Source organism: Adiantum capillus-veneris, chromosome 7 (assembly GCF_014529385.1).
Source record: "Adiantum capillus-veneris isolate H3 chromosome 7, ASM1452938v2, whole genome shotgun sequence".
Taxonomy (NCBI): domain Eukaryota; kingdom Viridiplantae; phylum Streptophyta; class Polypodiopsida; order Polypodiales; family Pteridaceae; genus Adiantum; species Adiantum capillus-veneris.
In genome coordinates, this window is record NC_140937.1 from 135,588,377 (window position 1) to 135,660,465 (window position 72,089).

Sequence of the window (72,089 nt, forward strand, 5' to 3'; positions counted from 1 at the left end):
CCATGTGATGGTGGTCGCAATGGCATGGGGTGGTGTCGTATACTTTTGCGGTCTTTTACTGCAAACATGAAGAAATTGGTTGTACAGTCGGCAAAGGGTTGCCGCTCTTGGGTCCGCCATATCTCCATAGGTTGCATTTTGCTTCTTGGGCCCATAGACCTCTATGGTCTCCCTTCTTTCCCTGACCGAGCTCCCTTTGTTGTGCAGCTTCAATGCGTCTGCAATGAGCTGTGGAGTGATCTGTACTTCTACTTTCTCTCCATCCATGGCTGTCAATGTGGCTTTTCCATCCTTCTGAATGGATGTTTCCAACTCGTACACTCTTCTTGTATCCACACCTGATGGCTTCGAGGTGAAGAAACTGTGCAAGTCTGCCTTTTCCAGGTACCTGTTGATGTCTTCTGACCTGCTATAATCTACCAATTCCTGTGGGATCATCGGTACATCCACCGCTTGCCCTTGAGGATCTCTGAAAGTCCCCTGGTAGATCTTTATTCCCTCTTTCTCCAATACTGCTTCCTCCACCCAAGTTTTGGTTGGCTTGAGGGTTTCTGCTGGAATGTCAAAGGGTTCCGCTTCTGCAAGAGCATCTTTGATTGTCGGTCTTTTTCTCTTCGTTGACGATGACTTGGCGGAATCCATGGATCCTGTAACTCCAATTTCAGAAGGTAGCGTCTTTTTAGTACTGAAAGCCGAAATGAAGCTTTTAACTATTCAAATGACTTGAAAATTGAAACATGAGCTATTCAGGGCCTAAGGATGCAAGGTAGGTGAAAAAATATGCAAAATGGGCTCAAAATCATGCTGGAGACATCATACGCGTATGATGTCTTTTGTGTCAAAATGACTTCATATTGGTTGTGCTTGTAGCTGATAGTGTATACATGAGTATCATATGCTTGGATTTGAGTTTGGATCCCATTTGGTCAAGTTTTAGCCAGTTTAGTCTAGTTCCGGCTGTTGGCAAAATTTTGAAAGGGATTTGGATTTTATGATCCAAATTGGATAAAACTTGGTGGTTCACTTTCAAATGGCATGTAGATCACTTCTGTTTGGTGGTTGAAGCCCTGAGGTGCCAAAATCACATAGTGAGACATTATACGCGTATGATGTCTTTTAATGTATTTTTGGACCAAATTTCTCTATAAGCTTGGATTTGGCTTTAGATAGGCTTATTCAGTGGATTTATGAAGTTTGGATAGATTTTGGGCTAAAAATGGCTCTGGAGACATCATACGCGTATGATGTCTTTTTCATCAATTTTGCATGGGATTGGTTCTGTGGATTCCCCATGTACTAGTGAAGGACTGTTCCTACTCAAATCTTGGTTTGGACTTGAGTATGTTGGATTTGGGCCAAAAATAGGCTTTAGGTGAAGGATTTTCCTCAATTGGGCTAATGGGGTGATCCTCTTGACCAAATGGTTCCAAATTTCATATGTAGCATGTATTAGATATATATAATGGATGTATGATGACAAATGAGCAGTTTTGGCTCTGTAAGTGCAAATAGACATTATACGTGTATGATGTCTTTTGTGTCAAAATGGTGCTTTTTGGTTCCAGATAGCTTGTAGATGTGTTAATCAACAATCCTACAAAGTTTCAATGAGTTTGGAGTTATTTTGACAAAATTAGGACCAAAAATCAATTTTATGGCCTACTTTGCGTCTTTTTGGTTTTCCTTGGGTTTTCTAACTCCAATTCTCATGATACTTGGTTCATAGGATGTGATTAACATGTGGAATGAGGCTATGCACTCAAATGTTGAAATGGATGTGAAATTCATGTTGTGAGACATCATACGCGTATGATGTCTTTTCTTGAAATGTTGGTCTTTTTGTGCAAAGAATGCTTTGTGCTAGTGCCCTAAGCCCTGCTAACTAGTTTTCAACTTAAAAAGTCATCAGTTTAGCTAAAAAGCCCCCTTATAGGTATTTCAGTCTCCGAAGTCGTCTTTTTGCCTTGGAGTTGAATTTCTTCAACTTTTCTTCTCGAGAGTTGCATTTCCAGCTCATTGGATATGTTGTGAAGCCATCTATTTGGTTGAACTTGACTTTGGCTCCCCGTTCTCCATCTTTCTCCTTTTGGTTGCCCGAAAGCGTCTTTTTCACCATCGGTAAGTGAATCAGCTTTCTTTTGGGTTTTGCTTGCAAACATAAGTCATCCATGTATATTTGAAGCTGCTTGTGAAGTTTCATTTCATTCAGTCGTCAATTTCAGCCGTTATGCCAAAATGACGCTTTGTGTGTCTGTCGTCGAATCGATTGTTTTGACCCACTTTTGGTGGTCCAAACCTGAAGATACTCCATGGTTGCATTGCCCTCGATGTTGTTAAGCTTCTTGAGAAGTTTTGTGTCGTTTCGACAACTTTTTCCTGTTTGCCTCTTGCAGGCTCTGTTGATCTAGGGTTTTTCCAGTCGTTCTTTCTCGAGCTTTGAGTGTTAGAAACCCATCTTCTATACTAGGGTAACCCACCTATAAGTTCTTGCAAGGTTTGGTTAGGCGGTTGTGCCACTACCTAGCATTCTACCGCATTCCCTGTCTGCTCTTGTTTCTTGGTTTTGGTCAGTTTTCGCGACAAAAGTTAATGATAAGTATCAAAAGCTTATGGCAACGAGTCTACCTCTCATGTCTGGTGTCCTCTGAGCTCTCGTAGCAGTCGTAGAAGGCTGTAGAAGGTTGGATGCTCCTATGTGCTCTTTGCTCTCTCCAAGAAGGTAATAGTGGAAATGAGCTTCAAAGTGATGTGAAAAATACTTAACTTCGGACTTCCCGGATCACTTGTTACCAAATTTGACATGTGCTCCTATCTCGTCGTGAAATGCACTTTAGGATTTGAAATTTCTCAATTTGGACTCCGTTTGACCTTTTTCTGAGAAATCTGTCCACTTTGCCAAAATTCTGTCATTTCGGACTTTCCGCAACTTTTTCAGAATTGTACCCAATTTTTACCATGGGTTGCCCTTGTCATTAGGACCATCACCGTCTATTCTTTTCTTTTTTCCGATCTCGTTTCACCTGCTTTTTTATTTTTCTTTTACTTTTATCAAGAAAATCATAAAAAATAAAGGAAAATAGAAAATTGAAGCCAAAAATTTCCAAACATACACAATAAATAGCTGGTAAACCTGTGTATATGAATATACACTTATTTGTGATTTCTGGACTTGGATTACCACTTTTTTCCACTTTTTAGCTCCAAAAACACTCTTATTTAGGGATATTTACACGTCTAGAGACCCAAATTCATCATCTGATCTCTTCTTGTTGCAAAACAAGCTATATAAGGGCATAAATATTATCAATATCCGCAATCAAACATAAAAATTGCAAAATCATGTAAGACACTGCCCTTGTAATATAATTTTTTGTTTTTCTTTGTTTTTTTCGCTTGTAGCTTCTTTGTAGCTCCTGTATACCTGTATACCTCCCCCCCTCCTAGTCTGAGTCCTCCCGGACGACTATGAAGTGTCTGTGGGCGAAGCATTGTAGTTGTTTTGGTCATAAGTTCCCAATGTAATTGTAGAGCGATGATACAACAGTCTTTCCAATAAAGCTGCTCTTTGTTTGATTGAAGGATTGGTGGTCGGGTTTTGGGTTGGTGGTACTTCGGTAGTAGAATCAGTAGATGGATTCTTCTTTACCTTGTTGTTCTTTTTCACAGTCCAAATCTGCTTCCGCTTCGCTTGTGCTTGCCACAAACTCTTTGCGACCCAAACCTGCTTTGTTCTTTGTGTTGATTTTCTCGCCTTGAAATACCTAGGAGTTTCCGTGGATTGTACTGAAGGGAGTTCCTGTTTACAAATCCTTGGGATCCAAATTTGCTTACTATAGCTTTGTGCCGTCATGAACTTCTTTGGAATCCAGATCTGTTTCTTTGTCCTTGATTGTCTGGAATCACTCTGTTGTCTGGTATTGAAGACTCTGTTTTCCACCTTTGTGTTCTCTGGCACAACCTTTTTTGGTCTCCATACCAACTTTGACTCCGTTTTTTCCCAAGGTTGAGCTGTTATATTATTGCTTGTCTTCCTTATCCAATGTTGAGAGTTCTTCGTCGAAGAGCAATCCAGTTGTATAGAAACTTTTGGTTGCCATTGCTTCTTCTTTTTCTCTGGTTGTTGTTTACCTTTGTTCTTGGATTCTTCCTTTGGAGTTGACTCTGCTCCTTTGGTGAACTTAACTGATTGACTTTCACCTTCGTATTTGATAAGCACTGATTTAGAACTCCAGTCAATCATTGCATTGTATTGCTTCTGCCATGGTTGTCCTAGCAATAATGGATGTTGTGTAGCTTGGTCTTCAACCACGTAAAACATATGAGGATACACATACTGGTTAATCTGTATATGTAAAACTGTGCATCCGACAGTTTTGATTGAATTCTCAGAGTAACTCTTTAACTCTTGCTTGGCAGTTTGTAATTTAGTGTCATTTGTCAATTGTCTATACAAACTGAGTGAAAGTAGGTTAGTTTGAGCTCCTGAATCCAATAGTGCTCTGGCTTTGATTTGGTTGGTTCCTACTTTGCATTCAATGATGGGTTCTTCTTTGTCATTATCCATTTCTGTTATACTGACTGCGTTTATTCGTATTGCTCCTTCATTGCGCTGTTTCTGACGTAGTAGTCTTCTTTTCTCCATTCTTTCCTTCGCCTCGGCTTGTGCTTCCTCCACAATCTTTTTCTTTTTCTGGACACGCAGCTTTTCTTGATGTATTTTGAGAAGCATGTCTTGGGTTAGCGGCAAAAGATACTTTTTTACTCTGCATCCACTAATCCAATTGGGCATTTCTTCTCCGTCTAATGTAGCAAGCTTGACGGCTCCACTTGGTGATAGATCTTTAATCACCAGAGGTCCCATCCCTCGCTTTTTAAGCTTCTTGCATGCTGTTTCAGAGTGTAAACTAGGACATAGTCCCCAACCTTAAACTCTTTAGTCCGCATATGCTTATCAAAAAATTCCTTTTGTTGCCTTTTTTGAGCATAGATAGAAGCTACTGCTTTTAGGCGAAGCTCGTCTAGCTTTTCCACGTCATCTATTCTATCAGAAAGCTCGTGCCCTGTCCACTCTAGATCCTTAGCCACCCTTAAGGTTGAAATCAAGAATGCTTCATTTCCCCACTCTGGATGATCGGGAATGTCGTGAAACACCTCTTCTTCATCTTCCTTTTCTAGTGTATCGTTATTTTCAGTTTCTTTTTTGAGTATAGTTCTCAGCATGAAGTACGGAACCACGTCGTACCCGTCCTTGTCGCAAAATTTTGTTGTGGGACCATCCGGAATTGCACAAACATCTAGGGTTGCTAGAATGTGTGTCCATTCTAATGGTTCAAGCGTGTCCTCTGGAAACGGTTCTCCTATATAAGTTTCGTCTTCGATAGCCCTTTCTGAAACATATTCTTCTCGCCTCAGACTTCCACATTTCAAGGCTCCACACATCCATAACTCCTTGGGCTTACCTAACCAAACTGGAAATTCGGATCCCGCCAAAGTAGCTAAATCAAACTCCTCTACCGGTGTTCGGTTCACATCTTTGTAGCTATCGTCTTTCAGGTTCACACGTGTAGTGGTTTCCATATTTCTCAGGTATATGTGATCGTAGCCCCAATCCTGGACCATTTTCAACTGTCTCATGAATGGTCTTCCCAGTATGATATCATAGTTATTCTCCTTGCCAAAATCGACAATAGCAAAAGTATGTTCGTATTCAATGCCGCAAGAAGTCACTGCGACTTTCTCTAATAACCCCATAGGTTTCTCCATGTGTCCATCTGCTAATTGGAGTTTCAACCTAGTCTTCCTTATTGCTGGTTTCCCCCATTTTTTCCAGATTTCTTTTGTAGCAATGGCTACCCCAGCTCCGCTGTCTAGTATTGCCATCGTGTTCACTCCTTGGAATTCAACTGGTAAGGTTGTATTCCCCTCTTCACCTTCGCAATACTCTCCGACCTTGTTTAAGGGTACAGGCTTAGCGTTCTTTTGTGGTTTGCTCAGCTCTTGTATACCCTCTTGCAGTCTCGATGTTGGGTCTTTTATCCCAAATTTCTCCAAGCATTTTCCTACAGTGGTCCACATATGTGGTCTTAGCCTCAAAAGCTCAGCTAGAGTGATAGTGCATGTCACTGGTGTTGACAAGATCTCTATCAATCCTTGCGAGTCCATGACTTTTTCTGATGAGATTCTTCATAAGGGAAGTGCTCTAATCTCGGATTTTGCTTCATACTCTCCTAAGTATGAAGGTAAGGTATTCAGTGAATGAGGTTTGCTCTCCATTGTTCTAACAGAGCCCCCATCTCCCCAGTAAGATTGCAGATCCAAGTCCACTTGAGATCCTGCCTCAAATTCCACTATGGGAGGATTCCTGATGTCCTTTTCCCAATTTGTCTGATTAGCTTGGCAACTTAGCTCTTTTGCAAAGTTTGCCTCTCTCACTTGTTTCCAAAATTCATTGTAATCCTCATCTCTTCCGTAAGACCTCTGTATGACTGGATGAAAACTCTCTATCTCCTTATCGATTGTGTTCAATACTATGCAGTCATCCTTGTGTGTATTTTCAGGCTTTTGTGCATTCGGAGTCTTTTCAGCTACCCGTGAAATGATAGTGTCGTGCTGAATTGGGTTTTCCGTTCCACAATTCATTGTTTCTCTTGGTGGTTCTAATAAGGCTTGTGCAGTCTCGATCATTCTCTGGCACATTTCAAGTCTCTGGTTTTCCAATTCCGCGTTTGGGTATGTCATCCACCTCTGTTCTTGTGTTTGGTTGTTCTTTAACCTAGCTTCGTAAGCTCTCATCAGTGCGTCCAATGGTTCGTGTACTTTGTCGACTAGCACTGATCCCCCTAAGCTTAAGCTCGTTGTCTCTTTGATACTCTTTTGTTTCGTTCTTTCCGGGCTCATCTCTCGTTTCCCGTTTTGACTCTCAAGTTTTTCTAATCTATCTTTAGTTCGCTTTAGTTCCTCAGCTAGAATAGCGTCTTCACGTTCTTTTCTCAACTTCATGCGTGCTTTTCTAGCTTTCCATGTGTTTCTCTGACTCCGCGGTCCTTGACTAACCACTTCAGTCGCTAACTTTCCATTCTCAGGTTCTCTAGTGGTTTTCTTAGCTTGAGCTCTAGTCACAACTTGCGTTGGTATCAGAGTTTCATTTTCAGACCCACTGCTGGTAGGAATAGTTTCTAGCATATTCAATGTCGTCTTTTGCACTTTGTTTGGATTCTTTGAACAATCCTCAATGAAGTGAGTAACCCCACACTCAGTGCAATAAGCGTTAACTCTAATGATTTCCGTATGTGGACAAATATGTATCAGATGGTCACCTCCACACTTGTAACAAGGTCCTAGTGCTGGTCTTGGTACCACTTGATTCGTCCTTTGTGGATAGGATGGTCTTTGTCCTGTTAACCCTCCATGAGCTATGAACATCAATGTTCTTGCGTCCAAATTGTATCTCTCTTCATCAGAAGCACTTGTAATTGTTGGTATTCCAACATTCCCAATCATGCCCCATGGTTCTGGTTGTTTGGTTTCTTCTGGTGGGTAATACACAGTTGGAGACATGTGTGCACCAGATTCTTCATAATAGGCTTGAACAGGCACTAAGGCTTGTTCTTCTTGATTCTCTAAGGTTGGTGCATATCTAATGCCCACTGGTCTTGCTCCTGGTAAAGGTGGTTGTTGTCCCAATACAGGTTGCGGTCTTTCTATCCCCATAGGTCCTGGTACATTTCCCGTTGGGTATCGAGGTACTGGATGTACCTGAGGTGGTGCTAATTGAGCAGGAGGTGCATACTGACACTCCCTTACATACCCTTTGTTGTAATAGCACTCCTCTGTTGGATGGTTTGTCCATTTTTGTTCAATCGCACACTATTTCAGTGGTTTTGGCAATGGTTTTTGGTATGGTGCCATCCTTTTTAGAGCATCTTCTATCATTTGCTCTACATTTGGCATGGTTGTTGTTTGAACATTCTTTTTAGTGGTAGTCTCGGTCGCTACGGAGGAAGAGCTACTGGATGCAAAATCTGTATCCGCTGACACCTCTCCATAAACCGTACAGTTATCCACTAAGTACAATGCTTCTCTCGTTACTTGCTTGAAACTTGTACAAGCTTTCAAGTGCAAGTCCTTCTTGAGAGTGTCGTTTCTCAATCTTTCAATAAAGAGAACAGATAGTCTGTCATCTTGTGGTCGTTCACGTACTGGACATCTCTCAATGTATTGTTTGAAGCGAAGTGAAGCTTCCTTCACTTTTTCGTGTTCTCTCTGTTTAAAAGCATATATTTGTGAGACGTATTGTGCTTAATCCCTCGTTTTGAGAATTCCTCAGCAAACTCTCTTAGCAAATGGTCAATGTCATGGAATCCCCCTCTGTTCAGTGGTTGAAACCGTGTCAATGCCGTACCTTCTAGAGTAAGACCAAATCCCTCGTATTGTGTATGGAAATCTGTTATCTGCTCAGCTCTTAAGACTTGCTTAAAGAGTGACACATGTGCATACGGATCTCCTGAACCACCATACTTCTTTGGCATACACTTGGCTACTTGAGATGGTCTCATACGTCTATGGTCTGCTACCAATCTCATTGCTCCTGTGTCCCGGCTAAAGCTTTCTCTAGCATCATGGACTTCATGGGTCACCCTTGTCGGTTCCCCTGCCCTGAATCTACTACTAGGAGGTAAATGTGATGGTTCCGCTTCGAAACTTGGACCTGGAGTGGTATACGTGGGGATTGGAACTGCACTACCTCGATTCGTATCCATTGACTCTCTGGAATGTAATGATCCCATTGGTCCGGGCTTCGAGTACTGAGGTTGACTGAAAGAGTCAGCAGCCTGAGTTCTTTGTCCTCCTGTCGTCATTGGGTTTTGCACTCCATTTGTTGGTGCTGGTCTTTGTGAGCTAGAAGTAACATAATACTGATGTAGTGGTCCCCCAAAGTATGTATATCCTTCTAATTCTTTCTTGCCCATTGTTGAGTATTGCCTCCCATACTTGTCGTAAGCGGCAATTTTCACTTCCGATCCCTCTGTGTAGGTAAAGACATAAAGTCTTTTTTGGTCTGTCAACTCTCCAGTGTAGGGTTCTTCACATCTATAATAGAGATCTTGCTCCCCATTATTATATTTGTATAGCCCCACATAGATGTTATCAGTGTTGATCCTTGTAGTTTCATTCTCTCTTCTTAACCTCGCATCAGGGAAGTTCATTATTGGTGCTTTCTCCTCGAGTTCTTCATCTACTTTGGCTTTGGTGCCCATCAATCCCCACTTGTCGACAATGTTAGGGTTTAGGACTACCAAGTACATGGTACCCTCGTCATCTAGATATCTATCTCTGCTATAGCTCACAGGCACTAAGTCCTTGAACTAACTAGGTCTATCTTCTATCTTTACACAATAGAGGTCCATTCCATCTTTGTAGATCTTGGCACCTTGCTCATTGTCGTACTAATATTTTATGAACAATAGCTTCATTGTGACGGAAGGGTTTGATGATCCTGCTGCCATATTTTTTCTGTTGTTTAGGTTCAAGTGTTCCAAGTGTTCGGTGAAAATCTCGTAAGATCTCTCCGAAGAAGTATCAGAAACACTTCCTTCAAAGATCGGCTCTAATGGTTGCACCCAACTTTGGTTTACACTTCCCTCGGTTGATATGACACTTGCTTGTTCCCCTTGTTTTGGTTGGTTATTCTGGAGATTCCTGCCCGATCTCAAATTCATCAATTCACCTAAAGGACTTTAACTTTTCCGTCTCGGCAATTTGTTTTCCCAAGTTTTTGTGGTTAGAATTGATCCAAACTGATTGATACTTGGTCAATTGTTTAATCTTGTCAGTTGGACAACTTCTGTTTCATCCAGTGAGAATTTTGTTGCAGTTATGCTGAAATAGACATTATACGCGTATGATGTCTTTTTTCACAGATTTGGACTATTTTGGTTATGCTCACTCTCAGTAGCCCCCTTATGCTCTGTCCACTCACAAAATTCAGTTTGAACTCTGTTTGAGCAAGTTATGGCTAATTTAGGCTTTTCTTGGCAATTTTCCGCTTTTGACTTGTTTTGGGTCAATTGTGATCCAAATGGGATGAAACTTGAAATATAACCTTTAGACAACTATTACAATGGATCTGTGTTGGCAAAGTATCAAAATATGTCCAAAATTAGGTAAAAGACATCATACGCGTATGATGTCTTTTTCATCAATTTGGGTCAAGACTTGATATTTATGCTTTCTACAATGTTTGTAACAAACTTGTCAGGTCAGATATCAAAAATAAGCAGTGGATGTGCTAAAAGACATTATACGCGTATGATGTCTTTTGTCCCAGATTTTGACTATTCTTGGTTTTAAGCCTTCTCCAATGTTTATAATTGAGTTTCAAGTGTTTTTGTCAGGTTTGAATGTAAAAACAAGATCTGAATCCAAAATTTCCTATTCTTTGCGTTTCTTGGACTCCGACTTGTCTTTTTGGGTTTCTTTGAGTGTTAATGCTCTTGTTTTAAGTTGAAATTAGGGTATAACCCCCCTTTTGAACACTCTGGTAAAGTCAAAATTTCTGTTTTGGTCTCTGTTTGGTCATTTAAACATCATACGCGTATGATGTCTAAAGTTGCAGATTTCCATTTTTTTGGCACAGAATCCTTCCTAAAGCTTTCTCAAGTGCTCAGCAGCTCCCAGATACACAGAAAATTTCTCTGACTTTTGTTTATTGCAAGTTTCACTACTAACTCGACGGTTTAGTGATCTAACATGCAATCAACCATATCAAGCAAATACTCCAATGATTACTAGCTCTAGATCAGGATCAAATGAAGTCCTACCTAAGCTATTCCTAATCATAAAATGGGTTTGGTAATTGTGATTTTAAAGAGATCCACTTCCACTCACGGACTATCAAATTCTTCTTCTATCAACAACTACTCAACACCAACAAAACAACAAACAAATCTAAGCTAAACTAAAAATACTGTCAACACGGAAGACCCAGGAATACCCCACTTCCTAGTATCTCTCGAGATCTTCGGAGTCCACCACTCCTAGATCTTTTCTAACTAAAGTATACAAAGTAGTTTATACGACTCACCTCGTAGGATTAGTCTAAGGTCACCTACTTAGGACTCTCGTCCCCGGCAACGGCGCCAAATGTTAAGGCGGTTACGCCGCTAGCGGAAGCTAAATAGCGAGAACTCAACCAACAACAGAATTTGTCAGACGAGGACGGAGCTTGACCCGCAGGCGCATGGAAACAACTAGGTGGGTGTCAAATCACCTACTCGACCTTCTAATGACAATCACTACTAAGGAAATCAAATCTAAGTTCTAAAATACGCAAGTGATTGAAATCCGTACTACGAACGAATGCTATACGAAACAAGATCTAGAATCATAGAATCGATCTCAAACTCAAGGGGAAGTCTATACACTAGGTAAGAACAACACCCTAAAGACTTGAACTGCAAAATCAACCTATAACCATTCCGTGCGGTAAACGCGTATGAAGACAGGCCGAAATATACAGGTGACCGAAACTTGACCCCGATGGTACTAATGTGTAGCTCTACTCGTTGTGGTTCTATAGATATGCTGCACGCTCAATTCCGACACACGAGTTGGAAGAAAACTCACATCGAAGCTCGTAGGAACTTACCACACATAGAAGCCGATAGCGCGCACTCTTGGTATCTGTGCGTAGCTCTCACCGTTGCTAACACAATGGCGGTGTCGCTTCTCCAATGGCGGCTCCGTAGCTCGCGTAGCAAGTAGATAAGACTCTCTTTCTCTCTCACTCTCTCTCAGACACAGTCACGGCGCTCAAAAACTCACTTTGATTAATAATCTGAATCCTTAGGTTACAAAAACTTTGGCTTATATACCTCAGCCTTGGAGGTGAGAACATCTCTAACTAATTACATCAGCAAGTGAAATTACTTCGGGATTACAAGCTGGAAACTCAATTGAGTCCCGTTACTTAATGAATGGCTCTAATCAAAATTAACATCGAAAAGACATTTATTACAATCAATGGTTACAAAATGATGAGTGTGAGCAAAAATGTGGGTGTGATCCTCTGCTGGCTCAACATTCCTGGACCCACAAGATGCACTTTGCATCTCCTTCACCTGCTACCTCAATTAGCTCATTATGGAGCCTTCCTTGGCCTATAAGCCGCATCATGCATACACTTCCGCTGCTACCTGCCATCCCATGGACTTCCTAGCTGCATTATCCCTTTGCCATGCTTCTGCTTGCTTGTACACACCTGTCCATGCCATCTTCTAGAGACGACACACTTTGGCTGCACCAATGCCTCCAAGAACTGTGAGCCGTCCTTCGTTGTGTAGACAGCCACAAATCAGCACTCTAGAAGTGCAGATATCCTCAACACTTGCAGTCGTAGGCCAAAACCCCAAATTTGCAGAGTCGGATCAGCACTTGCCAAGACCACGTAGTCGAAAATGGCCTGTGCAGAACTTTGTTGAAGCCGAACGGTGGTCGAGATGACCTCAGAATGAAATTCTGAGAGCACTGAGCCCTCTGGGCTCACCCACAACATTTGGGGCCGTGTCTTCGCCTATCGAATCTCACTCCAATCTGAGCAGGTGACTCTGGCTACCTACAAATGTTGCCCCGAGCCTCGATCTGAGCTCTGATACCAGTTGAAGGAGTACGAGCGAAAGTGCGATGCGAGAGAGAGTGCGAGAAGAAGAGCATGACGATATGGTGAACTCACTCTACTGTAATGTGTAAAGCATAGTGAGTTCTTATTAGGTTCTAACAAAAGAATATGTGTACATACCTGGCGGTCCGCCCACTTACCTGGGCGACCACATTGGGCTTTATACCCCAACACTACAAAATTATAGCTAAAGCAGTAGCCCTCAGACTAGTCCCCTTACTAACCAAGATCATGTTACCTCATCAACATGGGTTCATCAAAGGAAGGTCCATTTACGATAACATCTTGGCAGCAATGGTGGGCATCGAGTATGCAACTATCACAAAGCAGGAGTGCATTCTGCTGCAGTTAGACCTGGACAAGGCTTATCGCAGATTAACATGGACATATATAGAAGCCGTCATGGAAGCTCTGGGCTTTGGGCCTCGCCTATGTTGGCTGGTACGTGTAATGGGGGCTGGAAGCCAGTCAGAGCTCCTATTCAATGATAGAGGCTCTTTTGAGGTCAAAAGGCCTATTAAGCAGGGATTCCCTCTGGCCCCCCTACTTTTCACCCACTTTTCACCATAGGATCACATCCTCTAATCATGATGCTCGAAGCTAGTGCGGAATGAGGGGAGTTGTAAGGCCTTGCCTTACCAGGAAATAGCCAACTCTTGGCAAAACTTTTTGCAAATGATTCTCTCCTCTTCTTGAAGGCGTGCCCCCAGGTCATCAGAAAAGCTCTGGAGATTGTACAAATATTCTCAGTAGCTTCAGGGTCCCAGTGTAATATAGAGAAGTCAAGGCTGATCTCCCTATCAAAAAATAACTCATTTGACCCTTCTGTCTGGTTGGGGGAGATTGTCACAAAAGGGAATATCTTTAGACATCTGGGAGCCCCCTTGGGGGTGGACGTAACTCACAAGCAAAGATTTGAGTGGGTGCTTGAAAAAATCAAAACAAAAATGAGGAGGTGGGAGTATGCTCTTCTCCCAATTCCCAAGTCAGATAAAAGTGATGAATGCCTTTATGATTCCTTACATTGCCTTCACTAGCCCGCTTCTCAAGATGGCTAAGTGTCACTGGAAAGAGTTCTTGAAACCAGTAAAAAGGTTTTTATGGAAAAATAAAAAAAAATCTTCCAGGCCATGGCAATGGGCCCGTTGGAAATCAGTTGCTCGGCCGGGGAATCAAGGAGGCCTCAAAATTCTCAACCCTGTGGTCCATGCAAAAGCTTGTTGTGCCAAATTTGTTATTTCCTTGGCTAAACAGGATCAAGTTTGGGTTGTCATGATCAGAGATATGATTGAAGCAGCTAAACTTGGCTCGAAGGGTGGAAAGTGGAGAGGGGTGGAGGTTCATGACAAACTGCTTTCCCCGGCCTGGTTTACCTTAAGACTAGGGGGCAACTCAGGAGAATTGATAAGAAAATGCAATAGAGCAGCGGGAGTCTTAAAGTGGGGGGAAGATACTTCAAGAACTCCATTTTGCATTGGTCCCCCTGGATTTCAAAAGTTGTGGATCCACCACAAACTCCCTATTGGATTGAGACAGTCAGGAAGTTGAATAATAAGGGTCTGAAGCGACTTGGGCACTTCTAGGACAGTGGCAACAACAGTTGGTAAACCATTGACCTTATGGTTGCCTAGTACCAACTTAATAGCTTGGAGGTCTTGCTTGTCCACAAAGTGATGAAAGAGCTTGACAATATAGTGATGCCAATTTGTGGTTCGGAGTTGGACTAGAATGCCTGGAAATGGCCCAGAAGCAGTTTCTTATGGAAACCCCATACTAAAAGCATTTATCAGAAAATGATGCAAAAGAAGAATTGGTCTAGCCCTCTTAACAAGCTATGGAAAAAGCAATGGCCGGAGGAAAGGTGGGAGCATGTAATGGAGAACATATGGAAGCCAAAGGTTCCACAACACATGAAGGTTTTCTTATGGAAGGTTATGTGGGGTGCTCTACTGACGGGGGTGAAGATTAAGGAGAGAGGGATTGGGTCAGATCAATGCTTGGGGTGCAGGTTGGCTAGTGAAGATTTGGCCCACCTATTCATGGACTGCCCAGCTATCAAAGGCCTCGCAGGGAAAATATGCAAGTGGGTCCAAAGAACATGGAAAATTAGTTTTTTCAAGACTGACCTATTCCTTGGAGGTAAGAATTCAAGTAGTCCTTCACTCCTCATTAGCACTCAGATCATCAAATACTTCTTCTTATATAATGTATGGAAGACAAGGAAACGCCGTGTGTTTGAAGGAGGTTTTGAGGTGGCAAGCTTTGCAGAAATTATACAAGAAAGCAAAGTGCTAATATGGACACTCGGGCGCAAGCAACACTCGGAGGATTGGTCTAGGGACTACTTGTGCCTTGTTTTCAGTAGATGGAATCCTAGGATGGGGGCTAATCTTGGTCATCGGTAAATAAAAGATCTCAGGATGACATGATTATGGACCTTGTGTATCAAGGAGGAGGGGGCAGGTTGGTAGGGGTGGCTACCCTGATAGCCGATGTAAGTATGGTCCCTGGATGATATCATGGCTTAACAAGAGCATGACAAGATCTTGTAATTTTTTGGGCTGTTCAATATAATTCACTCACAATTGTGAGTTTTGCTATTAAAAAAAAAAAGATGCTTGACTCAAAAAGAGACCCTACACACTTAAAGAGGAAGTTTCTTGAGAAGCTTCCTCTGCATGGGGAGTAAGATGCTTGAGTCAAAAAGAGACCCTACACACTTAATGAGGAAGTTGCTTGAGAAGCTTCCTATGCATAAAAGTCCCAAAGATAGGATAATCTTTGACCTAACCTTCCACTCACCGAAGGGACACCCCTTTTCTAAAAGGGCACATGGGACACATGTCAAACTCTCACTAAGCTTAACCACATGGTGTGTTTGAATGCTATTGGTTGGGCTAAAGAGGGGTCCAATGAGCTTCTACTTCCATCCAAAAAATATCTAGATATTTTCAAGCTCTCTCTCTCTCTCTAAGGGGTAAGGAGGACACTTGTCAAAAGACTACCCATGTACTTGAATGCATGAAACATGTGATTGGCTAGAGGGAGAGGGGTCCAATGAGCTTGCAGCATGTGGAAAAGTTAGCCCCAAGCAAGCAAGGGGGGGCTAGGGGGATATGCACCACACACACACACACACACTCATTTTGTGGATTCATTCTCACTTGGTGAAAGTTGAGGAACTCCACCTCCTTCTCCAAGCTTGTGAGATGTAAGAGCCTACACCAACACTCTTGGCTATGGAATGCAAATCCAACCAAGATCCATGCTTCAATGCATAAGCTTGTCATCTTCTCCATCTTCATTACTATGCTATTATGTATGCTAGCAAAAAGAGTGATGATAAGCAAGGAACTTTTTCTTTCTCCTATGGAATGTTTCTTCTTCCTCTTTCCTACCCTCATTCCATGCTAGCTCTCTCCACCTTTGAAGGTGTTTGAGGCCTTGGGACTGAAGCTTGGGATAGTTGATGCTTTCTACAAGTTTATGTTATGCTTGTGATGCATGAAGCTTTCCATCTTCATTGCATCACGTAGGCCACAAGGACCACAAAGATTGTATTGTGCCAAGTCTCTCTTGATGGGAGAAACTAAAATACAAATGCCTATTGGAGGGGGAACCGGCTCCATATGAATCCGGTCCTCAACTATTGTCATGTTCTCTAAACTCTCTCTCTCTCTTGCAAAAGTATTGTTCATGCCAAGTTAACTAAGTACCATGTTTATGTTGCTACCATCAATTGAGTTCACCCTCTATGCTCACAAAGTAATCTCTCAAAAGTGCTTCACCTAGTTTCCTAATTCCGCTACTCTCAAAGTTCATAGGCCATTTTCATTACATTGGTATCCGAGGGGTAATAAGGAGATGGTTAAGTAGCCTATTAATGGTTGATTTTGTTTAAGAAGAGGGGTCCTTAAGTAGCCTATTAATGGTTGATTTTGTTAATTATATTAGGGTAAGTGGGACTAGGATCTATTCTCGGTTTTTTTGAGCCCATTATGTGGAATATGGTGCACACCTCGAGAGCTTTGGTCTTAATAATGGAGTCTTTTTAGACTTGCCTACGACTTTACCATTATTGAGCCATAAGAAGTCCAAAAGGAGCTATCTCTTGGAAACTCTGCTATGTTAGACCCACTCCACTACTCTCTATACTTAACCAAATCGAGCCGTGGGTGTAGATACTTAAGTGCCTCTTTTTCGAAGGCTAGGAGGAGTAGAACCTTAGGTTTTGAATTGCCAAAGCATACGCTAAGTAAACACCTAAGTTTAATTAACATGGCTGACAATAACCAAAAGAGTAGAATGAACATTGATAACTTTGATTTTGCACATGAAGGTGTTAATCATGATGCCCCCATGTTTGTTAATTATCTTGTTACTAGGTTGCAACAAGATATGGGCAACCCCTCTTTGCAAGCCGAAGTTACTCAACAACTTCGTGCTTATGGGATTTCCTTTTCTCTGAAAGAGGAGAGAGAGCTTAGGAGGCCTCTTGGTGAGACCCCCAAAAGAAGACTCTCTCCCATACAAGAGGAGGCATCCAAAGAACGAGAAAGTAATGACTCCCTAAGTTCCTCAAAAGATGTGGTTCCATGAAGATGGTGGTCTAGATGATTGCCAACTCCTCCCAAGAGGAAATGGTTAACCCATAGTTCTTCTCCTCATCACTCCGAAAGGGAAGAGAGGAAACAAAGGAAGAAAAGGGCAAGAAAGAGGTCACCCTCTTCTCCTTCTTCTTCACCTTCCTCCTCTATCGATGAAAGTTGTGGCTATTCTCCTAGAGCACCTTTGGTGCTACCGACAAAGTATTGACCTTCATCCAACAATTTGATGCAGCCTTTGGAGACGAGGACTTCACAGAGTCCTCCAAGCTTATACGCCATGTAGCTATGCACTTCCAAAAATCGGCTCGTCAATGGTGGGCTAGCCTTCGTGGCAACGGTGAAGCCCCAAAGACATGGAAAACTCTACGAGTTTCCATCATGAAGCAATTCCTTGCAAGTGATGCAAAGGACACAGTGCTTACCAAATGGTGAAGTTTAAAGCTTCTCTCTCATGAGTCTATCCACAAATATGTGGACAAGTTTTGGGATTTACATCTCAAGGATACTATCTTTCAAAAGGTAGACTTTGTCGAGCAAAAGCAACAATTCTATGCAGGATTACCCAAAGAGATGGCCGAGTATGTCAACTCTCAACGGCCTGGTTCTATCACCAAAGTAATCCACCACACCATGGTTTCTTCGCGCATCAATTTCCAACAAGGGGCTAGACGGAATGTCAAACCCATGGAAAATAAAGATAAAAGTGATGCCAAGGGGAAAACCAACGCCCAAAATTCTTACCAAGGCTATTCCAACAACAACAACAATCGGTGCAAGGAGAAGGGCGTTTACAAAGGTAAATATAAACTCTCTCCTAAAGAGCTAGAATCTTTTTGTAAGGACCACAAATTTTTTAAGTGTGGGGAGCAAGGCCATGGTTATCGTCCTTGCCCCAAGAGAATTACCCGCAATAAGACTCCTAGAGCCTCTATGTTTGAATCTCCAAAAGAGGATGCTCATTGCCAAGGATTTCTCCTTTCCTATGCTTAGGGAAAGATGCAAGAGCATGATTCCTTTATTTTGTTTGACCCTGTTTCAACTCACAACTTCATGTCCACGGAGTTGACCACCAAGCTAGGCATACAAGCCCACAAGATGGGAGATACATTGAAATCTGATGGAGCTATCAAGGGACAAGACCTCTCAATTACTCCCTTAATTGGAAAATTGAGGCTTCATGTCCAAAGCTCTGTGGACAAAAAGGATTTCTTCATCTCCCCTCTCAAACATGAGAATGTTAATCGTTGGGGCACCATGGTTTAACTGCATGGCTTCCAACATGAAGTTCCTTGAAAGGAGAATCTACTTCACCTACAGGGAAGAGAGCATGTGCATAGATGCTAATGAGTTGGGGGGTGTAAGCATGTTAACTTGTCATGCTTTTTGTGCTAGTTATCATGTGGCAACAAGCATATCTTGTAAGCATAATGAGAGTGTAACTTTTCAAACGTGTGGGAATCCATCAAATATTTCAAAATAGGGAGACCACCCTGAATCCACTTTCCTGACCATTTACGCAGTGTTACTCTGAGGGGAGTGGGGCAGTCAAAATGCGTGGAGAGAAGCGGAGTGGGGCAGTCAACATGCATGGAGAGAAGCGGGACGCAGGGGCCAGAGGTAAGAGGGGCGCAGGGGCCAGAGGTAAGAGAGAACCAAAAACAAAGTCGAGGGCTGAACTTTCTGCTGCTTCTTCTCCCCCCCAAAAAAGGGTGAAGCTCTCTGATTCCCCAGCATCCCCGATGGCAAAGACCTTGCATACAAAGGGGAAGGATGACTCAGGTACTCTCTCTCTCTCTCTCTCTCTCTCTCTCTCTCTCTCTCTCTCTCTCTCTCTCTCTCTCTACCTCATTATGATTTGCGAGGATAGTTGCTGGTGTTGTCTTGGCTGGAGAGTTGTCCCTTGATGTCGGCTTTAGCAGTAGGACATCTTGTGAATAGTCACTTGAAATACAATCGCTCAATTCGAAGTCTGGCTCAAGAAGCACAAACCAGTGTTTGATTTGAACCTTGAAATTGGAAGGAAGTGCTCAATACTGCACTTTCCTACTGCTAATCTTGTGACATTGGGGGTGTGCAGGCCGATGGAAAGCTCCAAAGTTTACAGTCCCAATACAGAGCAAGTTCTATATTACAACAGAAGAGTTCAATGATATTCATGGCCTCTCCCTGGCTGGTGCCCAAACTAGTGAGGTGGGATTAGATTAGTGACGTGGAGTGGTTCAGTGTTTTCAGAGAGTCAAAGAATCGTAGTCACTATCGCATTAAATGCAGTTGTTCGACCAGGTGATGCAGTTGCATTACAAGGTGTACCAGAAGCCCCAAACAAACATGGAGATCAACTCTGCATTCGCCAAGGGGTTTGTAAAAGAATTCAGCCTGGCAGCAATTGCAAGTAACTCAGCCATGCAATTCAATTGGGCTGAATTTGTTGTCCAGCATTTGCAGGACCTCCGAGAGAAAGGGTACTATGAGGCCCATGTCGAAAAGTGGAGGATGCGCAATGTATGTCTAAACATCGAGGAGGCGCAAGCTGAAATGAAGGAGGATACCAAGGAGACACCCATCTCTCGCCAACATCACTCACCAGCAGGCTGAAAGCCTGTCATTTTTTGGCATTGAGAATTTGCAGCACATAAAGACTGCCTCTGAAATTCTCAGCAAACAACTGCAAGATGCTAAAGAACATCTTCTAACTGCAAAATCAGACTTTGAAGCTACAAGGGTTGTCCACGCAAGCAATGCTAGGGTCACCCCAATTGTGCTTGCTATGAGACAAAAGCTTCACGACGTTGAAAATGAATTACAGAGGTTACTACAGAGCGACAACGTGGATGCAAAGAGGAAAATAGAGTGTAAAGTAAAAATAGAGACATTGGAAGGTTTGGCATTTCCTGACAGTCGGGACACTCTTGCTGCTGACTCAACTTGTCAGCGTGTAAGTGCGTGGCTTTTATGCTTCTACCGTATGATTGGAATATGTGCACAACAAACCTATGTACTTACCATGCTCCTCTTTTTTTTGGTGTGTAGATTAATGTGGAGGTTATGGAAGCAAAAGTGAATGCATGTGAAGGTCAACTGTAGCTCCTAATGCACATGAGCACGATGCTACAAGGCTCCTCCATTCCCACTGCCCTGTGTAATATGGCTGTGGGCACTTTTATAGAAAGTATAGAAGGGGTATGCGATGGGACGATGATCAACCCGTGCAGTGGCTACAATTTGCCACTTGAAGTAAAGGGAATCTCCGCCACGGTCAAGATGCCATGTGGGCATAGTTACCACTTTCTCTGCTTTGCAACTGCATGCTCCTTGTCGACAAAATGTAGAGCTGTGACCTGCTAGCAAAGGATACCACAAGAATGGTGTTGGAAACCCACAGGGCAAAGACATCCAATCACACCAACATCTGGTAAGATTGTACAAGGTGTGCTAATTAGCATACCCAGTGTGTTAATTAGAATATTTAGTGTGTTAACTGGATATGCTAATTAGCATACCCAGTGAGAATATTGAGTGTGTTAATTGGATATGCTAATTAGCATACCCTGTGATCAGTGTACAGATTAGAGTAAGTTTGGCATATTAGCATATCTAGTAAGTTAACTACCATATCCAAATGCTAACTAGCAAACTGTATATGCTGATTAGTATACTGGGTATGCTGATTAGCGTACTAGGTATGCTTATTAGCATACTGGATATGCTTATTAGCATACTGGATATGCTAATTAGCATAGTGGGAATGCTCATTAGCATACTGGGTATGTTGATTCACGTACTGAGTTTGCTGATTAGCATACTGGATATGCTTATTAGCATATTGGATATGCTAATTAGCATACTGGATATGTTAAATAGCACACTGGGAATACTAAATAGCATATTGGGTATGCTAATTAGTATACTGGATATGCTAATTAGCATACTGAAGACCGTCCTTGTATGCTAGCTACTAGCAGTCCCAGTATGCTAATTAGCATACCCAGTATGCTCATTAGTATACCCAGTATGCTAATTAGCATATCTAGTGTGCTAATTAGCATATCTTGTATGCTAATTAGCATACTTGTGCTCAGTGTACAGACTAGAGTAAGTTTGTCATAATGGCAAATTTAGTAAGTAAGCTACCATCTCCAGATGCAAACTAGCATATTTGATATGCTAGTTAGCATACTTAGCAATTCAAATTAGCATACTAGGCTTGTCAGCATAATCGATTCCAATGTATGCCAGGCCGCACACATAGTCACAGCATATCAAACATTTTCTAGCATACATGACATGCTTATATGAGTCTTAATCCACGTTTTTTGTTGCAGGCCTGGGGCGGTCCCTCCGTGATGTGGGCAGTGTGCATGACACGAAGGGCAAGGGAAAGGCTATAATGGAGGACCTTTCGATTGAGGAGAGTGATGAGCTGGAAACAGGTGAGAACCCTTCGACGGAGAAGGGTGTTGAGCTGGATGCAAGGAGTGAAGGGGTGGATGAGGGCTCCCAGCAGATGCCAAATGAAAGCATGAAAACAACGGAGGAAGGCGGTGATGTGAGCAGGAACTCAGAAGATGATTTTTTTGTCATGGCTCCTCGTGTGCCAGCGATGCCTGCTGCAACAATAGACAAATCAGAAGCTTCTCAGCAGACAGTGGCTAGTGGCTCATGGGAAACTTTGAAGAATGACAACATAGAAGATGAGCAAGAAGTTGGTGACAACAGCCCTCTTGAGGGTTTTTTACGTAAAGCTCAGCTGAAAAGAAAAGTTGGCCTTGAAGAGGTACCTGAAGACATTGCAAGCACAGCCTGTGGTTCGGACAAGCCTGAAAGCTCCAAAGGTGAAAAGAAAGCCACCCGCTCAAGAGCTTGCAAAAAATTGTGTTAAGACTTATTGCTCCCTACCCGGTTGTGCCCTTCACTGTATATGATAGACCATTTTGAAACCCAAATGCGTATTGTAACTGACATGCATTTTGTTTTCCAATGAAAATGTATTTTTGTGCAATATAAATCTGAGCAGCAGTTCATTGTAATAGTTCATTGTAATTTTTGCGGTTTTTCTTTTTTAAACTTGTTCATTTCGTATCGCGGTTTCCGTGCTGAGGAAGAGAAACAGGCATTAATCGTCATGCCTGATGCAACTGCGGGGGCATGCAATGGCAGAAATTACAGAGATGGCGAGTCCACAAAGCCAGGCAGTTAAGGAGACAGAAAATGGAGATTGAAAAACGCCTTGAACGATATTCACAGCTTGCCCGTAGTATTATTGAGCGCCTAAATTATGTGCACCCAAGTGGGCCGGTTATTTTTGCTGAATGGTATCCTCTACCAGACCTAATATGGGTGCCTAAGCGTTTATGTGATGAAAAAAGGGCTCTGGTGCTGGACCTGAACGGTCTTTTGGTGGCAGTGGTAGAGCCTCGCTTTGGTGAAAAGCCCCCGACATATGCAAATGAAATGTTGAAATACGATGTACTTGATAAGCAGGTGTTCTGTCGCAAGGACATCCTCCTTTTTTTTGGACTGGTGCCTGCAGTTCTTTAATGTGTTTATATGGAGCACAAGCCTCCATAGTAAAGTCATGAGTATTTGCCGTACTGTTTTTAAAGAGCAGGTGCCAAAGATTACTGGGTTTTTTGCTCAAGCGCACTGTACAAAGCAATCCTGGGAGATCCAGAGAAAACCTGTTTATGAAAGACTTATCCTTGTTCTGGAAATACACTCCGGGGTACAACGCCCAAAACACACTTATAATCGATAATAGCTCCTACAAAGTGTTTCAGAACCCACCACAAACTTGGCTTGTTACTCCCAGTCTAGAGCACCAGAGTGCTGAGCAAAGGGAAAAGTTCCTTATAGAAACTTTGAAGTCCTGGCTTTTTCTTTGGCTGCAAATGGATGATCAGAAAGCATATGTTGCTGATAATGTGTTTGAGACAGGCTCAGACGAGTTTTTTGATGCAGTCGTCAAACGTTTGCTTGACATTCAAAAGAGGGATATAAAGGCTAAAAGACTGGAAGAAATTTGTCACAAACAGCGGGAAGCTGACCTAGAAGCAGAAAGAGAGAAAGAAAAGCTAGAGAGGGAAAGAAGAGAAAGTGAGCAGCATAGTGCCAACCTAGAAGCAGAGGAGGAAGCAGAGAGAAAAGAAAAGAGGCAGCAGGAAGAAGACAAAGAGCGAGGACAGCCCGGTCACTACAAGCGCCCTCCGAGGAGGCCTTAAGGGTTTTTGGGGCAGTGACTGTCATTGAAGATGTAAAGAGTTTGATAGTTAGCATGCTGGCAATTAATGTAAACAGTTTGATAGTTAGCATGCTGACCAACTTTATAATAAAACTGCATACCCTTATAGCAAAGTGGTATATAGAAAATCCAATGGATACAACTTAAAAGCTGAAGGGCATGCTATTACAGATTGCTTCATAGCTTTCTGGAGTGATTGTGTACACCTGCCTTCTCCTTGGGACGTGCTCCATGGGTATTTTGATACATTGCACCAGATGTGAAAGTAGGTGGACGATAGGCTGCTTGTGGTCTAGCTTGAAGGTGTATGCATCCAATTGCTTGTAATATAGTCCTTGCACAACATATGAGCCTCTGTCAATTACATTGCTCCATTCATCAATGTACCCCTTCTCCACCTTCTTCTTTTTTGCAACACACTTGACCAGATAGAAATCCACATCTTCGGCGTTGGTTAAAGCATCTGGATTTACAACAAATGTGTCTCTAGAACATAGAGCGCTACTCAACACATCATGATGACCTTCGTATGTGAATTCATCATAGCCAACGAATTCCTCTATCGAAACTTCATCTGTTTGCTCAAGTAATGGCTGCAGAATGTGATAATCCCAAGCCTATACGTGAGCTTTATTGATGCATCGATTCCACCTTCCGTTCATGCATGCATCACAGAAGCATGCAAACTTTCTTGTTGCAAGGGCAGTTGGATCCTGTGGGTTGTGACCACGAATAGCATGCAAAGAGCGAGTTTTTGCCACAGTGGCACAATTCCACTTAACTTCCCTGTTAACATCTCCCTCTTTAACCTCCCAAAACACACGAGCACATTCCCTGTCTTTTGAAGGATATGATGCAGGTGCTCCATGCGATCGGTTGGCCTGGCAATAAGCAACCACATCTGTTGCACATTGCAATATTGCTCCATTAGGTTTTAGTTGTTCATGGGTCAAGGTTATTTGCACAACTGCTCCTGCACCATCATGCTCGCCCTTGCCATGCCCTGATCCAAAGAAGAACCAGCTCATCCCAATCCCTGTGAGTCCTCCATATCTTGCAACAAAATAGAAAGGCCTAGCTCCCTTGAATTGCGAGGCCGCACCATCTGACCACACCCAATGTTGTTTACAAGTGACACCCTCTTGTTGTAACCAGTCACGGTGTAGCATGAAGCAATGTTGCACAAACAGTGTGTCATGGACCCTATCATTTGATATGAAGAAGAGGATTGTTTTTACTACCTCCCCTGCCTTGCGGTAGTACGTTATGTGTACAAAAATAGTTACTTGACTAGAGTGCCAATGCATTTACTGAATCTCATTTTTCTCCTTGAAGGCGTAATTTTCAGCAAAGTCAACAACTAAGACAATGACATCATCCGGAAAGCGAAGTATACAAACCTTAAATTGTTGTCCTTGCCATCGTGCCACATAGTTATGAGTGATGAAGAGCTTCAACTTGTTATGCAACAGTCAAAGAAACTCCCAGCACTGCATTTCTTTATGCAAAAGATCTTTTCTTTTCTTACTGTTTCCATGCCTGTCTTTTGCTTCTACATACGCAAATGCTTTCACATTAATACTCTTACCTGGCTTTGCTGTTTCTAAGCAACATAATTCTAAATTCTTTACTCCACATATCTTACAGTCTCCCATCAGGAGTTCCCTTCTATGGAAAACTGCATCTGCTGGCTTTGGACAGAGAACGAACTCCCACATCTGTGTGACACCTTTGAACGTGTGATGTGAAGCCAAGCATCCGCTGCTAATGTTCTTGCTTGTAGCACAGATATTGCATACACAATTGCAACATGTATCATGCAGCCCAAAAGCACGAGAGCGCATGTGGTTCAGTGCGTCTTTCAAAAGGTCATCTGCACATAGTATTCGCAACATCATGTGTACCTATCCTTCAGCCTCCTGCAAAAGAATGGCTTTAACATCTCAAACATCCTCATGCCAATCTTGCAATTTGGATGTTTTTGTTTGAATCTTTGAAAGAGCTCAACCTGCAATATCCATATTTGATCAGTATGTTTACTAGGAGAAATAATCCAAACAGGACTATACGCATTGCTACTTAATACATCCACCATAGAAACAAATTGGTGTGTTAAACAACAATTGTATGGTCCTAACATGCATGTAATTGGGTATAACATTGTATACTAAGCATGCTAGTTAGCATGCTGAGTATGTTTACTAGGAGAAATAATCCAAACAGGACTATACGCATTGCTACTTAATACATCCACCATAGAAACAAATTGGTGTGTTAAACAACAATTGTATGGTCCTAACATGCATGTAATTGGGTATAACATTGTATACTAAGCATGCTAGTTAGCATGCTGAGTATGCTAACTAGCATAGCTGAGTATGCTAACTAGAATACTAGCTGTGCTAACAAGCACAATCAGTGTGTAGTGTAGCATACGAGGCATACTCATCAGCATGCTAGTTAGCATGCTGAGTATACTCATCAGCATACCGAGTATGCTAACTAGCATGCTGAGTTAGCATACTAGCTGTGCTAACTAGCATACTCATTAGCATACTAGCTAGCATACTCATCAGCATGCTAGTTAGCATGCTGAGTATGCTAACTAGCATACTAGCTGTGCTAACAAGCACAATCAGTGTGTAGTTTAGCATACGAGGCATACTCATCAGCATGCTAGTTAGCATGCTGAGTAAGTTAGTTAGCATAGTTGAATATGCTAACTAGCATACTAGATGTGCTTACAAGCATAATCAGTGTGTAATTTAGCAAATGAGTCATTGTTAACCACATGAATGTGTGCTAAGAAGAATAGAAGGTATGCTAACTAGCATACATATTGTGCTAACCAGCACACTTATTATGTTGAACAGCATAGCCAGCACACTACGAATGCTAACTAGCATAAATCAGCTTACTCGTTATGCTACTTAGCATTCTCAGCTGTGCTAACTAGCATACTCATGAGCATGCTAGTTAGCATGTTGAGTATGCTAGTTAGCATAGCTAAATATGCTAACTAGCATACTAGCATAAACCAGCTTACTCGTTATGCTACTTAGCATTCTTAGCTGTGCTAACTAGCATACTCATCATGCTAGTTAGCTAGCTGAGTATGCTTACTAGCATGCTATATTGCTAGTTAGCACAGCTGAGTATGCTAACTAGCATACTAGCTGTGCTAACAAGCAAAATCAATGTGTAGTTTAACATATGAGTCATGGTTAACCACACAAAGTGTGCTAAGAAGAATAGAAGGTATGCTAACTAGCATACATATTGTGTTAGCCAGCACACTTGTTATGTTGAATAGCATAGCCAACACACTAGCATAAAAGGTGTTAAAGTAGCATACATATTGTGCTAACCAGCGTAGTCCTCAAGATCACTAGGCATGCTAACTAGCAGAAGATTTATGCTGAACACCATACCCACCATATAGGAATGCTAACTAGCATATACCATAAACCAGCTTACCCATTATGCTAGTTAGCATACTACGAAAGGTAGCTAGCATACTCATTGTGTCAAAGAACATACAGAGCATGCAGCTAGTTAGCATAATAGGTATGCTAACTAGCATAAAGGGTGTTATAGTAGCTTACATATTGTGCTAGACAGCATACTTATCATGCTAAACAACATACCCAGCATACTAGGAGTGAGACTATGCTAACTAGCACACATGCTAGGTGGCATACATAGCATAACATATTGTGATAACTAGCATGCTTTGTATGCTAGGTAGATTACTAGCATGCTAGAATGCATAAGTTATGGTGCAAGTATGTCATTGATCACCTGAGACTCATCCAGGAGGTGCACAGGGTGTTTTATGTAGCTTTTCCTTCCCACTCTCTTTCGACAAACATCCTTCTTGTTGGGTGAAACACGAGTCTCCTCTGTCCAAAATGTGTAGACCAATTCCTTAATTTCATCTGTGATAGGGCTATGACGGTGTTGCTTGTGACATTCAGCCAATGAAAACAGTCGAGCATTGACACTAGACTTCACCTGCCGTGATTTTGCTTTGAACAAGCTGCGACGGTCGACTTTTAGGACCCTGGAGAATTTGGCAATAGGCATGTTTTCCTTTGAATTTATCATCATCTGCAATGCTGCATTCTTCAAAAACAGCTCCTCGTTAGAAGCTGGCTGCTTGACGATAGCTAGTGTGTTGCGGACATTGGAGACAATTGCACTCTGCACAGCAGCCTCCTCCTCTAAAGATTGATCACGGATTGCCCGAACAAGCGGATGTTGAGCAACAAGATTCCAGATTTCATACTTTGCTTCTTTGTTGAGACCTTCAGTCGTGCTCTTGAAAGCTTTCACAATCTCGAAGGAGATTTTCCTTTTCTCCTCATCGTCGACGGCATGATGTCCTCGTTTAGTTGTCATCTGTCGGTGCTCCCGCTGTTTACGCTTTCTTTCTGTCTCATATTTCCTGATTTTAGAAAGTGCTGGATGATGGTAGTTGTGATTCATTTCCTATAATGGCTCCCTTCTGCCTCCATTTCTAGTGGCAATAATGTTGTCTGCTGGTTTTCCATATCTGCAAGTCTGCTAAGCTTTGACAACTCAACTTCGAGGCAAGAAGCAATGAGAGAGAGAGAGAGAGAGAGAGAGAGAGAGAGGGAGAGGGAGGGAGGGAGTAGGAACAGGGCAAACTGTAAACTGGTCTGAGAGTGAGACAGAGAGGGAGTCTGCGCCGCACAGAGAGAGAGAGAGAGAGAGAGAGAGAGAGAGAGAGAGAGAGAGAGAGAGAGAGAACAGAGGCCACACCCCACATCGTCATCGTAACTGAAAATAGAGTCCACACCCCATATGGGAGGGAACAAATAATATATCTTATGGTTATTAAAATTTCAAACTTCACTTGCTCTTTGGTTTTGAATAGATGCTAACAAGCATCTCTTACTAGCATTGTCCGGGACACCAAAAAGCATGACAAGTTAACATGCTTATACCCTGGGGAACACTATACCCTTGCAATAAAGGGAATCAAGAGGAATTAGAGTTGTCTAATTTCCTAAATGGATCCCAAGATGTTTTTATTGATGACATCCCTAGTGAGCTACCTCTAAAATGAGGGATGATGACCATGCAATTGAGCTCCTACCAGGAAGCTCATTGCCTAATAAGCCTCCTTATCGAGTTTCACAAGCTCAACAAGAGGAGATCATGAGGCAAGTGCATGAATTCGTGGAAAAAGGGATGGTGAGGTCTAGCTCCTCTCCATTTTGTTCACCATTGCTTTTAGTGCAAAAGAAAGACGACACATATCACATGTGTGTCGACTATAGAGCACTAAATAAGATCACTATCAAAAATAGATTTCCCGTGCCGCGGGTAGAAGATCTACTTGATAATTTACAAGTTTTGGCCTGACAAATGCTCCAGACGCATTCAAACTCATGATGGACAAAAATCTTCAGGCCATCGAAATTCTCTTGAAGGGTACAAGCGACACCTCCAGGTAACCTTTCAAGTTGTGAGAGAGAATAAGCTTTTCATTAATCAAAAGAAAAGTGAATTTTTCCTACAAGAGATAACTCACATTACCTCTAATGATGGCACTCGTATGGATCCAACAAAGTTAGAGATAATAAAAGGATGGCCTAATCCAAGGAATCTACATGAGGTACGAAGCTTCATAAGTATGTGTGCATACTATAGATGCTTCATAGAAAAAATTCTCGCTAATAGCAGGCCCATTACATGACTTAACAAAAAGAAACGTTAAGTATTCATGGACTACAAAAGTGCAAGGAGCTTTTGAGAAGCTTAAGGAGAATGTTATCTCTCAACATGTGCTCACACTATTGAAGTTTCTCAAGGCTCACCTGAGGCATACTACGGGCAAGAGTCATACGAACCACCAAGAGTATGATGCTAAACTAGCAAAAAGATACTATGGTCCTTAAAAGTCTTAAGCCAGTCAATGGGATGGCTTATCAATTGAAGTTGCCCAACCATTGGCTCATGCACAATGTTTTCCATGAGAACCTACATAAGCCTTACAAAGGAGCGCCCTCAAAAGAAGCAATAGTTGCAGACCCTCCAAAAATCGAAGAGCAAGAAGAAGTACTTCATTCTAAGTCCATCCTATGACATGAAGACAAGGTATTAAGAAACGGTAAGATTATCTGGACCATATCTTATTTAAGTTAAATAATTATCCTTTTAAAGATGCTAAATGGATGCAAGGAACCTAGCTTAAGGATAATATGAACCTTGTCAATGCTTACAATGCTGCCTAGAGTAAGCATATGAAAATTCATTTTAAATGAAAAAATATTTTTGTCTTATAAGACTAGTTCTCTTTTTATTGTGCACAAATTTAAATAGTATGCATGCTTAGAATCATGTTTGTGGTGACGACGTCTCCCAAACACCAAGTAGAATTTGTCACTCTACTTTGGAAGTATGATATGGACTAAAGAGCAAACATGCTTGCGGCAGCTACATCTCCCAAGCACCAAATGGATTAGTCATCCATCTTGGAATGATGTCGAAGGGTAAAAAGGGATCCTCTACCCGCTAAGTAACATGGACTAATGACTAGGCTTAATTTTCTCTACCTCATAGTGGAGGATGACTATGATTTCAAGAGAGAGGTAATGTCATAAAATATAATATCTAACTTTACCAAATGATTTTCTCATATTAAACTGATCATTTAATGTGGGAGAATAAACGCGAACAAGAGTTAGAATAGAGACATGTGCTTCTAGACCTATCTCAACACGGGACCAAAAGGAGAGATGGTTGCATCTCAATAGGGGTCCAAAAGGAGATGGTTTATCAAAGATCAATGTGCAATAAGTGTTTCTAGGCTTACCTCAGCAGGGGACCAAGACGAGAGATGGTTACATCTCAATAGGGGTCCAAAAAATGATGTTTGTTGAACATCTTTTATCTTGGAGATACTATAATTCTTGCACTTAGTACTTTGTTGTACATGAAATAGAGACTATAAAATTTTTCTAATGAGTTGTTGGAAATCTTTGTGCACAACCCATAGTTGGTGTAATCAATTCAAAGGCCGCTTATTAGTCACATCAATAGTGTTTTTGAAAACCTCCTTTTTTGAGACACTACTTCTACAAGTTTTAAATCATGTATTGAAGTTTTGAGAGACCATATCCATAAGCTTTGTTGAAGTTTTAAAGCATGTATTGATGAAAATGCGGCATGTTAATATAGATTCTTTGGCACAAACATATATTCTTTGGCACTAAATGACACTATAGGTGCCATAGATGACAAGTTATGGTCTTCGGGCCATAGAATACTCCACAATATTCTTTAGATTTTTTAATTATAAAATGTTAATTTAGGTGTTGTACATACTATGGTGTAGTTGATACTTGATAGTGTTTTAAAAGTGGGACTAGCTATTTTTTGTACTTGAGATTAAGGTGACCAATAAGAGTTGTTGGTGCTCTTTGTGTTTAGATATTATATTTTTGGTTGGAATAATCAATATATATACTGCTTAGTAAAATCCATCTTTATGAGCTTTGATTTTTTTTATAAAAGAGTTTCTTTGATACAAATCCTTTTGCAAAAATCTATATCAAAAGTCTTCTTATAAAAATTAAAATAGAAAAGTCAAATTTGGGTGCTAGAATCATGACATCTTATCTAAATTAAGAAAAAATTGAGCTTAAAAATAGTTGAATAGCACGATCCTAATACGCCAATGTAGCATTTGGAAAACGAGATTTTCCCAATTTATCGAAAATGGTTTTTGAAATGATTAAGCTGCAACCCTTTGCTCGGTCATATAATGAGCCCTATGGGACACACCTTACTTCTTTCCAATGGTTATCAAGTCCCAATCTAAGCCATTGTTGTTCCCTATGAATTGGTTCTACTCATCTGCTCATGTTCCACAATGATTAGTGCCTTGGTCTCACTGCTCAAATAGTGGTAGAGAAAGCCGTGAAATTGGACCATTTTAGAGATAGCTATAGAGGTAATCAATCATCATATAGGTTTAATAAATATACATGCAATTCTTTTTTAACAAGGTAAAGTTTTTACGGTGGCCTCAAGAAGGCAATATTTTTAGTTGTAATAAAGTGTGTGTGTGTGAGAGAGAGAGACCTCAAATTGTGTGTGTGTGTGTGAGAGAGAGAGACCTCAAAGTTCGAGGAAAATCATTTTGAAAAACATACAAAATTTCTTTTGGGTAGATTCAAAGAAGAAATTCTACAAAATAATCAATATTTTTTGTAATTTTACTCTGTTTATAAAAAAAAATCGAACATTGGTGTGTGTGTGTGTGTGCATGTGTGTGTGTGTGAGTGTGTGTGCGAGAGAGAGAGAGAGAGAGAGAGAGAGAGAGGGGGGGGGGGGGGGGGGGGGGGGGGAGGTAGTATTGGAAAACTAGTCTTGCTTGGTGGGCCTTGCTATATAACATCTATATATATATATATATATATATATAATATAACATGACACATGAAAATTGACATTTAGCAGCTAGCACTGAAGGGAACAAGAGCAAGACTAATGTGGGAAGGACGGCATTGTGTGAAATGGATATACACTTGAAAAATGTCATAATGTTTATAGGAGGAGACAAAGTTAAGTGGATCAATTATTAGAAATTATAGCGGTGGTTACAGTTCAGATTATATCCAAGCGAGGTTGTCATACTATGTCTACAGGTGAATGTTTTTTCTAGTATACATGCTACATGTAAATTCTTGCAAATGGACAGTATTTCAAAAAATAATAATTCATTGAATGGTTGGTAGCGCCATACGTCATCTCACAATTGTGAAGGTGGATTTTGAGTTTGTTTTGCCTTTCTTCTTTGATAATTGTTTGTGTTTTTCCTATTTTCTTTTGTAGTTATTCCCAGTACAATGAATGAGGACAAAATGTTACATGTAACTTCACCTTTTGTGTTTTGTGTCATGGCATCGATAATGCATGTTGCACCGATTGTCAAGTCGATATTTTCAATGATGATGCAGTGCACGCAAATTGCGATCGAATCTAGCTCATTGAACTTAGGGTCTAGGAGCCACTACTCAAGGGCATTTATGTTACCCACATTCATCTTCATTTTAAATTCTGTAATGTCAGTTTGATTGTACAATTTATTAAATGTAAGGTTGTTATAGTGTTGGATATCCGACATGTGAGTACACATTATCGGAATAGAGTTGTTGATGTAGTCATGCACATGCGTTTCATCTATAATACATGCACCCAGGGTACAATTGATCTCATCTACGACTAGTTTTATTTCACAAAAAATGGTGAAGAATTGAAGCAATTCAGGGTTCGTTGCATGTCTTATAGAGCATGACATCTTGTACAAAGTTGCATATAGCCCGTGGACCGAGCTTGTGATATGGCATGTGTTATAAAGCTCCCGTGCGTGACTACAAACTGGGGTTAGCTGGGCAAGATCACCGAGCAAGAGAACACATTTGTTGTTGAAGGGATTTATTGCTTATTACATTGATATTTTGTCTTATGATAAGGCCATGGATAGCTCGTCTATAATTATAATACCTTCCTCTTTTATATCCAAATATCGCTCATCAATCTCATGAATAGAGAGAGGATATTGTTGATTCGTGGTTGGTATCTTGAATTGGTAATGGAATACATCAAATACATTTGGCAAGCAACCGTATGCAAAAAGTTACGCGTGTAACTCACGTGCAGATGTTGGTCGACATTGAGTGTCTAGTTTTGAAAATGAGATCCAAATAAACCAAAGCAAAGGAAGTAATGCGGAAAATTCTAAAACAAGGAAGTAAAAAAAGCATGAATGAATTGCAACAATAAATGAGGTGCTTTACCGACCTGCAATGTTGTACTCGTGCTTTTTGATTGTCCAATGTACAGGCCGATATGTGAGTCAAGCTACAAAAAAGCAATGTGAATAGTTAAACATATCGTCTTGCAATGAAACGTCACACTGAAAGTGCACATTATATTGTGCACGTCATACAGAGGTGCCATACAAAAGTATGGTGGAGAGCTGGCACTGTGGTCTCTCCAAAAAAATTATAAGAAACGGAAGCCGTGCCCTGCCCCGTAGCGTTTATGTGTTGCGCCAAGCAAACATATGCGCATGGAAAATTGGATGCAGATAACGGACCTTGCAATGTTGTCGAGTTGGAGTCACGCTTGTGCAATTGGAATGTGCAGTGTTGTGAATATATGTCCTCCCTGCCATACACAAAACATGCAGATGTAACTTTATGCTCTATGTCCTATGATCAATATTACCTTCTCTCTCTGTCTCTCTCTCTCTCTCTCTCTCTCTCGCTCTCTCTCTCTCTCTCTTAAAGTTGCAAGCTGCTTCGGTCAACAATTATGTCTTCTTGCCTCCTTTCTAACTAACCCGCGTTATGTATCAATACCAAATTGATGTCTACATTTGCAACCGTATGAACTTGATCCGATAGATGCTGCGTACATGGAAATTTGCTCATAGGATCCGCCACCAAATCGTGGTTATTGGCAAGAAAGGAGCTCCGAAGCAGTAACTACTATGCGTTCAAATCCACACCATCAACATTCTCTGCTTCGTATGCATTTGCTGAAGAGCAACACTGCAGTATACTATTGTTGCTAGTCTTAACTGTGGCCGCATTGGCTGCCGCTTGCATGCGATTTAGACAGAGAATCTCTTTACAGGACTCAATATTGGCCATATTGTCTGTAAAATCTCTGCTATCCCACTCAGATGTTGAATCGCTAGTAGTGAACTACTGCTGGAGGCTAATAGGCGCTGACATACTGGTATGCCTGGCTCCAAGAATGGATAGACAACGGTTGACAACAGTTGCGAAACTTTGGTCTACTTGGTCGACGGAGATAAAGATGTTGTCGGCAACTTCAATGTCTTCGCGGTAGCGCAGGCGGGTAGAGATATGCTACCAGCAGCTTCAATGTCGTTGGTCGGCAGAGATAAGCTGGAGGGATGGCATGATATTGGAGGGAAACACTAGGGTTAGAATCGATTGCATGACAGTCTCATCCCAGGGGCAGGCAACAATGCAGTGCTCGTGAAGGATATTGGAAGCAGCGTGCAGGAGTACAACCTTGCGGGCGATTTGCAATTCGAGCTCTTCAAGGAAGGCACAATAGTGCTTCTATATTGATGGGAGTGATCTGAACAAGATCAGTTGCCTCAATGTTTTTTTTCAATGCTTGCTCTGAAGGAGGTGGCCATGGCGCTGATGCAATGGATGTAGAACTACCCTGCGTCGAAGCCCGTGAGCAGCATCGAGATGCAAATGCTGGGGCCACCGAAAGTTGGCTCGGCCTCATGAAGGGCCCATGGCTTGCAGGCAAAGAAGGCGGAGGTGTATCGGGAGATGAAGTCCTTAGGCAGCCTTTCACCGCTGCAGCAAGAACCTTGAAACAGCAGGCTCTTGACAGTCGATTGAGGTCCAAGCTAATGGCCTAGATCAAGCCAAGCGGCCAACTGTGGGCTGAACTGCCTCATCGTCGTTAGTCCTAAATCGCTACTTCAGAATCAGAATCAGAACGATGCAGCACAAGTAATAACAATAAAAAAGCAACGCTTTCTTGTTAGGTGCCTGGCCATGTGATTAGAGTTGTGGGCAACGGCTTCGATCATGCCAAGTGGCCACTTGTGGGCTCAAAGATCCAGAAAAGGACCTTTGGCTCACCAAGTAAAAATCGAGGTCCAATGTATTTTAATTGGCTAAAATTGTAAAATTTCAGTTATATTTTTGAGCGTGCTTTTAAAAAACTCGAGAAATTTACACAAGTTTTAGTGTTATTATCGGCAAAAGCTTCAAACTTTGACCTGAAAAATCAAAAGAATTCGAGTTTACCCTTATTTTCATCGATTAGAGAGAGAGAGGATCTTCTTTATACATTTTTAATGCCTCACATCAACACCAATATAAAGACACCTTTTAAAAACACTAAAATGAAGAAAAAATCATATTGTATGTAACCAAATGGTGATGAAAAAACTAAAGTGCAAACAAAAGTTATATTTTATGTGATAGTGAAACTTTTGATGGTGAGAGATTTGCATGTTTTCTCTACCAACTCCTCTATATGGCCTTCTTAGGCCAAAAATTTGTCAATGCACTTTGTAAGATTCTTGATGTCAATTTGCGTAAGTCTTGTTATATTCTATAGCAACTAGTATGGCCAGTCGCCTTCGGAGGCCTCTCTCTTTTTCTCTCTCCCCCTCTTTATCATGCGCAATGGAGCTTATCTCTTTTTTGAATTTTGACCTTCATCTTGCAATTTTCGACAAGTCACTCCCTCTGCCGTTATAGAATAGACATAATAGAATAGAATATAAATATAGATGCCCACCAAGCAAGGCTAGTCATGAGGTTGCCAGGGCTAGAAAAATGCATTTTTCCTAACCGAAGAAAATAAGGGCAAACTCGAAATTCTACCAGTTTTAAGGTCAAAATTTGAAACTTTTGCCGGTATTTACACTAGAACTTGTGTAAATTTGCCGGTTTTCATCAAGGCAAGCTCAAAATCTAACCGGGATTTTATGATTTTAGCCGGTTAAAATACACTCCACCCGGTTTTTTTCTAACACTGGAGGTTGCTTGCGGTCTCTTGCAAGTTGCAACCATACAAATTTCACGTGGCAGGATAAGACAGGGTTGTCCAGCTGACATGGAAAGCGCCCAAGGGCATCGGGAAAGCAGCTCTCTCTGCTGCCAATGGCTTTCTCGCCTTCCAAGCCCCGCTGCTGTGCCGTTATATTTCCCGCTCTGTGAATCTTGATATGCTATCTCCTCCCACCAAGTCCGCCGCTGTCTTTAGCGGCGATCTGCGTCCCCTTCATCAAACTGTGGCCATTTTCACCCCCGCTTCTGCACACCCGCTATATTATAAGGGCCCCAAGCTTGCAGAAAGCATAAGGCGTCCCCTGTCTCGGATTTTCTCATCGTCAGGTTAGAAGTGCCGCGAACCCACTTCCACTTTAGCACCGCCGCTATTTCAAGGTTCGCCTCACGTGGGCATGGTGTGTCCGTGTATGTATGGTGTAGTGAGAGAGAGACATATATATATGTATGTTTCTCCCCGCAGAAATTATTGCTAGAACAGACAACCACTCAACAAAACGTGCTTGGGAACAAACTACGGATCAATCTGCGACAATGGTGGCACCCCTGACATCAGAGATCAGTATTTTGGATGGCAATCTCATTGTAAAGGGGGCAGTGTTGTTGCAGGATGTCCCCGGAAATGTCATGCTCACTGCCAGCACAGGTGCAAGTTCCATTCAAGGAGCATTTCTAGGTGCTTCATCGCTTGAAAGCAAGAGCTCTCATGTCTTCCCTCTAGGTGTTCTCAAGTAAGTGCCAAGCCTGGAGATCCTTTTTTATGACCTGGAGATCCTTTTTTATGATGGACAAGCAGAATTGACTCTCGTTTATATAAGAGAGTGTTTTCCTTCTCACGCATACGTAGCTCACAAAGCCTTCTTGCAACAGGGACATTCGTTTTATGTGTTGCTTTCGATTCAGTCTATGGTGGATGACGCATAGAATGGGCAATTCTGGGAAGGACGTTCCAATGGAAACTCAATTCTTTCTTTGCGAGTCCAAACTCGTGTCTTCCTTGATGCCTGAGAGTACATTCAATGAAGATGAAACTGTGTACACAGTTTTCTTACCATTGTTAGAAGGTTCATTTCGGGCGTCATTGCAAGGCAATGTGAATGATCAACTGGAGTTATGCCTGGAGAGTGGTAAGTTTTGGATGGTTTTTTTTTTGCGTTCATAAACAACCGTTTTTTTAACTGGTAATGCTCGAGGTACACCGATGCATCTACATGACATGTATTTGCAGGATCCGTCACCATTGGACCACAATAAGCTTTTGTCTAAATGAGAGATATGAGAAAATTTGTACACTTTCCATCATGTGTTTTTGTCTTGTGTCTTGGCAGGTGATGCAGCTGTCAAAGGAAAAGGGGGTCTCCATTCTGTTTTTCTTCATGCAGGAACGGATCCGTTTAAAGTTGTAGGAGAGGCTGTACAGTAAGATTCTCATGTCTATTTCTTTGTCAATAGTCCACCTTGATAGCTTGTGCAATGCTCATATTGATCTGCCTTATTTGCCTTAGAGCTGTGGAGATGCACTTGCAAACATTTCGTAGGCGAGAAAAGAAGGAGGTATGGGCTTTGTCTTTTGCATCTTGGCTATCTGTTGTCAAATAATAGTAGCAGGTTTAGTAGCAACCTTACACTGCAGATGCCGGACATTCTGAATTGGTTTGGTTGGTGCACATGGGATGCTTTCTATACAGATGTTTCAGCAGACGGAATCAGGCAAGGCGTAAAAAGGTATTGTCTATATGCCTTCGTATCATCTCTTGAGATAGATCATTGCAGTGGGTTTTTTTAATCAGAAAAAAATTGAGGGTAGAACTAGAGAATTTTGATTATTATGTTTGTATGTTTACCAGAGGATGTTGAGGGTTGTCCAAGGTGGTCCCTATAACGTTAGTACTATCCATTATACTCATAATAACCGAAGGACTTAATGTTCTGAGACATTATTGTATGATGGCACATGCAACAAAGCCTGCAGGTCGCATTATGGTCAGCTATGTCCGTCGATAATGCTAATGCATTGGCTATATTGATACCATTGGTAAATTCAGAGGATATGACAGAAGCTTGGGGGAGGGGTCAGAAAATTGTTAATGTAAGGTGGAACATGTCAACCCATTAAAAGCAAGTTCCATTGTTTATCGATGCTAATCCACGAATTATGGAAATTACTTTGCATTTTTAGAAGGAAAGCATAGTAGGTGGCAGAAGAAGAGCAAACTTTCTGGGCTTTGGTTGACTGTAATGGACCTCTATAGTATGCACTCATGTTTTACTCCCCGATGGAAATGTAGAGACAAGTGTCATGGTGATTGTTTTTGCAATATCTAGTTCTAATCTGATTTTGAGTCTTGACATCTGCCCTAATGTTCTTGACCATCATGCATAAAATTTAAGCACCTGGACTCTCCATCATACACGCATACAAATTACTCATTTGCGTTTGTTGAGCTTATGCACCTCTTACTTGTTGTGGAAGCTCATCATGGTGGACAACTCTCTGTTGTGGATTATTTCTTGATCACTTCTACCATTGTATGTGCATCTCCTTTCAATTTAGTGTCTGCAAGCGGCCTCTTCTATCATAGTGACCCATAGGAGTTGTGCAGATCTGATCATGTGGGTAATAAAAAATCACCTTCGCCTCAGAGTCATAAGTGACAGGCGTGTGTGTGTGTAAAGTGTGTTCTCCAACTTTAAAGAATGCAGCAAAGTATCAGAAGAGTCTAACAATCTTGGGATCTTGCTTGATTTCCCTCAGCTTGGAAGATGGTGGTACACCAGCACGTTTCATCATCATTGATGACGGATGGCAATCCATTGCTACTGATCATCAGCATCAAGTTGATGAGGAAACTTTCAAACAGATACCGTACGTTGTACTTAACAAATGACACTGCATACGTGCACTTACATATTCCTTCACACACATGCATGCGGAATGGGAAAAGTGTCCTAGCTATGGTCTCATGGAGGCTTAGTATCATCAGTTAATGCATGTCAAATAAAGGGCTTTGTGATTCCATGCTTGCTGCCAACATAACATTACATGTACTATCGTTATGCACCATTCTCGCACCATTATTACATGTATGTGTAAACAACTCTTTTTGTTCATACAGTTTGGCCAGGAGGCTCACAAATATACAGGAAAACTACAAGTTCCACAAAGATGGGAAGAGGCAAGAGGATCCAGCACTGGGTTTGCAGCACTTGGTCACAGATATTAAGGAAAAGCATAAGCTTAAGTGAGTCAAGAACTTTCTCACTTTTTGAGAGTTGAAGCTTGGTAACAATAGCTTATGAGATAAAAATGTACCTAGTGGCTCGCTCTTTGCTAATTTATTGAGCTTGCTTGCAGATATGTATATGCTTGGCATGCAATCATTGGATACTGGGGAGGAATCAACCCAGAGGCTGCAGGAATGGAGCATTATGAGGGTAAATTGGAGTATCCAGTCCACACTGAAGGTGTGCTGAACAATGATCCGGCCATGAAAACTGATACGATAACGGTTCATGGCATTGGCCTGGCACACAGCAAGAAGGTGTTTCAATTCTACAATGAACTCCACAGCTACTTGGCAGCTGCTGGGGTCGATGGTGTGAAGGTTGACATACAAAACGTCCTGGAGACTTTAGGCACTGGATCTGGTGGCCGTGTCTCACTCACACGACATTATCAGCAGGCATTGGAGGATTCTGTGGGTCGCAATTTTCCTGGTAACAGCTGTATTGCTTGCATGAGCCACAACACAGATGGGCTTTACAGGTAACAATTTTGATCTCATTAAGCTTTGTCACCTGATGATTGTCTATCCCACACCGAGAATTCCCGTCATATAACAAAATATGTGTATGCTCGAGATGACCAGCATCAAGAAGACTGCATTGGTGAGAGCATCAGACGACTTTTATCCGTTAAAACCAGCTACACATACGACGCACATAGCTGCTGTTGCATATAATAGTATATTCCTTGGAGAGTTCATGCACACGGATTGGGATACGTTTCAGGTTACATGACTTTTTATCATTACGTAGGTTGTTGTCCTCTTTTTCCTCAGAATGCCAAGGATTAGACTAACAATCTGGTATAAAGCAGAGTGCCCATCCTGCCGGCGAGTACCATGCAGCAGCTCGTGCAATTGGTGGTTCTCCTGTGTATGTCAGGTAGTATCACTCTTGTGTCCTGTGTAAGCGTCAAGACTTTTAATCAAACCTCTATCACAAGCTTTGTAATCCTCTGAGATTTGAATTGCAGTGACAAGCCCGGATGCCACGACTTTAACGTGATCAGAAAGCTGGTCCTGCCTGATGGTTCCGTACTGCGTGCCCAGCTTCCTGGGCGGCCGACCAGAGATTGTCTGTTCATCGACCCTGCGAGAGATGGAAAGAGGTAAGACGCAAGGAGGTGCATGTACTCATCTTATGTGAGGTCTCTTGGAATTGTTTCTATGACATTAACCTGAAAATCATTCTACACGTCTCTACGACATTAAACCGAAAATCATTCTAAACATGACTGTTTTGGTTTTTCAGCCTCCTTAAGATTTGGAATCTTAATGAGCTCACGGGAGTGGTCGGAGTGTTCAATTGCCAAGGCTCAGGGTGGTGCAAGGTAGACAAGAAGTACATGACTCATGATTCCACACCAGAGGCAGCAAGCGGCAGTGTAGGCGCCAGGGATGTCGATTCCATACAAAATGTTGCCCCAGAGAAATGGAATGGGGATTGTGCTGTTTATTCCCACAGAGGAGGTAAATCATTTGCTTTATCTTCACAGGTTTGTGCATGGCAACGCATATTGATTGTGAGTTAATACAAGCATATGTCTTTGCTGTGACTTGCAGGTGAGCTTGTGTGCCTCCCAAAAGGTGCTACTTTGCCCATTACCCTTAATGTCCTCGAATACGAGATTTTCACCATTTCTCCTGTGAAGGTATCAATCAACAACTTACAACACATTAGGATGCAAGCATACACCAACACAAAAACTTTTTTATTGAATTTGAACTTGATTTTGCATGCAAATCACAGCATACAATGGTGTAATGAAAGGAAATCTGTCCAGTATGATGTTTTTGGCAAATGTTCAATCAGAAAAGCACCCTATAAAGTTGTGCCTTATAATTGAGTTTCTCAAAAATCTAATTTTGGAATGTTGGAACTCTGCAGACATTATCTACCGGCTCCTATTTTGCGCCCATCGGGCTCCTTCAAATGTTCAATTCGGGGGCTGCAATCTTAGATTTTGCAGTTGAGTCCTCGGTTGAAACGGCATTGAACATGATAAGGTTGAAAGTTCATGGGTGTGGGGAGTTTGGTGCATACTCATCAGTGAAGCCTCAAGATTGTTTAGTCAATACAGTTCACTCCACTTTCTCATATGACCCCCTCATAGGCTTGCTGAAGGTATTGCTACCTGGTATAGAGGGCTTTTCTCAAGATATAGTCTTTAGGGTTTCACGGGAAGACAAGGCATGAACATCGATTACCAGCATATTATGTGACACAAGCTTTTAGTAAGTTCTCCATCAAAGGGAGTCCAACCCTCTTTTTGGGCACTTTCACTCCACCTATAGAGCTCTCTGTACTGTATAGAGGCAAGCAATACAACCTTCATGCGACTTTTGTAATGGGCACGGCATCGGTGGTACTCAGATGTACAAGAAAATAGGAAATTTTGACACTTGGAAGAGAGGCCTCTTCATGTTTACAGCAAAGACTTATTGACCACCAATAAAGTGCATAGGCAGGAGTTATTAGAAGACCATATTCTAGATGGCATCCAAATGGGTAAAAGCAAGATCAGCTCTGGAAATTTTTCTCCATCACAGATCTATGCAATGTTGTTTTCCGGCGCCACACCTTGCAGTATCTGCTTCTAACAGAAACGGTGATTGGGAATCCAACATCGAGAGGGTAGTGCTTCAAGCTACTCGCATTACAGACACCGCCGTCTGTGTACATGTGCATCTTTTGGCAAAGTGTACATGCGCTTCTGTGTACAAAAGCCCATTCTTTTCAATACTACCTTCTATGTCAACTGAGGTCATATTGCTAATACAAAGCAGATTTTTAGTTTTTGCTAGTATTGGCACATTCTCATGTCTATTGACATGGGTCAATTGATTTTATCATCTTCGGGATTATGAAGAGGAGGGCTTTGGTTATTCTTTTGCAAAATTGTTTTCAGCGTAAAACTATGTTACAATGTTTTTCTGCAATGCTGCCATTAGCTTGCTCTGCAGATTTTTATCTGGGTCTAGCCTCTCAAAAGAAGGGGAAGACACTGCAAAATAGAGACATACAAAACTACCACTCTAATTACTGATGCTAATCCATAATTACTGTATAAAGCACGCATCATGCGAGGAGGGGAGATGCCACCGGATTCCTGAGCGGGAGGCCGGCCTGCAGGAGGTGAACAGGCAGCCTGCCATGTGCGCGCAGAGAGAGAGAGAGAGAGAGAGAGAGAGAGAGAGAGAGCAGACAAGTTTACATCCCATGCGCACATCCTACAGTCGAGAGGTGGGGAGTAGCCAGCCTGCATCAGCCAAATTGATAACGTCGATGTGCGAGCTTAGTGAGCGGAGCTGCAAGCGAAGTACAGAACGAGGCAAACAAACCGGTTCTCTCTCTCTCTCTCGTGCCGCATACGGTGCTTGGACTGTGGAGCATGGAAAAGGTATACAAGGACAATGTTGCTCTCGAAGGATGATGGGCTCTCTGGTAACACCATCATTCATCAGATGACGTTCCACTTGCGAAATTGTTTGCACCATACATTCTCCATTACGTAGGCTCTATCAATGAAGGCAGTGTCAAAGTAATTGTGCTTGGTAGAGCTTTGTTTGCAGATCAGTGGGGAACTCTCTTTAGATGCAACCATGTGTGCTTGCATCTTAAAGGTCGGTGCAAGATGTTAGCGTAAGCAAGCAATTGGAGGCGAGATTGTTCTATCAAAAGGCAACCTAATTAGATTGTTGGTCATGTCTATCCAAAAACAGTCATGTTCGGCAATCATTCATCGAGTCCTATTGTGTGGCGAGCAAGATTTTTCGAGTGAACTAAAAATCCGAGAAGATAGAGATTACTGCATGCTACAACGGTGCGGGGAGGGGGGGGGGGCGGGGGAGAGACAAAGAAATTTTTACTTTTCGCGACGCAGTCGAAAGGTGTTGTTGCACTATGATATCTGGCCAGAAGCACGAGAATCGGCAAACTGAGAGGAGGTGAGTGTGTTGCATGGCTTTGTGTTTTAGGTGCCATCCTTGACGGGCTTGCAATAGGCAAAGATGAAGAGAGATGGTAGCATAGGTGGTGGTAGGCCTATGTAGACAAAACAAAAGGAGCAAACAAGGCCATTCGTACATGTCTTTGTGTGTTAAGTGCCATCCCTGGTGTGCTTGCAATAGGCAGAGAAGAATGGATATGTGCACGTAGGTAGTTGCAGGCATGGGTGAGGGTGTGCAGATAGGGTGAAGGCAACGTGGAGAGGGTTTGGGCAGTTTCCCAATGTCGATGAGGGAAAGGGATTTCCTTTTGAATTCAAGGAGTTCTTGGACTCCACCCAAAAAATTAATGGGTTTAGCTTATAAAAAGTTCTTCTGCTTGTGGTCATGAGCTCCTCTTGCTCATGCTCTGCGCATTGCTAATCACAAATGTTGCCCATGTCTTATGTGCTCACGCGGATATGAAGATTATCCAAGCCTATGCACATGGCAACAAGACGCATGACCTACAAGAATCACAGAGAATGGGAGACATCTTGCACCCAAAATCCATCTTTTTGTGTTGCCCACATGTCACCTCCCTCTCCTATGCAGGGCTTTATGTTTTACCTTTTTACTCAAAAATAAAGAGGGCGTTTAAACTCAAGGCCTTATGTTTTATCTTTAAACTCAAAGATAAAGAGGGCGTTTTGCAACCCTGAAAAAGAATATCACTCTCTTAAGGGATAACTCTCTTGAGTGATAGTAAAAGTTGACTCCAAGTCCAAAAGCATCTTACTACATTCTCCTTTAAACAAACTAGTATGTGACCCGCGCGTTGCTACTGCCAAGAAGGAGTATGGTTCAATTTTGGGTACCCCTCGCCCTCTTGTTTAAGGTGACAACATGTGCAAGTATTTTTTATGCATCCAATTCAAGGTAGTGACAACCATATCTTAAATGCTTCATTATCTGCAATAAGCTTTTGCATCATTTTTGTATTGCTCTAAATCACATCAACTTTGTGTCGTAATAGAAAGTGCATAGAGAATTGAATCAACATAACAACTATAGTATATACATAAACTAAAAAGATTACATGCAGTGGAGGTAGGAAGGAGATATATATATATATATAGATTCAAGATATATAGATTCAATTATCGTCCATGGAGGTCAGATATGACCTATGGGACCATACAAAACATTACAACGACAGTGTTTAGTTAAGGAATGAGAGTCCGTTATGGTAAACCATACAAAACATTACAACGATAGTGTTCAGTTAAGGACTAAGAGTCTGTTAGGAGGGTGACAAACAAAAACCTAGGGGGAGTCGGATGAGGAGGGAGCCCCTTTGGGAGTTCGAAACTCTTGAATGATGGCTTTACCTCCTCGATAGGCTGCCCATTTACCTTCCTTGAGTGCTTCTTGCATCTTCTTAAGATCACTTTTTTAATTCTTAAGTTGATTCATAGTCAACTCTTCTGTAATGCACAATTTTGTTCCCTTGAGAAGGTGGGGCATCTTCAACCGCTCCTCTTTGTCTTTGAAAGTGAGGATACATTGATCGGGTGGCACATGTCTGTGTGTATCATTGATCCAAGAGACCGTTTCCAGCTTGATTTGAACAAGTTGAAGAGTGTCATTGAGCTTAGTAACTGCCTCTTCAAGGGTGTCTGCGGTAGTACAACACGGTGAGAGAAGCCCACCTATGCGAATCTTCAGAGCATTTTTCTTGCTGTAATCTTTGTTCGCGGAGTTCCATTGTCACACATGTGTGCACTTTGGCAATGGTTGCTGAGTGAACATGTGTGACCTTTGCTTCCACCTCCTTGACTTTGTCGGTTATAAGACCAATCACGGAATCAAAGCGCCCCTCTAGCTCACTAAGGCGATTTTTGAGGCCGCGGTTTTCCTCCATGATTTGATCAAGAGCTGCTTGAAGTTGCGTGATACGATCAATTTTGCTGGGAGCTGTCACCACCCTAGCAAAAGTCGGTTGTCGCGCAGGAGTCTTCGGAGTGTTGGTTGGCATCATAAAAATCTTGAAAGTAAACTCTGCGAGGAACAAGTTTGGAGTTTGATAATCACCTAGAACCTTAGGGTTAAGTTCCTTAGCTCAACTTTGGCGGGCATGTGCATACAACACTTCGACCAGAGCTAAAGTCGGTAGCATGACCTGAGTACACAGGAGCCCTCACCTAGAACCTGAGGGAAGTGCCTTAGCTCAACTTTGGCAGGCATGTGCGTACTCGACCATAAGAGCTAAAGTTGGCAGCAGCAGCAGGACCCGAGCACAAAGGAGCACGAGTACGGAAGCAAACGTGAAGACTTAGGAGACCCCCTTGTTGACTTGCTGAGCGAGTAGGGGAGTTGTAGGTCATGTGTATGGCAGGCGTAGGGCAAGGGCTTGACCTTAATGCCCCCCCATAGGGCAACTCATCGCCCAAGGGGAAGATTGTGGAAGTGGCAGAAGAGAGAGAGAGAGAGAGAGAGAGAGAGAGAGAGAGAGAGAGAGAGAGAGAGAGAGAGAGAGAGGGAGAGGGACATTAAAAGAAAAACAACAATTCACTCCCATTACTATAAGTAGTGTCTTTAAGCATAACTTGCGATTGGTCTCTTAACAAAAAGTTTTTTGAAAGCCTCTAAATCTTAATTGACAAACTCTTGTGACTTCAAACGACAATATGCGAGATGTTACATTCGGCACTCGCAAAATCCATGGGCCCATGCAAGAACACTCCTACCAAAACAAAGACGCCTCTCATGCAAGGTGTACAATACAATCTTCCAATTCTCATGCCTATCCCTATAAGAGTATACTGCATTGGCAGGCAAGCGATCGCCAAGCTCACGAACCCATATGCGAGCTAAACTTGCATTACGGTTCAATGCCACATGGATGTAAAGTATCCTTGGGGTCCTAAAAAAAACTCATGCACTTCCATTAAAATGTTTTATCACAATAATAGTGATTCCTACAAGCCAACATGTTAAGAGCAATAAGTTCAATAACAAAACAAACTATACAAAGAAACTGTGCTTCATTGATATTCCTTACCTAACAACTTCAAAGCTTTCAATAATGTATACTAGATCATGCACAATGAGTGGGCCTACATGATAAATTTGTTAGTTCAAATATCAAGCTGAAAATTTTAAAAAGGATATAATTAGATTTAATTACCATAGATGTGATGTGGTAGATGATGAAGCATCAACCTAAACGTAGACATTGCCCAAAGCCTTCTAAGACGGGGCATCTATAAATAGAACATTCCACCCCATCCAAGAAACACAAACATCAGCTTTGCATGACAATGAAAGTGCATAGAGAATTAAATCAGCATAATAGTATGCAACTACAGTATGCGACACATGTGTTGGTGCAAACCAAAAGAGTGCACTAATAATACCAGTAAAACTCTTGAATTTGTAGCAAAAAATTAGCTCTCAATCACTCGCAAACATGCATTAAGAGCCGCACAAATCTACTCATTTATGTATATAAAAGCCACAAACTTTCAGCATCCTCACATAATGAGATGAAAAACATGTACAACATCTATACTTTATGAAAGTAGAAATTCCATAGATATGCATTAAGTTAAAATGGAAGACAACATTTAGATTTGAAATTTTGATGCCTTTTTTGAAAACAAATAACCCCTACTGCAGAGGCGTTAAAATGGAAGACAACACTTAGATTTGAGATTTTGATGCCTTTTCTGAAAACAAATAACCCCTACTGCAGAATGCCTCTGCACGCCCATTCGGTTACAATCCCCTTTTAAGGGGTTTATATATAAATATAAATAAATAAATAAATAAATAAATATAAAGAACTTAAAGATACATATGGATACATCTCTCTCTCTCTCCCCCCCCTCTCTATCTCTCTCTCACTATATACTTATAAACCCTTAAAGGAGATTGTAGCCGAACGGTGCGCAGAGGGACTCTATAATTCTTATGGGAACGCCTTAGCATGCCATTCAGCTACAACCCCCTTTAAGGGGTTTATATATATATATAAAGAACATAAATATACATATATATGTATATATACATACACACACACACACAAACAAACAAAATAATAATAATAAAAAATAAATAAATATGTATATGTATATATATATACATATGTGTGTATATGTATATACATACGTGTGTGTGTATATATACATGTGTGTGTGTGTGTGTGTGTGTGTGTGTGTGTGTATATATATATATATATATATATATATGGTAGCATGATGAAGGTTTCATCCTGTTACCATATATATATGTGTGTGTGTGTATATGTACAATCTAAATATACATGTAGATATATATAGATACATAGATATATATGTGTGTGTGTGTGTGTGTGTGTGTGTGTGTACAATCTAAATATACATATAGATATATATAGATACATAGATACACACACACACACACACACACACACACACACACACACACATATATATATATATATATTTGTATATTTAGATTGTACATATATATATATATACCTCCCCTGTTGTTTAAAGTTGTTTACAATGGTCATTACAAACTCATAATGAGGTCTCAAAATTGCTACCACCCAATTATTTAGGGAAAGAAAAAGGTCTTTCAAGGAGCAAGACAATTTTTACCTGTAAACCTAAAATCTTTCACAATGAAGTTTAGATAGAAGAAAAATATTTTGGAATCTATAGAGCTTTTAAGTATTTCATTTCCACCTTGAAGCTCACATAGCTAATCATAAATGTAGCAATTGAAGCCTCTTTTTTAATGACGTGTTACTTTATGTTCCCAAGCCACAAAGGTACCACTCCATATTGTTTTGACACAAGTATAATTTCAACCAAGGTCTCAAAACTTAATTAAGTACATGGCTTCATGTTATTCACATCAAGAAACACAACTATAGAACCAAACAACATGTTTATTAATTTACTCTATCAACGCAATTCAAAGACAAGTTATGCTTTAGTACATCATCACATTCAATCAAATGAGGACACAAAACCAGAAGTTCAATTATTTCTAGTAGCCAAGATTCAACACATCTATAACGTGCATCAGAATCCCGAGCCATCCTTGTCATCAATGCATTCAATCGATTTAGGTGGATCTTGAGCCGTGTAACCTCTCCTTCTAGAGCCCAAACCTACTCTTAAGTACATCAATTTGGATATGGAATTCCCTATTGGTCATGTGTGAGCCCTGCATTGATTCAAACTGTTGTTGCTCCATGTGTTCCAACATGATGGACCTATTCTCCTCAATGCAATTCATTCCGCCATTGAAGTGCTCTACATATGAACGCACCTCAGTACGAAGGTCTAAAATTTGTTGGCCATGGGATTGCTGAATTGCATCTAAGAGTGCTTCTAAGTATCTTTCAAAGTCCAACTGCCTAGACTCACTACGGGCAAAGAAGTCCCGCAATGTAGCCAGGACTTGATCATTTCCATCATGTACCATAGGATGAGCAGAAGAGGATGCCACACATCGATCCCTTCTCTTTGCCGCCGAATATTGGTAAACCTTGGAGGAGTGAACTCAATACCGTTGGACTCGCTCTCAATGATGCCATTGTTATTAGTGTTTTCCATAGTTGTACCATTAAAAAGTACATCACAATGCATATAAAGATGAAATCTGTGTTAATTATCACCAAGGAAACAATTGCTTGTGCAGTATATACTACAAACTTAACATCTTATCATACAAAAGAAAACATTATGTACATAAAGCATGAGGTGTGTAAGTTAAAAAAAAAGACATAGATACTTTAGATTTTATTTCACACGTCTTAGCAACATGCATGATTTCCTCCCTTCCTTATCGTATCTCTCTCCTTCTCTCTCTCTCTCTCTCTCTCTCCCCCCTAACCTCAGCATAAGAACCTACCCTCTCACATTTCTCTCTCTCTCCCCCCCAGCCTCAGCATAAGAACCTACCCTCTCACAAATGTGAGGGTCAAGACATAGAATTGACGTGTTTAAACAACAATCTCTAAAATATGAACATAATATTTTGAATCCCACGAACTCAGATTGCAAGTCAAAAACTCTATTGCATAAATACATTCAAAGATGTAACCAGACCTCTGCAGAACGTCGTAAAATGGATCATGAACATGGAAGAGTCGTTGATATGTTTGTCTGATGAGTATGCCAAAATACGCAACTTAAAAATATCGATTAGATGGCAACTTCCTAAGGTCCCTAGCACAAAAAGAAACAATAAATTTCATGAATATTACTTTATACCGAGTCAATTCTTGATTTCATAAAAACACACACACACACACACACACACACACACACACACACACACACACACACACACACACACACACACACACACACACACACACACTGTGGTACTACTATGGCGTTAGTTTTTTTCCTCCTCCTATATGTTTTTCCCCCCAAAACAACCCCCCACACACACATACTAAAATACTGAAAAATACCTACTGGAAAACAAAAATCCCCCCCCCCCCCCCCCCCCCCCCCCTTTTTTTTTTTGGCCCCTATTGGCATGATAGGGCTCTCATCTTCTCACTGTGCCACCGGCTTTGGTATGGGACAACGTCCTTGTACAAAAAATATAAGGATTAAAAAAGAAAAAAGTGAGAGTGGAAATCCTCAGCCATCATCACAAGGGGAAGGCGGCCCCTTCCACCCTCGGACCATGAACCGTCTCTCCCTAGGCAATGATATCCAGTGGCGCCTGAGGAGCTCACACAGTAATGGGCGGCTTTGCTCTTTCACTTCGGTCACTCAGGATGCGTGCAAACCAACCTATAAATACCATGGTGAGGGCACTCCTTGGCCCTCACTTAGCTTGAGATTAGTTTTTTTGTTCTGCTCTGTGTCGTTACTGCTTGAACTTCCTAAAGCTATGGAGCTTGCCGCTCAAACTTCTCAGGTACTGTTGTCTACCAAAGCTCCCGTTTTCTTTCACTGAAAGTCTAATGAAAAAAACACTGTACATTGTAACATTTGCTAGGCCTAGGCATTATGGTTGGCCTTGGGATCGCTTGTGCATAAAAAGCGATAGTCTGTGGTTTTTTTTATTATAGAAAAACTTGCATAGAAGCTGGGGGTTCGCCACAGTATGGTGTAAATGGCTCTGCCGCCGCTGCAGGACTTCACCTTTGCATAAAGTACTATGTTTGTTTGTATATGTATGTATGTGATTGTGAGTATGATGGTTGGCTAGGCTTGAGGGCAGATCCTAAAAACTGCTACATGTGGACATATATATTTCTTGAAGGGTAACTGGTTCTTTGTCATGACTGTGTAAATGGAGGCAACATTTTGATGATGGCCAATTAATCACTCAGTTCTGATTCTAACCACTGCAGGACCTCTTATCCATAAAAATTGCTGTAGAATACTTGGGCGGTTTATGATTTAATAATGGTTGTTTTATTGGCTCTATTTCAAGCCATGGCAGGTTTGTAGCTATTGGTTATTAAGCTCTGTTTTCGGCCGCTGCAGGTTAAACACTGCTAGCTGTAAGATTGGCACTTATAATAACTGGTTGTAATATTGGGGCTACTAGTTGCAAGAAATGATAGGCTCTGTATGAGCAGCTGAAGGTGTGGTTTTTACTAATGGTGATTATATTTACCTGGCATATTGCTGAAACAGGTGTGTCAGCCAATGGGTGGCTCTGAACTAGCCGATAAAGGCTGCATTTCACACTGTAATACTGGCTCTGTCTTTTAGCGGCTGCAAGACATGACCTTTGCAGACATAAAAATGGTTGAACATCTGATTTAAAAATAGGGGTGTATGTTGACATCAGCCCGAGTTAATGTGTATGTGAATATTTGTGTGTTTGTGTGTGTTTATGTTGGTTTGGCTTGATAACCTGGCCATTATCAATGGCTGCTGCACCTGGGCACTTATAAAATTTGGTCCTAGTAACTTCTTATGCATACAAGGAGGTAGTTGGTTGTCAAATGGAGGCAATACTTGCATAACTTGGGTTTGGCTTAGGGCTTTTGTATAGCCGCTGCAGAACCCTGTAATTGCGGGCATTACTGGTTTCAAGTTTGTTTACTGGTCGACACATTGGGAAAAGGAAATATTCGTGTAGTACCTTATGTTGTTGCATTGTTTGCAAAAAATGATAGATATCTAGCAAAAACATGACCGGACATTACCTGTCCATGTGTAAAGGGAGGACAATATCTTGTTTAATGCAATAATGGGTCTATTAATTTTTTGAAGGTAAGTATGTAAACAAATGCTTTGGGCTCCTGGCATAATAACCGAGCTACTGTGCTTAAACCTCTTCAGACACTACTATTCAAAGTTACTAATGATTTATGGATATCTAGGGATGTTGAAGGTAAGTATATGGTTGGTTTTTCGGCTTTTGACGTAGCGTACAAGCTATCACCCACATTTGATACCTTTTTGGTTGACAAAAAAGTAAGTCGGATTTCACATCCCCCTATCTAAAAGGGGTACCTTTGATACCTTTGATACCATGGGTTTACTAATTCTGAAGGTAAGTATATGGTTACATAGCTACTGAGCTATGGCTCTCAAAATAGTTTAACTCTTAATGGACTTCACCATGAGACTGTAACACTCATTTGTAAAGTAAAAAAGAGATTGCTAAACATACCAGTTCTAATGAATAAACCTAGCTTGTCTAAAGTAACTAAAACCTATAAGATGGACATGGATAACAACTGATATGTTCCATTGATACCTGTAAAACACATGCAAGGCTGACTGAATTGTTGTCTTGTTTGGATGGATGCAGGTAAGGACTCTATCTTATCTTGGAGGGTTTCTTTTCTTTGGCAAGCAAAATTACTGTTATGAAATACCCACTGAATAATGGGGAAGTTTTTTTACTACCAACCCCACTGAAAGAGGACGTCTTTCTTAAAATCATTGTACTTAGATCATTCTGATACTAAGTTATTTTTGTACATATCAGTTCATTGTTCCTTGGCCAGCTGTCTTTTGAATGTAAAAGTTCAATTATGTCTTATTAAGTAAGATTTAAAACAGCTACAGACACATCCTATACATAAGGTCTCTCCTCTCCGGGGAAACCGAGATACTGGCGTAGGAAATTATCGTAGGAATAGAGCTCTAAATTGGACCCGCAATCGTTAAATCCTTCATTGGTAGACTGGTGTTTGGTGGCCCTTTTTAGACTCTCTTCTGGTTCCCTCCTCACGGCTACCATAGTCTCTGACTCTGCCGGTTGAAGGGTTGCAGGACCAAAAAAGACTTTACTTCTTAGGCACTTTGCTAATCTTTATATCACCTTTGTTTCAGGACTGCTCACGTTATAGAATGACAGCTCGCATGAGTACAAATCACAACCCTAAGAATCACGCAAAGATTCTTGATCAGATTAAGCTCTACATGAAAGACCATACACCAAAAGAAGCCCTAGTTGCTAGAACTAGACCTTTCCTTGCTAGGAAAGCCAAATTATGTATCACATACTATGGCAAGAAAAAATAAACCTGACCTCACTTTTTTTTGCAGACTCTTGCCTTATCTCAAGGATTGGAACTTACCGCGGAGCCCCTCTCTGTGGCCTCCTCTTTGGTCCTCAGATGTATTAGCAGTTTGGATGCTTCACAGCTTATTTATGATTCAGCTCTTGTTTTGGACAAAAAACTTTCTGTCTTGCATATGTTATCATTTAATGACTAGGTAAAGATTCTAGCATCTTTGGACAAAGACGCCCTAGAAGGTGTTAATCTGCTTTCCCAATACATTGCCCAACTTCTTGTCCTTGCTTCACAATATCAGCAAGAGCTTGCCCTGTTCTCCTCATCTGGAGCTGAGCTGTCAAATTTCCCCTCTTTTATCTGCACCCCAAATACCCCCGCCATCCCTTCAACTGGTGGCATCTTCTGTCGAGATAGTGCTGCTCTAGAAGCAGTAAAAGAGTTTCAAACTAACCTCTGCTCTCTCAACGATGTTAATCTCCTTGAGATGGTCCCTAAAATCTCAAAAGTCTTTCGTGTCTTACCGATAAGACAAATAGAAATTGAATCTCTCGGAGTTGACCATCAACTATGGGTTCTTCCAAACAAATCCTTCCTGGCTCCTATTCTTAGTGAAACCTGGGTATACTTGGCCAACCTCCCCGCTTCAACAGTGGAAGACTGCAAACTTAAAATTCTAAAAGGTGGGCAATTCTTGGACAAGGGAGAATTGATTAAAGCCCCCTTTAACCTTCACCTTATCGACCACTCCAAATGCCCCTCAAATACTGGATTGTAAATACGTACTAAGGGTAGCATGGAATTTGTGAAAAGTAACCCAGATTTCTACACAGAGTCTATCTGGAATATCTTCCGCCCCTATGTAAAATGTGCCTGCAGATTTCTTGACCCCAAAGCTACCTGTGAATCAAGCATCATGTGGTTTGACCATGCAATATGGTATATCCTCAACCATTTGGAACTGTTATTCCCAGAGAAACCAGTAGACTTTCATCTATCCCTCATTTGCTCATGGCTAGGTGGACATGCCAAGCAGATTGTGATTGCACAAATTGCCTTTAACATCTTCCGAGGACTGATGCATGATATTCTGAAAGAACTTAAAACTGAGGAACCAGGTCTATACCTCACCACTTATGCTAAAGGAGTCAAATACATCACTAATCTGCTAAAACCTTGTATTGAAGAGGATGAGTCTCCTGCTCTAAAAAGAGCTAACTCTTTAGCTACTCCCAACTCTTTCACCTCCTTTTTTACACCTAACTCCTCATCTAATTGAGGAAAGTCTCGTAGCTTTACTAGAGGGAGAGGCAGATTCCCTGCAATCAGAAATTTCCCCCTGAAATCTAACCCTTAAATATATTGCAGGTATCTACAAACCCATGTGGAAGAAAAGTTCTCAACAAAGATGATTCGAATTATGGTGCTACCTACATACACTGTCTTTTTCACAACATACTTCTCAATTGGATCTAACCAAAAAGTCTTTTTTGTGAGTGTTTCGACATATTTTTTTGGAAATCATAAACCACTTGACCACATTCTCATTGGATGGAAATATCATCATCCTATAAAAGGATTATTTTTTAACAATGACTTTCTTAGACAAGAAACAATCCCTTACTTTACATGCATTCAATTTACCTCATTTTGTAGGAATTCTGAAGAATGTGGGAACCATGTCTGTACTCAGGACCTCAACATTATCGATAATGCTACAATACGTAAGCTACTAGCCAAAGGATTCAATCACATACCGAACTATCCAAAAAACCCTTACCTTGCCCTATCAACTTTACTTAGCTGCCTCACTGACCTTGTCAGTGCTCTCCGACTAGGGATGACAATCCTACCGGACTTAAAGGAATTAGCTAAGGAATGCTTCCTTCACAAAATTTCTCTACTTCCTAGAAAATGGCTTTCTTTTGATAGTTCTTGGCTTACACCTCAGCTAGCTTTTGACTTTCAACTAATCTCAGATAAATGGTTAGTGGTCGGGCTTGACAAAAGATCTAACTATCCTACTATTATGTGCAAACAACTTGCTTGGAAAGCAGCTCGGGATCGAGTATCAGGAAAAGAATTCTATCATACCAACAAAACACTGCAAGATATCTCTAACAAGATCTCTAAACATTTAGGACAGCTTGGCTACACTATTAGTAACACCAAGTTACCAGTACCATTTCCTACATATAAATTCCACAAACATAAATTCAGATGGATATCTGATGCCTCTAACTGTATCTTCACAGATATCACCAAGGATATTACTCTTTGCCTTGATCTTATTCCCACAAAATTAGAAATCATCTGTACAGAGAAACAAAAAATCTGCAAGGATTTCCTAAATTTCCAATGCAATCCCTTCTGGCTTACAAAAAATGCCACAGAAATCACACTCAACCTTCCTCAATATATTTTCCACATCTTTACAGCAGATATCACACAATGTTACAAAAACATCCCACTTAGTGGGGATCTTGGCCTTAAGACAGTGCTAGCCAAGGTCATTAACTTAGCATTTACCAATGCTAAAAAAAGAAAGCATCTCTTTATCTCTCTAGCCAAGAAACCGAGATGGATTCAAGAATCTCACTCCATAAACCCTTTACACTTCAATGAAGCAAAACTTTGCTCCTACATTTTTTGGTTGTTAAACAACTGTACTATTATAGCAGGTGGTTGATGCTTTAATCAGTGTCTTGGCATCCCTATGGGATTCTCTCGCTCACCACTTATGTGTAACATCTACTTAGCCTTTTTTGAGTACAAATGGTGTCATAAAATCTAATATCTAATATCTAACCAACCCAAATGATTTTCTCATATTAAATTGATCACTTAATGTGGGAGAATAAACGGGAATAAGTGTTAAGATATAGACATGTGCTTATAGATCTATCTCAACACGGGGCCAATGGTAAAGGGGCCCAAATGAGAGATGGCCTATCAAAGAGCAAGGCTAACAAATGGAGCATAAGACCTTATGGTTAGCTTCATTGAAGAACTCCAATAATGTGTGTAAAAGGCCTTTGACCTTAGGTAAGCTAGGGATGAGCTTGAGGCGCGGGAACCCGACCCAGCTCGAGGTGCTTGTCCTACTTGTCATGCTTGATGACTAAGGTGCTTGAGGTGCTTGATGATTGAGGTGCTTGAGATGCTTGAGGTGCTTAATTATTGAGATGCTTGAGGTGCTTGACATGCTTGAGATGTTAGGGTTGCACTTGAGGTGAGAACCCAGCCCAAGCTTAAAGTGCTTAACGGCCAAGCTTGTGGTGGGAACTGGGCCTATGTATGAAGGGCTTGAGGTGTCAAAAAGTCAAATATTCAATCCCTACAAGGAGGGGGATAGCCCTACATGAGGGGGGATGAGAGAGAACACCCACACACTCACACAAGGCATGCATGGTACAAAGAAAGCAAAAGGGACACTTGTCAAGTTCCTCCTCATGTTGCCCTCATGGTGTGCCTGAAGCCTATTGGTTGGACACCCAAGGGGTCCAATAATAATTTATGAGATTTAATTAAATGATTTAGCATTTTTCTAGCCCTCTCTCTCAAAGAGGAAAGGGGGACACTTGTCTCAACGCTACCCTTGCTGCTTGTAATGCCTTCTGCTTGTGATTGGCTAGGCCTGGAGGGGTCCAATGAGCTTCAACATGAGATACAAGGGGGGGTCGACCCAACCAAGCTAGGGGGTTGCTTAGGGGGTATAATCATCCACACACACTCACAAACACTCTCATTGTGTGCTATGCAAAGTGCAAGAGCTCCCTCTCCTTCTCCAAGCAAGTAGAGGTTGAGAGCCTACACCAACACTCTTGGATATGGAGTGAAAATCCAACCAAGAGCCGTGCTTCAATGCTTAAGCTTGCCATCTCCTTCTTCTTCATTAATATGCTATTGTATGCTAGCAACAAGAGTTATGATAAGTGAGGAACTAATTCTTTCTCCTACGAAATGTTTCTTCTTCCTCTTCCCTACCCTCATTCCCTGCTAACTCTCTCCACCTTCGAAGGTGTTTGAGGTCTTGGGATTGAGGCTTGGGATAGTTAAAGATTTCTTCAAGTTTATGTTATGTTTGTGATGCATGAAGCTTTCCATCTTCATTGCATCACCTAGATCACAAGGAACACAAAGATTGTATTGTAACAAGTCTCTCTTAATGGGAGAAATCATAATACAAATGCCTATTGGAGGGGAGACCGCCTCCACATAATTCCGGTCCTCAACTATTGTCATGTTCTCTAAATTCTCTCTCTTGCAAAAGTATTGTTCATGCCAAGTTAACTAATTGCTATGATTATGTTGCTATCTTCAATTATGTTCACCCGCTATGCTCACAAAGTCATTTCTCAAAAGTACTCTCATTAATTTCCGCTACTCTCAAGTTAAATAGGCCAATTTCATTACATTGGTATCAGAGCATTTGGTTTCTCTTTTCTTGATTAAGAAGAGAGGTTCTTAAGTAGACTATAAATGGTTGATGTTGTTAATTATATTAGGGTAAGTGGAACAGGGATCTATTATCGGTTTTGTTGAGCCTACTATGTGGGGGATGGTGCACAGCTCGGGAGCTTTGGACTTAATAATGGAGTCTTTTTAGACTTGCCTACGGCTTTACCATTATTGAGCCATAAGAAGTCCGAAAGGAGCTAGCCCTCGACAACTCTGCTATGTTAGACCTACTCCTCTACTCTCTATAATTAACCACTTTGAGCCATGGGTGTAGATACTTAAGAGCCAATTTTCAAAGGCTAAGAGGAGTGGCAACTAAGGTTTTGAAATTCCAAAGCATACACTAAGTACATACATAAATTTTGTTAACATGGCTGACAATAAACAAGAGAGTAGAATGAACATTGATACCTTTGATTTTTCACATGAAGGTGCTAATGATGATGCTCCCATGTTTGTGAATTATCTCGTCACTAGGTTGTAGCAAGCTATGGGCAACCCTGCTTTGCAAGCCGAAGTTACTCAACAACTTCGTGCTTATGGAATTTCCCTTCCTCTCCAAGAGGAGAGAGAGCTTAGGAGGCCTCTTGAAGAGACCCCCAAAAGAAGACTCTCTCCCATTCGAGAGGAGGAATCCAAAGAGCAAGAAAGCAATGAAAGTTTAAGTTCCTCTGAAGATGTGGCTCCACGAAGAAGGCAGTCTAGATGATCACCCACTCCTCCCAAGAGGAAAAGATCAACACATAGTCCTTCTCCTCATCACTTTGAAAGGCAAGAGAGGAAACAAAGGAAGAAAAGGGCTAGGAAGAGGTCACCCTCTTCTCCTTCTTCTTCACCTTCCTCCTCTTCTGACGAAAGTTATGGCTATTCTCCTAGAGAATACAATAGGGGAGGACATCGCAAATCATTTCCTGCATGGCGAAGGTCACAAAAGCTAAAGAAGTTCAAGGAGGGAGGAAAGAGTATCTCTTTTCTCACCTATGATGGCACCTTTGGTGCTACCGACAAAGTGTTGGCCTTCATCCAGCAATTTGATGCAGCCTTTGAAGACAAGGGCTTCACAAAGTCCTCCAAGCTACGTCATGTAGCTATGCACTTCCAAAAATCAACTCGTCAATGGTGGGCTAGCCTTCGTGGCAATGGTGAAGCCCCAAAGACACGGAAAACTCTACGAGTTTCCATCATGAAGCAATTCCTTGCAAGCGATGCGAAGGACAAAGTGCTTACCGAATGGCGCAGCTTGAAGCTCCTCTCCCATGAGTCTATCCACAAATATGTAGATAAGTTTTGGGATTTACATCTCAAGGCTACTATCTTTCAAAAGATAGACTTTGCCGAGCAAAGGCATCAATTTTGTGCGGGATTACCTAAAGAGATGGCCGAATACATCAACTCTCAATGGCCTAGTACTATTAGCGAAGTAATCCATCACACCATGGTTGCTTCACGCATCAATTTCCATCAAGGGGCTAGACGTAATGTCAAGCCCATGGAAAACAAAGACAAAAATGATGCAAAGGGGAAAACCGATGTTCAAAATACTTCCCAAGTCACTTCCAGCAACAACAACAATCGGTCCAAGGAGAAGGGAGTTTACAAAGGTAAAAACAAACTCTCTCCTGAAGAGCTTGAAGCTTTTCTCAAGGACCATAAGTGTTTCAAGTGTGGGGAGCAAGGACATGGTTATCGTTCTTGCCCCAAGAAGAATACTCACAATGAGACTCCTAGGGCTTCCAACATCGAAGATCCAAAAGAGGATGCTCATTGCAAAAGATCATCACTTTCCTATGCTTGGGGAAAGGTAAGAGAACATGATTCCTTCATCTTGTTTGACCGTGGCTCTACTCTCAACTTCATATCAACGGAGTTGGCCACCAAGTTGGGCATTCAAGCTTTTGAGATGGGAGATATAGTAGTGGCTAATGCAGCTTTCAAGGGACAACAAGCCTCTGTTACTCCCTTGATTGGGAAGTTGAGGCTTCATGTCCAAAGCTATGTCGACAAAGAAGACTTCTTCATCTCTCCTCGGATGGTGAGGCCTAGCTCCTCTCCCTTTTGTTCTCCAGTTCCTTTAGTGCAAAAGAAAGATGGTACATACCGTATGTGTGTGGACTATCGAGCACTAAACCATATCACTATCAAAAATAGATTTCCCGTACCTCGGGTAGAAGATTTGTTTGATAAGCTACAAGGCTCTACCTACTTCAGTAGGATTGACCTTAAGAGTGGCTATCATCAAATAAGGATAGTGGATGAAGATATCTTAAAGACCGCGTTTCACACAACGTTTGGTCTTTATGAATATCTAGTCATGCCTTTTGGCTTGACTAATGCACCAGGTACGCTCAATTGTTTGATGGAGAAAATTTTTAGACCATACCGCAAATTCACTGGAGTGTTCTTTGATGATATCATCATCTACTCCAAGTCTTTGGAGGAACATAAGCAACATCTCCAAGTGATTTTTCAAGCATTGAGGGAGAACAAGCTTTTTCTCAACCAAAAGAAAAGCGAATTCTTCCTTCAAGAGATTCAATACCTAGGTCATATTATCTCTAAAGATGGTATCCGAATGGATCCATCAAAGTTAGAGGTAATAAAAGCATGGCCTAACCCAAGAAATCTACATGAGCTAAGAAGCTTTGTTGGTATGTGCGCATACTATAGATGCTTCATAGCAAAATTCTCTCAAGTAGCAGGACCACTACACGACTTAACTAAGAAGAACGTTAAGTTTGTATGGACTGCTAAGGAGCAAAATGCTTTTGAAAAGCTCAAAGAGAAGCTTACTTCCCAACCAGTCCTCGTGCTTCCGGATCTCTCAAAGCCATTTGAGGTCCAATGTGATGCTTGTGGTGATTGCCTTGGAGCAGTTTTGCTTCAAGAAGGGCATGCCATAGCATATGAGAGCCGAAGGCTCAATATTGATGAACGAGTCTTGGGCATTTATGAGAAAGAGCTTTTAGCTGTTCTACATGCCCTGGACACATGGAAGCACTACCTATTGGGGACTCCATTTATCCTACGAACCGACCACCAAAGTCTCAAGTATTTCATGACGCAAACCAAGATTTCCGACAAACAAATGAGGTGGAAAAATTTTCTTTTGCAATTTAATTTCCATATTGCTCACATAGCTGGTAAGCACAATCAAGTGGCCGATGCACTTTCACGACGACCCAAAGTTAATGCGGTGTCTATAGCTACTCACAATGATCTATCCTCTATGATAGATGAGTATGCTACTGACCCTGACTTTAGAGACATAATGTCAGCCCTTGATCTATAGCTACTCACAATGATCTATCATCTATGATAGATGAGTATGCTACTGACCCTGACTTTAGAGACATAATGTCAACCCTTGCTTTGGGGAAGAAAGAGGAACCATTCACCTTGCAGGATGGTTATCTTCTCCACGACAATAGGCTATGTGTTACCCATTCCCTTCATGAGAAAGTTATTTATGAATCCCATGCTCCTCCATATGCGGGGCATAGAGGTATTCAACCTACTCTCCGAGGAGTAGAGACGTACTTCTATTGGCCTACCATGAAAGTGGACATACAAGAGTATGTTTCAAAATGTGTAGTATGCCAAAAGACCAAGTATGATAGAGGGAAGCAACCTGGATTACTCCAGCCATTTGCCTATCCCAAATTCACCATGGGAGAGTATATCCATGGATTTCATCTTTGGATTACCCAAGTCTATCCATGGGAATACAAGAATATGGACAATAGTTTGATAGGTTTAGCAAGCAAGCACATTTTATTCCTGTCAAAAAGGCTATTAAGGCACATCAAATGGCAACTCTCTTCATATCTCAGATTTTCAAGCACCATGGATTACCCACATCCATCGTGTCAGATAGAGATCCTAGAATGACCAGTAATTTCTGAAAAGGTCTCTTTGAAAATCTAGGAACAAGATTGAATTTCTCTTCGGCCTATCACCCACAAACAGATGGCCAAAGTGAGATAGCCAATCTTACGATACTCGATCTACTCAAGACTTATGTTACCGAAGTAGATCAACACTCACAATGGGAAAAGTACTTACCTCTTGTAGAGTATGCCTACAATAATACTGTACATACTTCTACGGGAAAAGCACCTTTTGAGATCATTGAGGGAAGACCTAAAAGTCCCTTGCTACTCAAAGTACATGGGAAGATCTTTGCCGCCGATGAGTATAGCCGTGACCTACAAGAATCTTTTCAAAAGATTAAGGAGGCTATATCCATCTCTCAACAAAGGCAAAAGGCTGCTGCTAATAAGCACAGAAGAGCCTTAATGTTCAAAGAAAATGATTGGGTCTTACTCAAGTTTCCTAAGGCTCGATTAAGGCAAACGACGGGCAAAAATCCTACGGGCCATCAAAAGTATTATGCTTAACTAGCAAAAAGATACTATGGTCCTTTCCAAATCTTGAAGCCCATCAATGAGATGACTTATCAACTCAAGTTTCCCAACCATTGGCTCATACACAATGCCTTTCATGTAAGCCTACTTAAGCCCAACAAAGGAGAGCCACCAAGTGAACCAATTATTGAAGACCCTCCCGAAGTTGAAGACCAAGAAGAGGTGCTACAACCCAAAGCTGTCCTTCGGCATGAAGACAAGGTACTACGACATGGTAATATTAAGTGACGGTATCTTATTAAGTTCAAAAATTATCCTTTTGAAGATGCTAGATGGATGCAAGAATACAGCTTAAGGATAGTATGAACCTTGTCAATGCTTACAATGCTACATTAGAGGAAGCAAATGTACAAATTTCTTTTAAATGACTCCTGTTTTTGTCTTATAAGACTAGTCCTCTTTTTAATTGTGCACAAATTTAACTAGTATGCATGCTTAGAATCATGTTTGTGATGACAACGTCTCTTAAACACCAAGTAGAATTTGTCACTCTAATTTGGGAGAATGAAATGGACTAAAGAGCAGACACGCTTGCGGGCAGCTATGTCTCCCAAGCTCCAAATGGATTAGTCATCCATCTTGGAAAGATGTCATAGGGTAAGAAGGGATCCTCTACCCGCTAAGTAAAATTGACTGATGACTAAGGCTTTATCTCTTCTACCTCATAGTCGAGGACGACTATGATTTCAAGAGAGAGGTAATGTCATAAAATCTAATATCTAATATCTAACCAACCCAAATGATTTTCTCATATTAAATTGATCACTTAATGTGGGAGAATAAACGGGAATAAGTGTTAAGATATAGACATGTGCTTATAGATCTATCTCAACACGGGGCCAATGGTAAAGGGGCCCAAATGAGAGATGGTCTATCAAAGAGCAAGGCTAACAAATGGAGCATAAGACCTTAGGGTTAGATTCATTGAAGACCTCCAATAATGTGTGTAAAAGGCCTTTGACCTTAGGTAAGCTAGGGCTGAGCTTGAGGCGCGGGAACCCGACCCAGCTTGAGGTGCTTGTCTTGCTTGATGACTAAGGTGCTTGATGATTGAGGTACTTGAGATGCTTGAGGTGCTTAATGATTGAGGTACTTGAGGTGCTTGAGGTTCTTAATTATTGAGATGCCTGAGGTGCTTGACATGCTTGAGATGTTAGGGTTGCACTTGAGGTGAGAACCCAGCCCAAGCTTAAAGTGCTTAACGGCCAAGGCTTGTGGTGGGAACTGGGCCTATGTATGAGGGGCTTGAGGTGTCAAAAAGTCAAATATTCAATCCCTACAAGGAGGGGGCTGTAAAGAATGAGGATGCAAGAGAGCTACACAAGACAAGCACAAAGCACACAGAGATGGAAAGCTTCTTCTTCTTCGCACAGAAAAGAGAGTACAAAATGACTAAGTGCTAAAACTGAAAAATAGCACATATGTACATGCAGTCACTAAGTGTGAACTCGCTAGAAGCGTACTAGGCTGGCACTATAAGTGTAGTCCAGCTGTAGAATCACTGGCAGAGATCCTCCGTGTCGGTCACCTAACGTGCCAGTGAGTAAATGTCGTAAGCGGCCAAGACCCGTAGTGGATGCCAGCGCAAGATGTAGAGTTGGACATCTCAACACTCCCCCTTGAGTTTTGCATGTCGCAGAGTCCAAGCATAGTCCGGAAACATCGATGCTTCTTAGCTTCGAGGACCTTGGTAAAGATATCCGCTATCTGCTCCTCTGTGCTGACGTAGACCAAGTAGATGTCGCCCGCCAACACTCGCTCTCGAACGTAGTGGGAATGGACCTCTATGTGCTTGGTCCTGGCATGGAACACTGGGTTCCTAGCCAACTACATGCTGCTGAGGTTGTCACAATGGATGAAAATCTGCTGGTCCACCTGCACTCCCAAGTCCTCAAGTAATGTGCGTAGCCAAGCTACCTCGTACGCTGCAACTGCTGCACCTCTGTACTCGGCCTCTGTGCTCGATAAAGCAATCGTAGGCTGCTTTTTGCTGCTCCAAGTAACAACAACACTTCCAAAAGAGAACATGAAGCCACTCGTAGATCTCCTATCAACAATGCTACCTGCCCAATCTGCATCTGTATACCCATACAATGCTAATGGCGCATCTGCTGCATAGAACAATGCGTAGTCAAGAGTCCCTTGCATATACCGAAGTGTGCGTCGTACTCATCCAAATGTGGCTTCCTCGGAAGCTGCATGAACTGACTCTCCAAGCCTACTGTGTAGCTCAAGTCTGGCCTCGTGATGGTCAAGTAGATTAGACTACCCACAATCTTCCTGTACATCTTGACATCCTCAACAACATCACCCTTCTCTGCACTCAGCTTTGCATTCACATCCAAGGGAATAGAAATTGGCTTATAATCAGCCATACCATACTTTGACAACATGTCCAAAGCATACCGTCTCTGTGACAGCCATACACCCTCTGGAGTCCTGATCACCTCAATGCAAAGAAAGTAGCGCAACTCGCCCAAATCTTTCATTTCAAACTCCTGTTTGAGAAGACCCTTCACACGGTCAATCTCCATAGCATTGTCACCCACAATAATAAGGTCATCTACATATATGGTAATGACCACAATCCCCACATCACTCTCACGTACATAGAGTGAATGATCAGCATGAGCTCTCCTAAACCCAATACTGACAAGATACTTGGCAATCCTGTCATACCATGCTCTAGAGCCCTGCTTCAAACCATACAAAACTTTGAGAAGCCTGCATACATAATTTGGGTAACCTGGATCTATATAACCAGGTGGCTGATCCATATACACTTCCTCTTGCAACTCACCATTCAAGAAGGCATTCTTTACATCCATTTGATGCATAATCCATCCTCTAGATGCAGCCACTGCTATGACAGCTCTCACAGTCGTCATCTTTGCCACTGGAGCAAAGGTCTCCTCATAGTCTATGCCATACGTCTGTGCATAGCCCTTTGCGACCAGCCTTGCCTTGTGACGCTCAATGTTACCATCACTCTTATGCTTGGTTTTATACACCCATTTACAACCAATAGCTTTCTTGCCACTTGGCAATGGCACCAACTCCCATGTGTCGTTTGCTTCCAATGCAGCCATCTCTTCATTCATTGCGTCATCCCAATGCACATTTCTAACTGCATCCTCAAAACATGTGGGCTCCACATCCTGTATCACCTTAGCCATGTAGGCTTGGTGATGCGCTAGATACCCATCATAAGTCAATTTTTGAAATGGATTTCTGACTCTGCTAGATCTGCGCGGTCCTGGGTCACTCCTTTGCCCTCTAGCATCTTCTTGTACTTTCCTTACACCAGGTGTCCTGACAACCGGAATTCCAAATTCCTCATCAAGACTTTGTTCAAAACCATCTGAATCCATGTCTACATGTGAAAAACCTGATGATGCATCAGCCATAAAGGGAGGTTCATCAACCTTTTCCTTTCCTTTTCGTGATACATTCCCTATACCTGGTGGTGGAGTAACTTGTGTACGTAGTCTACCATTCCATGGCTTCTCAACAGAGCCACGAGAAGAGGACTCTTGTGGTCCACTCAAAACCTGTGACTGTGGCCTCACATTTTGTACAACCACATCATCTTTTACATCAGCCCCAATAGTGCCATGTGCATTACTGTACCAGCTGCTCATCTCATCAAAGACTACATCTCTGCTCACTCGTAATTCTCGTGTAGTAGGATTGTAGCACTTGTACCCCTTTTGTTCAAACGAATATCCCACAAGAGTACATTTCTCTGATTTAGGATCCAATTTCCTACGCAACTCATCTGGTACATGCACATAAGCTATGCAACCAAACACTTTCAAGTGTGCAAAATCAGGCTTTGTACCTGTAAACTTTTCCTCAGGTGTTACATCATGCACCGCAGCTGTAGGTGTCCTGTTCATAATGTATACAGCTGTATTTACAGCTTCAGCCCAGAAATGATGAGGCATGTTCTTCTCATTCATCAATGCACGTGCAACCTCTACAATGTGCCTGTTTTTCCTTTTTGCGACCCCATTCTGCTGTGGAGTATATCTGCATGTAAACTACCTGATTATACCATGCATTCGCAGAAAATCTGAAAAATCATTCGAGAAGTACTCTCCCCCTTCATCTGACCTCAATGTCTTGATTTGCATATCTGTCTCCTTCTCAATCATGACTTTGAAGTCTTGAAAGTGACTAAACACTTCACTTTTGTTACGCATGAAGTAGACCCATACTTTCCTTGTATGGTCATCAATGAAAGAGACATAATACCTGCAACCATGTATACTTGCAGTATCTGTTGGACCCTAAACATCTGTGTGCACCACCTCAAGTGGATTTTTACATACATTGTGATCATGTGGAAATGAGCCCTTTGACTGTTTTCCAAACTAGCATGCTGCACACACTTTATGCATACCATCGACCTTGAATTTGGGCAAACCTTTGACAATCTGTTTTGATTGCATGCTGCGCAATCTCTGCTCATTGACATAGCCAATGCGTTTGTGCCAAATGTCAACATCAGCCACAACACCTGTGCCTTGTGCAAATAATGCAGCTTTTACCTCAGGCATGTCTACATTCAGTGTAAACATTCTGCCCACACATTTTCCCTCTGTGATGAGCTTACAACCATTCTGGAAATCTTCTACATAACAGCCATTGGGATTGAAGCGAACCTGCAAACCCTGCTCAACCATTTGTCCAACAGAAACAAGATTCTTTGTAATGTTTGGGACATGAAGTACATCTGCTAAGTACTTTGATTTCCCACTCTTCGTATTTAGAGGTATGTTCCCTACATGAGCAATGGGGTGAGCTGTGTCATCTCCTGTTTGCACATAGCCCGACACATTTGGTTTGTGCATATCTCTAAACCACTCTCCACGAGATGTCATGTGATTAGAGGCACCTGAATCCACATACCAAACATCATCTTGGGTTGAATTCTCTGCAGTCATTGTATTCATTACATGCTGCATAACAAACATGCGCTCATTTTTGCTATCATCTGCATCTCTGCTAGTAGATGCATAGTTGCCGTGTTCTCTCTTTCCACTTGCTTTTCCCTTTGGACAGTCACGTGACATGTGACATGTACCTCTTTCACCACAAGTCCAACATTCTCTGCTATCTGCAGTATGTTGCTGCCTGCTTGATCCTGCACCACGACCTCTTTGACTCCCCCTGCCTTGAGACTGGTTTCCCCTGCCACCTGTATTGTTTTGATTTGATTGACCTTCTTGAAATTGGCCCCTGCAACCCCTTGGGCCTCATCCACGACCTCTACCTCTACCTCTGTTGGAGTTAGAATAGAAGGCTTGTTCAGAATTATTTCTGCCATGAGAAGAAGATGTGTCAAGGTTCTTCTCCTCAAGAATAAGCATAGAAATCAAATCTTGGAACATGGGGATGTCGTCTCTTGTATTCATGGAAGACCTAAAATGTACATACTCATCTCCTAGACCATCCAAGCATGGACGGACAATGTCATCGTCTTCCACTGAGACTTTAATAGATCCAAGAGCCTTGATGATACTCTTGATCTTCAAAGCATAATAATTGATGGAGAGGTTGTTCCTCTTAACCCGATTTAGCTCCGAATTTAGTTGAAGCTTCTTGGCCTTGGTGTTCACCTCGAACACTCTGCCTAAGTTTTTCCATGCAATGGCAGGGGTTTCAGCATCTTGTAGATATCCCATCATGCCATCTGTGATGCTCATAGAAATCCAATACATCACTTTGCTTTGGCCTTGTTGCTAGTCCCTCAAAGCTTTCCTTTGTTCTGCTGTAGCATTTGCCTTGGGAATCTCTGGTTCCTTTTCATTCTCTCCTTCTACATAGTCCCAATAACCTTTTCCTTTTAGGAAATTTGTTATTCTGAACTTCCATGCAGGGTAGTTATTTTTCTCAAGCTTCTCAATGACAATCTGACTGAAATCGTCAATCATCTTGAAGCACTAAGACAAAATAGCTGCAATCTGCAAAAACCTGCAAATCTACTGAACCTGCTATCGTGGTACCTGTAACGCTTTCTACACTCAACGAGTGTCCACAATCAAGCGTACATACAACCACTGTAATTGTATAGTAAATCTCTGTATACTACACTTTGGAGACCTATTCAGAAACTTGTACGAAAAACGAAGGGATTGTGATGCTCTTGCTCTCTTAGCCTCTCTTGCCTGCACCACGCTGTGATACCATGTAAAGAATGAGGATGCAAGAGAGCTACACAAGACAAGCACAAAGCACACAGAGATGGAAAGCTTCTTCTTCTTCGCACAGAAAAGAGAGTACAAAATGACTAAGTGCTAAAACTGAAAAATAGCACATATGTACATGCAGTCACTAAGTGTGAACTCGCTAGAAGCGTACTAGGCTGGCACTATAAGTGTAGTCCAGCTGTAGAATCACTGGCAGAGATCCTCCGTGTCGGTCACCTAACGTGCCAGTGAGTAAATGTCGTAAGCGGCCAAGACCCATAGTGGATGCCAGCTCAAGATGTAGAGCTCGACATCTCAACAGGGGCGAGCCCTACATGAGGGGGGATGAGAGAGAACACCCACACACTCACACAAGGCATGCATGGTACAAAGAAATAAAAAGGGACACTTGTCAAGTTCCTCCTCATGTTGCCCTCATTGTGTGCCTGAAGACTATTGGTTGGCCACCCAAGGGGTCCAATAATAATTTAGGATATTTAATTAAATGATTTAGCATTTATCTAGCCCTCTCTCTCAAAGGGGAAAGGGGGACACTTGTCTCAAGGCTACCCTTGCTGCTTGTAATGCCTCCTGCTTGTGATTGGCTAGGCCTGGAGGGGTCCAATGAGCTTCAAGCATGAGCTACAAGGGGGGGTCGACCCAAGCAAGCTAGGGGGTTGCTTAGGGGGTATAATCACCCACACACACTCACAAACACTCTCATTGTGTGCTATGCAAAGTGCAAGAGCTCCCTCTCCTTCTCCAAGCAAGTAGAGGTTGAGAGCCTACACCAACACTCTTGGATATGGAGTGCAAATCCAACCAAGAGCCATGATTCAATGCTTAAGCTTGCCATCTCCTTCTTCTTCATTACTATTCTATTATGTATGATAGCAACAAGAGTTATGATAAGTGAGGAACTAATTCTTTCTCCTACGAAATGTTTCTTCTTCCTCTTCCCTACCCTCATTCCGTGCTAGCTCTCCCCACCTTCGAAGGTGTTTGAGGTCTTGGGACTGAGGCTTGGGATAGTTAAAGCTTTCTTCAAGTTTATGTTATGTTTGTGATGCATGAAGCTTTCCATCTTCATTGCATCACCTAGGTCACAAGGAACACAAAGATTGTATTGTAACAAGTCTCTCTTAGTGGGAGAAATCATAATACAAATGCCTATTGGAGGGGGGACCGGCTCCACATAAATCCGGTCCTCAACTGTTGTCATGTTCTCTAAATTCTCTCTCTTGGAAAAGTATTTTTCATGCCAAGTTAACTAATTGCTATGATTATGTTGCTATCTTCAATTATGTTCACCCGCTATGTTCACAAAGTCATTTCTCAAAAGTACTCTCATTAATTTCCGCTATTCTCAAGTTAAATAGGCCAATTCCATTACAAATGGTGTCTTAAAAACATGGAAACCAACCATAAAAAACTTTCACTATTCAAACACACTTTTAGGTATATGGATGACCTGCTTAGTATCAACAACAGATTGTTCTCTTCGGAGATTGATCAAATATACCCGCACTGCCTAAAAATTGAGAATACTTCCATCCCTGATGATTCGACTCTTGGGAGCTTCTGTAAATCAGCCCAATTTCTTAACCTTTCAATATCCCTTCACTCCCCATCTACAGGTGGATATGACCTTAGATTTATCTGAAGAAAGGATCTTCTTAAATTGCCTCACATAGAATTCATCAAAAGAAATAGCAATAGGCCCTACAAAGCCTCTATCTGCTCCTGTATTGGCCTTCTTTACTTAATCTGCTACTCTTTATCTTCGCCATCCATGGCCTGGGAAGAAATTTCTGTACTAATTAAAAAATACTGCCTTAATGGATTTAATTGCAATCAGATCCGTAACACCATCACTCAAGCTCTCATTAGGCACAATTGGCCTGGACTGTTATTCCAAAGAGAGAGTCTTATCCCTCTCATAAGGTAGTAGGCCCATACACAATGGGCCTACTACCGACCCATTGTGTGTGGTGCCTGGGTTAGGGCAGGTACACACACACACACACACACACACACACACACACACACACACACACACACACACACACACACACACACACACACACACACACACACACACACACACACACACACACACACACACACACACACACACACACACACACACTATGGTACTACTATGGCGTTAGTTTTTTCCTCGTCCTATATGTTTTCCCCCCCAAAACAACCCCCACACACACACACTAAAATACTGACAAATACCTACTGGAAAACAAAAATCCCCCCCCCCCCCCCCCCCCCCCCCCCCCCCCCCCCCCTCCTTTTTTTTTGGCCCCTATTGGCATGATAGGGCTCTCATCTTCTCACTGTGCCACCGGCTTTGGTATGGGACAATGTCCTTGTACAAAAAATATAAGGATTAAAAAAGAAAAAAGTGAGAGTGGAAATCCTCAGCCATCATCACAAGGGGAAGGTGGCCCCTTCCACCCTCGGACCATGAACCGTCTCTCCCTAGGCAATGATATCCAGTGGCGCCTGAGGAGCTCACACAGTAGTGGGCGGCTTTGCTCTTTCACTTCGGTCACTCAGGATGCGTGCAAACCAACCTATAAATACCATGGTGAGGGCACTCCTTGGCCCTCACTTAGCTTGAGATTAGTTTTTTTGTTCTGCTCTGTGGCGTTACTGCTTGAACTTCCTAAAGCTATGGAGCTTGCCGCTCAAACTTCTCAGGTACTGTGGTCTACCAAAGCTCTGGTTTGCTTTCACTGAAAGTCTAATGAAAAAAACACTGTACATAGTAACATTTGCTAGGCCTAGGCATTATGGTTGGCCTTGGGATCGCTTGTGCATAAAAAGCCACAGTCTGTGGTTTTTTTTTTGATAGAAAAACTTGCATAGAAGCTGGGGGTTCGCCACAGTATGGTGTAAATGGCTCTGCCACTGCAGGACTTCACCTTTGCATAAAGTACTATGTTTGTTTGTATATGTATGTATGTGGTTGTGAGTATGATGGTTGGCTAGGCTTGAGGGCAGATCCTAAAACCTGCTACATGTGGACATATATATTGCTTGAAGGGTAACTGGTGCTTTGTCATGACTGTGTAAATGGAGGCAAAATTTTGATGATGGCCAATTAATCACTCAGTTCTGATTCTAACCGCTGCAGGACCTCTTATGCATAAAAATTGCTGTAGAGTACGTGGGCGGTTTATGATTTAATACTGGTTGTTTTACTGGCTCTATTTCAAGCCATGGCAGGTTTGTAGCTATTGGTTATTAAGGCTCTATTTTCAGCCGCCGCTGTAGGTTAAACACTACTAGTTGTAAGATTGGCACTTATAATAACTGGTTGTAATATTGGGGCTACTGGTTGCAAGAAATGATAGGCTCTGTATGAGCAGCTGAGGGTGTGGTTTTTACTAATGGTGATTATATTTACCTGGCATATTGCTGAAACAGGTGTGTCAGGCAATGGGTGGCTCTGAACTAGCCGATAAAGGCTGTGTTTCACACTGTAATACTGGCTCTGTCTTTTAGCGGCTGCAGGACATGACCTTTGCAGACATAAAAATGGTTGAACATCTGATTTAGAAATAGGGGTGTATGTTGAAATCAGCCCGAGTTAATGTGTATGTGAATATTTGTGTGTTTGTGTGTGTTTATGTTGGTTTGTCTTGATAACCTGACCATTCGCAATGGCTGCTACACCTGGGCATTGATAAAATTTGGTCCTAGTAACTTCTTATGCATACAAGGAGGCAGTTGGTCTTCAAATGGAGGCAATACTTGCATAACTTGGGTTTGGCTTAGGGCTTTTGTATCGCCGCTGCAAAACCCTACAATTGTGGGCGTTACTAGTTTCAAGTTTGTTTACTGGTCGACACATTGGGAAAAGGAAATATTCGTGTGGTACCTTATGTTGTTGCATTGTTTGCAAAAAATGATAGATATCTAGCAAAAACATGACCGGACATTACCTGTCCATGTGTAAAGGGAGGACAATATCTTGTTTAATGTAATCATGGGTTTATTAATTTTTGAACGTAAGTATGTAAACAACTGCTTGGGCTCCTGGCATAATAACCGAGCTACTCTGCTTAAACCTCTTCAGACGCTACTGTTCAAAGTTACTAATGATTTATGGATATCTAGGGATGATGAAGGTAAGTAT

The 72,089-nt window shown here is 41.7% G+C and overlaps 1 protein-coding gene and 1 pseudogene across 2 annotated transcripts; one reads left to right on the forward strand and one right to left on the reverse strand.

Annotated features, from left to right (window-relative positions):
* Positions 1–34,282: 34,282 nt before the first annotated feature.
* Positions 34,283–34,834, reverse strand: LOC147454661 (uncharacterized; annotated as a pseudogene).
* Positions 34,835–36,193: 1,359 nt separating this feature from the next.
* On the forward strand, positions 36,194–42,226 carry LOC147454662 (putative galactinol--sucrose galactosyltransferase 2). Of its 2 annotated transcripts, none has more exons than XM_086516534.1 (15): positions 36,194–36,465; positions 36,602–36,869; positions 37,009–37,265; positions 37,467–37,557; positions 37,644–37,692; positions 37,772–37,863; positions 38,894–39,004; positions 39,255–39,380; positions 39,494–39,904; positions 40,008–40,149; positions 40,238–40,305; positions 40,397–40,531; positions 40,675–40,892; positions 40,986–41,074; positions 41,311–42,226. In XM_086516534.1, exons 1-15 carry the CDS (start codon positions 36,297–36,299, stop codon positions 41,617–41,619), a joined length of 2,535 nt encoding a protein of 844 aa, XP_086372660.1. In that variant the 5' UTR covers positions 36,194–36,296; the 3' UTR covers positions 41,620–42,226. The 2 variants fall into 2 exon arrangements, with proteins under 2 accessions (XP_086372660.1, XP_086372661.1); XM_086516535.1 differs by having other exon boundaries at positions 36,323–36,516.
* The last annotated feature ends 29,863 nt before the right edge of the window (positions 42,227–72,089 follow it).

Bases quoted from the DNA above. Each gene is read 5' to 3' on its own strand.
- LOC147454662 (XM_086516534.1), top strand. From the start codon at position 36,297: ATGCTATCTCCTCCCACCAAGTCCGCCGCTGTCTTTAGCGGCGATCTG. The intron at 37,693-37,771 runs GTATGGGCTTTG...CTTACACTGCAG, and splicing joins GTAGGCGAGAAAAGAAGGAG to ATGCCGGACATTCTGAATTG. The intron at 40,893-40,985 runs GTAAATCATTTG...TGTGACTTGCAG, and splicing joins TGTTTATTCCCACAGAGGAG to GTGAGCTTGTGTGCCTCCCA.